At 37.9% G+C, this 72,089-nt stretch overlaps 1 protein-coding gene and 2 non-coding genes across 3 annotated transcripts; all 3 read right to left on the reverse strand.

Annotated features, from left to right (window-relative positions):
* Window positions 1-10,391: 10,391 nt before the first annotated feature.
* On the reverse strand, window positions 10,392-50,478 carry LOC141619622 (uncharacterized). Its single transcript, XM_074436642.1, has 5 exons — window positions 50,304-50,478; window positions 49,629-50,117; window positions 49,249-49,418; window positions 10,937-11,318; window positions 10,392-10,855 (listed from the first exon to the last, which is right to left on the reverse strand). Exons 1-5 carry the CDS (start codon window positions 50,476-50,478, stop codon window positions 10,392-10,394), a joined length of 1,680 nt encoding a protein of 559 aa, XP_074292743.1.
* LOC141624426 (small nucleolar RNA R71) lies at window positions 18,139-18,245 on the reverse strand. Its single transcript, XR_012534233.1, has one exon. It is a non-coding gene; the product is annotated as a small nucleolar RNA R71 (small nucleolar RNA).
* Window positions 50,479-69,875: 19,397 nt separating the features above from the next.
* On the reverse strand, window positions 69,876-69,982 carry LOC141625359 (small nucleolar RNA R71). The gene has a single exon (XR_012535144.1). It is a non-coding gene; the product is annotated as a small nucleolar RNA R71 (small nucleolar RNA).
* Between the last annotated feature and the right edge of the window lie 2,107 nt (window positions 69,983-72,089).

Raw genomic sequence — 72,089 nt, forward strand, 5'->3', positions numbered from 1 at the left:
CCCACCGGCAGGGATATAAGCCAAGTTAAAACAAAGTCAAAATAGCTGAGAGTGTATTCTCTGCCGGTCGACCGGCTGCCGGCCCACCGGCAGGGGATACATGCCAAAGATAAGATAAGGTAAAAATGCTCAATGTGTATTCTCTGCCGGTTGACCGACGCCCACCCCACCGGCAGGGGATACTTGCTATTGTCAAATAAGTTCAACATTGTATATTGTGTATTCTCTGCCGGTTGACCGGCTGCCGGCCCACCGGCAGGGAGTACACCCTATAATAAAAGACATCAAAATTTAACATACTCGCTGCCGGTTGGGTAGGCCGGCTGCCGGCCCACCGGCAGGGGATCACAAAGGCTAAATTCTCATTTTTTTACAAGTCAGAAATGCAAAGACGCGCTGCCGGTTGGGTAGGCCGGCTGCCGGCCCACCGGCAGAGGATCACTGTATACGAAAACTCAACAAACATTCATCTAAAGCCTTCCAAATTCAACCATCTTTCATTTAATCATTTCATACTTCTCTAATATGATGAATACTCATAAAATTTGGCATGTTAGGATAATTTAAACATATGACCTCAATTTATGAACCTTAAAATAAGATAACATGTCACTCAAACATATGAAAATGCTCATAAACCACTTCATACAACACAACAATGGAATGAAACATGATAGTTACCAACTTTAACATTTGTATGCATCCAACCACACATAAAACATACAAATTTGACATGTAAGTCGAGTAACCCATCACCGTTACCTTTTTGCACTTAAATCCACAATAGACTCGTCTACCTTTCAAGAATCCACTTCCGGGTCAACTAAACTTTCTCCTAAACATAAGAAAACACAAAATAAGACTAAGAATCGAAACTAGAAAAAGGGTACCATGTAGAGAATGGTTCGACAGCCCCATTAATGGAAGAAAGATGGTTCTTTTCTTACCTAGAAAGATGGAGGGCGATGAGAGGAAGAGATAGACGCGAAAATCGTTGAAAACCGATGAGAAATGAAGGTTTTATGGCCAATTTGGTGAAGAAGGTGGAAGTTGTGTAACAATGGTGTTGTAGTTGTGTGTTTGTTGGGAAATTTCAGAATTTAGGAGTGAGGGAGATGGAGTTGTGAGGGTTTAGTTGGGGGTTTTGTGAAGGGAAAAGAGAAGGGAAAAGCCCATGAGTTATATAAAGCCCAACAATTCAAATTGAGTCGGTTTCCACTAGAATTTTCGTCTCAAGCTTACTATAACTCAAGACGGGAAATATTATTATTATTATCATTATTATCCGACCAAAATATTTATTTTGTATAACTTAAACTTTAAAAATATAATATTTATAAAAATCATGTTTAATAATGAAATTAATTAAATTAAATAATTTAAAATATAAATAAGACATAGAATGGTTAATTAAATTATAAATGTTAAAATGGAAAATTCATGGTGTTACAATCACCCCATCTTTTAAAAAGTTTCGTCCTCGAAACTTGAAGGTAGAAAAGAAAGGTTATAAAAAGTAAAACTGAACTTTTAAAATTGGTAACCAAAACAATAAAAGGTTACTTATCGTAAGAATCAAAATCCTTTCGAAGTCTCAAATAAAATTTTCCGACGTAAACCGATTCTCATCAAAGGAACGAAAATGCTCTCGTTGCGCATTCAAGAACATCACATTCCAAATCGAAGATATGGTCAAAAGCAAATCATTTGTATAAATCGAAAATTAAAATACTTTCAAAAACATTAATAAAGAGTTTTCAAAGGTATAAGTCTCATTCATGGAACGAAATTGCTCTTGTCGTGCACACAAGAACGCTAACTTTCCAAGTCAAAGACAAATCTAAGACAAAAGTCACTCGTCGACAAGCATAGAACAAGTTATTAAACGTTTCAAATAACGAGTTCTAACATCCGATCAACGTCAAAATCAAAAGGAAAGGCAATTCATTCAAATTTTCTTTTGCAAAGGTCAAAATAGAAATAGAGGTTTCATTTCTAAATTCAAAAGGAAGTCAAATTCCTGAAAACATAATATTAAACTCTGACCAGGAAATCATAAGTAGATCAAAGTTAGTTAGAAATTAAGCAAATTAAAAGTAACTCGGGTTTAGTAATTAAAAGTCAATAAAAAGAAGTCATACTCATAGAACAAAAGGAGAACTAAATCAAATTCCCATTTTCAAACCTTTAAAATAGGTAGGGTTTTGTAAGAGCAACATAAACTTTTAACAATGGATCAAAAGTGGTAGCTTGAAATGTTTAGAAATAGTACGAAATGAAGAGAACTGAGATATCATGAAAACAAGGTACGCTAAGAGGGTTCAACTTAACCAACAAAAGAGCTATGATGAACTTCCTAGGAGAAGAGTTGAAATCGAATCCACAAGGATATCAAAGATTGAATTTCATAGGTTAACATCAAATTATAAAGGAGGAGCAAGCATAAACGAGGAAGAGAGGTATGAACGGTAACACTTATGGTCAAAGAGGACAGGAAATTAGGCAACAAGGAGACGCCAGATACTTAAATCTCGAACAACAAGGTCATCCTGAACGGTTCCGAAAACTTCCTAACCACGAAACTCATAACCATATAACTCCCAAGAATTTCCTCAAAATACTTGCACACTTTACTCCTATGCTATCACGTGGGTCAAGTCACTCCACCACAATTATGATTCCAAAACTCTCAAATATAAATCATCTATAACGATTTCCACGAAAGATCAAAACCACTAAAAGAGTTACACACATAACCAACTATCGACTACTAAGAATTCTCACTATGGTAAAATCCTAAATCAAAGGTCAAAATCTCAAGGTCTTTATACTCTCTAACACTCCAAACCAAAATCTTATTCACACCCGAATTCACAAGCTTAGATGATCACATTTCTCCAAATCATAAAGACCACCAACCAAAAGTAAATAGGTTTGTTATACAATTTTTCCTACTCAACTCAACTCAACTCAAGTTCCACTAAACTAATTTTGACGAAATCAAGGTTCACAAAGAATCCTCGAAGAGCATCTCACTCACTCTACAACGTAGCCAACAACGCCATCACTCCACTAAGAAAACAAAGAGTAATAACCAGGTCAGGACATGACAGGAAATTCCAAAGGGATACATGAACATGACGAGATGTGAGATTAAAGGAGTCAATAATAAAGGTAACTAGTTAACACCAGTAAGAGACATCAGAATTAGAGAGGTATTCAAGGCAAGGAAACGACAAGTAACTTTTATACTTAAGAATTAAATCTAATCAAGGTGTGAACGAAGGGAATGAAGATAATTAAAGGTACGAGGGGGGATTTTAGGGCTTAAACCATACCCTTTCTAAGACTTAAGGTTCTCTCTAACAAGGTCACGCCTATTAGGATATTGTACCATCATAACAAAACGACCAAATTCCAAAACGAGGGTCAAGGCAATTCATCTCATTCCTTATATGAAAGTCTCTCTCAACTCAAGAACTCTCATGAGCCAACCACTATCGAATCACATTACCAATCCGTTACGGTCATCAGCATCCCAAAGTATTTTCTTTCAAATCCAGTATCATAGAACAAAACCTACCATCGAGTTCTCAAGAAACAAGGTCTTAGTTGTAACAACACTTTACCACCTTATGTTCCCACATTCTAACTCCATAAATTGAAACTATGTTCCTCAGCTTAACATTTGGCATCAACCATACTATTATCCTTTCTAGCTACTAAAACAAGCGCTAAGACTCCCCAATAATGTAGCTTAGTCTCACTCTCATACCAACCTCAAGTAGTAATCAAGATCACTCACTTAGACAAACCAATAATCCCACAATTAGCATTTCTCATGGTCCCGTGTACATTATCAAACCCTCATATCCAAAGTGATTACGAAAGCCTATCATAACTCGACTTACTCATTCAATCTTACCTCTTCAATTCCACCATTCAATTTCAGCCATTCTAAGTCAAGTACTAGGCACTAGTATCCCAAGACACGTCTCACTACACTTCCCAAGCCTTTTAAATCTCAACCATAAACAACAAAGCCAAGTTCTATAACCTTAGTAACACATGCAACTCACACTTTACGACCCAAATAATTCAACTAATCGACCACACTCAGTTCATGTCAAGCAACTAGGTCTAAGAAACCTCAAGGTATGTCTTACCACATTGGCAGAGCCTCTATAACAAAACAAACTCTCAAGGCGAGGGTTAGGAATCCATCACAAACTAACTCCACAAAGCCAAAATTCTCAACCAAGGTTAACATTCCATAAGACAAAGATGAAGGTGTCCATGAGGGGTATTATAAGAAGAAAAGGTACAAAGACAACTCTCAAGATATATGAGAAGAGTTACGATAGGTATAGAGCACAAAGACAAGGGAATATGACAAGGCATTCTAAGAGAGGAAGGAATCTCAGAGAAGGTAGAGACACTCTCCAATAGAAAGAGATTTATATGCAAGATGTTATGGAAGCAAAAGAAAGGGTACTATCAAAAGGGCGTTAAGGGAGGATAAGCAAGGAACAAAGGACAAGTTAGGAGGGTACAAGAGTAGCTTCCAAGGAAAAGAGAAAAGAAAGTTTAGAAGAGGAAATAAGCATCAAGAAATGAAAGAACAAGGCAAGGTACACACGAATGAGGGATATCTTCAAGGAAGAAGAAGCATTCTTCAAAAGTCGAACAATTCTTCAATTCTCGGCAAAAGGCGTCAAGTCTTGATCTTCACGTAGGTAAGCTCACGGTCATTGATCCAAGGGCACAAAAATTATTAAAGGACAATCAACAAACATGTTAGAACCTAACAAAGAGCAACCGCACTACAGACTACCAACTTAGGTCCTTAAGTCTACCCATCTCTCATTCATTATTCAAGGTCAAGTTCAATTTAAATTCGGCGTACACGTGTGTGCGTCGGGAGCAACATATGCTCTGATACCAACTGTGACACCCCTCGATAGGGTATCAAAATTAAAGCGGAAAATACGAGATTTTTAAAACCTTTAAAAGTTTAAAGTGCGAAATCCACCATAATTGATCAAACAAAATGAAAAGAAAGATAATTAAGTTTTACAATTAAAAACAAGTGCGTTGGGGAAAAGATATCCCACGAATAAACACAAGTCTAACGATAAGTGGGTCTAAGCAGACTATAACTAAGGTCCAAGGGTCAACGTTCTCGCTAGCTCACACGTCTTCCCCATAATCTGCATCACAAACCTGTCATTCATGTAAACATGAACGCTACGGTCGGGGGAGTAACTCAGGGTTCTCCCAGCCACTATATGTCAAAATACACGTAAGCAAGAACTTATTTAAACATATAGATCATACATCATGCTTGAATAATAATGAACAAGGGGATATAAACGATAATCATAATGAGATAGGCATATTGCATTCATAATGAGATAGGCACGGTACCTTATATTAAACATGCATTCAAGGGAACAAAACATGGATATGAGATTAGGCATCGAATCATATGAAGAAGGTAAACAACGGATCAATTAAATAGGGAATACATGGATGGAAACCAATAGCCATTACTTGAAAACCTCTTAACAACCATAGCACGGGACGTGGCTACTAATGTCACATTCATACTTATGGCTTGCATCTCACCATAAGAACGGATGGGAACATCAATCCCGGCAATCATATCGCAACTAGGGGCTTGCATCTCACCACTAGTATCCGATAGGACCAAGACTCTCACAGACAATCATAGAAGACGTGCACTCTCGTATATAAGAACACGCCAATGACCGTAACAAGCAAGACATTACAAAGGCTTTGACTCAAACAAGACAAACCCCTAGACTCCAACCTCCTGGTAGGACGACGATCATAATACGGTCCTAGTCTAAATCGCCGACTCTCGGGATGGACGACACCCGATTCGACATACAATCCCAAATCGTATCCAAGACTCGATCCATGACACCTAGCCGTGCCCCAAGGTCGAGTAACCCCAAATCGGAACAATGGTACCTAGCCGTACCCCAGGGTCCGAAGAGGCGGAAGGAAGATAGCCCAACTCGGAAACAATGGCACCTAATCGTGACCCAAGGTCCGAGGGCAAAATAAATAAGGAATGTCGAGTAGTCGCACAATGTAAATCGTCGCACTCGGGTCACAAATACGAGCAACAATGATTGCACAAACATAACGTAAACAATTCATGTGAAGTATGAATAAGCATAAGAGTATAACCATTACCAGGTACTCTCTGCCGGCGTGGGCACCGGCTGCCGGCCCACCGGCAGAGGATTCATGCTAAGGTGAAACAAGGCCAAAAATAGAAGCAGGTGTATTCTCTGCCGGTTGACCGGCTGCCGGCCCACCGGCAGGGGATACAAGCCAAGTTAAAACAAAGTCAAAATAGCTGAGAGTGTATTCTCTGCCGGTCGACCGGCTGCCGGCCCACCGGCAGGGGATACATGCCAAAGATAAGATAAGGTAAAAATGCTCAATGTGTATTCTCTGCCGGTTGACCGGCTGCCGGCCCACCGGCAGGGGATACTTGCTATTGTCAAATAAGTTCAACATTGTATATTGTGTATTCTCTGCCGGTTGACCGGCTGCCGGCCCACCGGCAGGGAGTACACCCTATAATAAAAGACATCAAAATTTAACATACTCGCTGCCGGTTGGGTAGGCTTTCACCGCCGCCCACCGGCCCAGGGGATCACAAAGGCTAAATTCTCATTTTTTACAAGTCAGAAATGCAAAGACGCGCTGCCGGTTGGGTAGGCCGGCTGCCGGCCCACCGGCAGAGGATCACTGTATACGAAAACTCAACAAACATTCATCTAAAGCCTTCCAAATTCAACCATCTTTCATTTAATCATTTCATACTTCTCTAATATGATGAATACTCATAAAATTTGGCATGTTAGGATAATTTAAACATATGACCTCAATTTATGAACCTTAAAATAAGATAACATGTCACTCAAACATATGAAAATGCTCATAAACCACTTCATACAACACAACAATGGAATGAAACATGATAGTTACCAACTTTAACATTTGTATGCATCCAACCACACATAAAACATACAAATTTGACATGTAAGTCGAGTAACCCATCACCGTTACCTTTTTGCACTTAAATCCACAATAGACTCGTCTACCTTTCAAGAATCCACTTCCGGGTCAACTAAACTTTCTCCTAAACATAAGAAAACACAAAATAAGACTAAGAATCGAAACTAGAAAAAGGGTACCATGTAGAGAATGGTTCGACAGCCCCATTAATGGAAGAAAGATGGTTCTTTTCTTACCTAGAAAGATGGAGGGCGATGAGAGGAAGAGATAGACGCGAAAATCGTTGAAAACCGATGAGAAATGAAGGTTTTATGGCCAATTTGGTGAAGAAGGTGGAAGTTGTGTAACAATGGTGTTGTAGTTGTGTGTTTGTTGGGAAATTTCAGAATTTAGGAGTGAGGGAGATGGAGTTGTGAGGGTTTAGTTGGGGGTTTTGTGAAGGGAAAAGAGAAGGGAAAAGCCCATGAGTTATATAAAGCCCAACAATTCAAATTGAGTCGGTTTCCACTAGAATTTTCGTCTCAAGCTTACTATAACTCAAGACGGGAAATATTATTATTATTATCATTATTATCCGACCAAAATATTTATTTTGTATAACTTAAACTTTAAAAATATAATATTTATAAAAATCATGTTTAATAATGAAATTAATTAAATTAAATAATTTAAAATATAAATAAGACATAGAATGGTTAATTAAATTATAAATGTTAAAATGGAAAATTCGCGGGTGTTACACATCTGGTGTAGGTATTAGAGTAACACTATTACAAAACCAATGTTTTTTTTTTGGTGAAATGTAAGTATCCATTAAGCACAAACAAAGGTTATTACAACCTACCATTTTACAAACTAACAATTTCAAATAGGGACACACCCCTATTTACATAAATCAATTCTCTCTACCCAAGTTCTAGTACAATGATCCAATTGACTTCTGAGCACATTAATACGCATTTTTGCACTATTCCTAGCCTGATGGAAAGCAACAGCCGGCCTGGGTAAGTTAAACTCCACACGAGCCCTGTTCCTCATCATCCAAATCTGGTAATAGCAGGCCATGAATGCACACAACACAATCACCTTCCAAGCTTTTGTCCATTTCTGTTGCCAGACCCACTGCAAGAGATTCACATATGGGAGAGATATCTGACAAAGCATAGCCATTTCCTACAAGATACTTCTACTATAGGCACATTGCTCAAATAGATGCACATGTGTCTCAGTAGCATTTCCACATAGCAAACAAAGATCATCAGGACTTATGCCAAGCATAAACAACACTTTTTTAACCTCGCAGAGCGTTTAAGCCATCATCCAACAAATAAATCTGTGTTTAGGAACACACCAATGATTCCAAATTGCTTTGTGCCACACTACTGGTTGATACTTAATTCGTAACATCTCATAACCGCTGTTCAAAGTATACCCCTTAGTATCCAACACCCATTTCCCCTGAACATAGCCCTGGCTCAGCTTGTCTCTAACCCTACAGATAGATTTCCACCCCCAGCTCAAGTCTCCAATGTGTTTGTACTCTGGCCAAGCTTGTCCTTTTAAGTAAATCTGTCTAACCCATTTAACCCACAGCTTATCAAGGTTAAAATAGACCCACCACACTAACTTACCAATAGCAGTAGAATTCCAAACAAAGTTGTCACTAATACCAAGTCCACCTTCATTCTTTGGTGAACATATTTTCTCCCAACTGATAGGAGGAACTCTGATATGATCAATGGTCCCATCCCATAAAAAATTTTCTACAAATGGAGTTCAGTCTACTCAAGACTCCTTTGGGAATGATAAAGATATTCATCTAGTAAGAGTATAAAAAAGTGAGGACTGAATTAACAAGAACTAACCTACCAGAATAAGAAAGGTGCCTAGTACCAAAGCTGGTAATTCTAGCAGTAAGCTTTTCAACCAACACTTGACACTAAACTCTTGTCATTCTGCCAGCAGTAATAGGGATTCCCAAATATTTAAAAGGCAATATCCCTTCCTGGAACCCAGCTATCTGCAAAATATCAGCCTTAACTCCCCCAGGCACTCCATTAAAATTGGCATTAGTTTTGGAGGGGCTCATCTGCAACCCAGAAGCCCTAGAGAAAGTGGCAATGGCTCTTAATAGTACCATAATAGACCCAGTATCACCCTTACTAAACAAAAGTAGATCATCAGCAAACATTAAATGTGAGAGCTTAAGTTTACTGCACAGAGGGTGGTACCTGAATCCCATACTTTCAGTGGCATAGGACAAAACTCTACTCAGATATTCCATAGATATAGTAAACAGGAGAGGATACAGGGGATCACCTTGTCTTAACCCTTCTTACCCTTGAAAAAACCAAAAATATTACCATTAAGGACCAAGGAATAACTGGCAGTCCTAACACACTCCATAACCAAGGCAACAAAGGGCTCAGGAAAGTCCAAGGCAACCATCATCCCTTCTAAAAAATCCCAGTTGACTGAATCATAGGCTTTCTTCAGATCAACCTTCATGAGAAACCTAAGAGAGACTGACTTCCTATTATACAATCTCACAATATCCTGGAAGATAAGAATATTTTCTACAATACTCCTACCTTTGATGAATCCCCCTTCATTATCACTAATCAGTTCAGAAAACACCTCAGCAAGTCGATTACAAAGAAGCTTAGAGATGCATTTATATACAACATTGCAACAAGAACTAGGTCGAAACTGAGCCACATTTTGAGGCATTGCACATTTAAGAATGAGTGTGATGAGGGTATGATTAAGTTGCTTAAGCAACTTACCAGAGTGAAAGAAATCTTTGATGGCCTTACAAACAGACCCCAACATCCCAAACATCCTTAAATAAAGCACTTGAATAGCCATCAGGCCCAGCTGCCTTATGACCAGGAATGGAGAACATGGCCTTCTTAATTTCATCATCAGAGACAAGAGACATAAGTAAGCCCCTATGAGCACTTGTACACACCTTCCCCATTCTGATAACTTGAGAACTTAACTTCAGCACATCCTCAGAGGTCCCTTAGAGCTTAACATAAAAATCTAGAAAGGCTTCCCGAATCTTTTGAGGCTCCTCACACACTTGCCCATAGGAATCCTCTACTTTGATAATTTTATTTCTAACCTGCCTGCCCTTAGTGATGTTGTGAAAATACCTAGTATTGTCATCACCCTTGTCCACCCAAGTAGCTTTTAATTTTTGCAATAATAACTCATGACAGGCTTGGTCCAGGAATCTGACACTGCTACTAGCTTCCACTTCTTGTTCAAATAAGGCGGCATTCAGAGGATCATCCCTAAGTTTCATCTGTAAAAACTCAAGATTCATCCTAAGCTTTAGCAGTGGTATTAACAATATCATCAAAATTATCCTTATTGAGCTGCTTCAAAGGCCATTTAAGACTTTTCAGCTTCTTTACCAGATTGAACATGTGAGAGCCATCCCAGTATTTAGCCCAAGTCAGACTAACACAAGTCTTAACCTCAGCAGCCTTACTCCACATATTATAGTATTTGAAGCTTCTTATTGGTTTATCAAAATCCCCAAGAGTTTGTACCACACAAGGAGTATGGTCAAAAGTACCCTCAGTATAAAAATGAGCATAGGCAGAAGCATTATCCTGTAACCAAGATGAATTCACCAACATTCTATCCAATCTACTAAATACTCTTGAAGAGGGCTCCTGCTTATTGGCCCAAGTGTAATAAGACCCAATAGCAGGGCAGTCAGTAACACCAAAATCAGATACACACCTCTGGAAGTCATCCATCTCTTCAAAAGTAGATTTGCCACCTAATCATTTAGAAGGGACCAAAACAGTGTTAAAATCTCCACAAATGACCCAAGGACCCTTAAAAATTTTACTATAAGCACCTAAATCACTCCATAATGCTTTTCTTGCATTCACATCATTGAAAGCATACACTATGGTACAAAAGAAAGAATACCCAGTGCCTAAGTTTTTAACCTTCATATGGATAGCCTGAGAACTATAATCAAGGAAATTAACACTAAACATTGAAGGGTTCCACAACATCCAAATACGACCACCTTTATGATAAGAAGTATTGGTAGACAAACTCCAAGATGCACACAAATTATTTCTTACATTATTTAGAGACAAAGATTTAACCTTTGTCTCAAGGAGACTAAACAACCCAATCTGGTGATGATGTAAAAACCTCTTTATATTGTTTTGTTTAGATGGGCTATCCAGTCCCCTGATATTCCAAAAACCAAAGTTATACATTACCCCCTGAGGGAGGTAATACACTGTTAGAAATTATTAATCTCGTTTTACAACGTATTCATATATGTGATATTTAATTTAGTCATAAAATTAAATCTTGATCTTATGCATGCAACCATAATTAAAAAAGGGAAGAAATCGTCATTCTTACATTGAGTTTTTGGATATATGGGCACAAATGAGTTCTCCTACTCACTTGTTCTTGAGCTTTTCTTTCTAATGGAAGAACAAGGATTCAAGGATAGAATCCCTCCCAAAGATGAATACCCAAGATAACCTCTTAAAAGATTAATATTATTATTATTAGAACAATACTAATCTTAATAAAAATTGACCCAAAATATTGTTTTGTCCTCTTGAATTTTCGGCCAAGAGAAGATGAATTTTGGAGTATTTATTTCTCTTTCTAAACTTCTATAAGTTGTTTTTGGATGAACAAAAATAATGCACACACACTAGTAATGATATTATGTGCATTATAGTGATTATAAAGGGTAAAAACCCTTTGCTTGCATGGTTGGGAAACCAGGTATGGGGAAGGGGGTATGGCCAATGCATGAGCTTCAATTTTTTCCAAGAATTATAGGCATGCAAGGCTATGTATTAGGTCTTATGATTATGCTTTCCACTTAACATAATTAACATAATTAGGCTTAATACTCCCTCCTTATTTTCGGCACATAATGTGTAAAATGGAAAGTCCATTTTACACATTATTTGTCAATTTGTCACATGTAACATGTTCCAAGACATTATGTGTATAAAATGTATTTTTAACAATTAAAAATCAACATATTAATAAAATATGTCACTTATAAAATTAACCTAGTAATTCATAATTACTTGTACCAAAAAGTGTTTCCGAATTATAAACTACAATATTCTGTATTTATAATAATTTATTCATTCCATTTTAATTGTTTCCGTAAACAAAAATTTCATCTAAGTAACAAAATAATTCTATTACTTAGACCGTATCTTATTTAATCAAATTATAATGAGATACGTAAATATTACTTCCAAAATCGTCCGTCAATTTTAAGTAATTTAATTAACCCGTATCGTTATACGATCAATTAAATAATCAATTAAGAGTGTTACCCTTTAGGTATGACCTAAGGGGATCAACTGATCACCACCGTCGCACGAGAGTAATGTCAAACTCTAGTCAGTCAATCATTACCGATATGTGTGAACCAGTTGACTGTAAAATATTACATCCCACATGTATTCATAAAATGAGATTTAAACATGTGATCATCATGATCAACTGTTGTGATCGCATTATTGTCGGAGGACACATATTCCAACAATCTCCCACTTGTCCTCGACAAGTGTGCGTCACCAATTCTCTTGTCCTATTACTATCTCCCACTCAATGCAAGGTGTCTTTCGGGTCGTACTTACAAGTGATCATATCGAGAGTAATTTCCTCGATCTGGAGAATAACTGATTGACCAGATTTATCTACCATAGATACCTTCCGAGCGTGACCACACATTTCCAGTTCATTACTCCTCGAGTGGCCCTGAGATATTGTTATAACCCTGACAAGGGGTGGACAATTCCTATCGCATTTATTCCCTTCGACTAGCCACAGCCATCATAACCCAAAATATGCCCATTTGACCCCATTTACGAAGGTCGTAGTAACATAAATCAAAGTTAATCTGAAACTGTGCCACCTTAGACGAACAGTCTTTAGTCAAAAGAATCGACTCATTAAAATACTATAGTAGCTCTCGCCACGACCAGGCTTTATAAATTTGCCAGAACTCTATAAGCGGTCATTAGGCCCGACAAAGTGTTCCTAACAGTCTGCCTATGTGATCGACTAGTCATCTCACATGACTCCATGGCACTTGAACTTGCCATCAATCGCATCACACTCTAGTCACTTCGAGACGTCACCTCATATAAGTGACTATGGGCGAATACAATGCTAATCTGTGTTCACTTTAACGGGGTTCAATTGTCTCTACAACCCGTTTGGATGTAACAAAGTATAATGTGTCCATGTGATCAAACTCTTGAATTGCATTTTCCTTCATTTTCATGTTTGTCTCACATAGCATGAACCTTACCAAGTACACATCTAGATTCCCGACCTAGGTTCTGGTTCTTTATCTTGAAAGAACTTTCTTGTTGTTTATCACATAACCAACGAATTATGGTGGATGATATAACTTGCACTGGTCAAGTGTTCTACCAACTCGCAATGTACTAGGTATACGTTTTGTAGGGTCTTGCAACAATTGTCAAGATGATTAGCCTAGCACTTCTCATAAGTCCTAGCATATTAGAAAATATTAGTTTTGAGTAACATCTTACTATAACTAAATCTTTCCAACTTCTTATTTCTCCTTTTAGCTTGAATAGCTTAGGATTTTCATAAATCCTTACGTGTGTTCGAACTTCAATATGTGCAACTTCTTGTCACATAATAGAGTGTTCTGTTAAACACTAGAATAGCTCATTAGTTCTGCTCGAGAATTCATGACGATTCTTCTATGGCTTACCAATGAGTCATCATGTTTTTAAGCATATGATTCATTATTGGACATGTTCATGATTATTCTAATGGCGGAAACATTAGTAATTTTAATCATGAGATCAACCATTTTTAGGTCCAATGAATGACCATGATTGCTTATGGTAATTCCATTTTCATCGATATGAATAACCTACATTTCTCGTTGATTTGATGTGTATATATCTCAATACTTATCCAACATCCCATGATGTGATTGGATTCATCATAGTCCATTTTCATCTAGAATTGAATACTCAAATACTTCTTTATGAAAGATACTACTAGCTCGTCATTCTCAATGAGTAATGAGTTATAAATTTTACAAGATGATTGCTCCCACTAAATTCCATGTCTTCACATGATAATTTCAAACTCCCACTCAATTCCACATATTTCGCAATTGACTACTCAATCAAAACATTTCAAGAATTTAAATACATTTCGCTTTGCCAAGTTATTAAGATTAAAACCATATATGTTCCCAGCATATCCTTTCAAAATACCTATTTTGAAAAGATCTCAGTCTTAAACTTATGGAAAGAGATTTTAATCTCTAACTCATTCATTTTATAATGATGCGTAGCAATGTCATTATTTAAATGTGAATTTCATTTAATGTACGTCCTTCTCAAAATACCCTTTTCCGGAAGGAGTTTTAACCATTTTATTTTCATAATGAGGTTAAGTAATGACACTAGCATGATTAACAATTAACTTAGCTCTTGTAGATATCGACATATCTTTCTTTGCAACTTTTAGTAATAAATCTCATTTATTTTCAAGGATGCAACTTTGTTTCATTTAGGCTCTTAAGTAAATATCAATGTTCAAACTCTTGGTCAAATGTTGTTCATAAACTAGCCAAATCTCTTGTTAAGTCTTTTCATATGTCATTTTCTTCCAAAACTTTCTTTTGGTCTCCTCGTGTAGTTATCTTAAGAACATATTCATTTGATTACTTCACTTGGTCTCTTTTGTCATGTAGATCTCATCTATTCGAGACCATAGATCTCATCTATTCATGTATACCTTTTATTTAGGTATACAAATCATTCTTTGTATTCTTTGTGTCTTCATTTTTCTCCCACTCTATCTTTAGAATAAGTACACTAGATATTCAAAGATAGCTTATGAGACACAAATAATGATTTTGAAGTATAAGGAGGACTATCTCATAGATTGACTAATAGTTTTAGATTTGATTAGTGTACTTGGTAATTGACATTCCTTTAGGAGAGTTCATCAACTCAACATCACTTTATTGTTGGAATATGTGTCCTCCGATAATAATGCGACCACAACTGTTGATCATGATGATCACATGTTTAAGTCTCATTTTAAAGAATACAATTGGGAAGTATTTTTACTGTCAACTAGTCCACACATATCGGTAATGATTGGCTGACTAGAGTTTGACATTACTGTCGTGCGACGGTGGTGATCAGTTGATCCCCTAGGTCATACCTAAAGGATATTACTCTTAATTGATCATTTAATTGATCATATAACGTTACGAGTTAATTAAATTACTTGAAAATTGACAGACGATTTTGGAAGTAAAATTTACGTATATCATTATAATCTGATTAAATAAGATACGGTCTAAGTGGTCAAATTGCTTTATTACTTAGATGAAATTATTGTTTACAGAAACAAATTGAAACAGAATGAATTGATTATTATTAATACAGAATGTTGTATTTTATAACTCGGGAATTTATTTCGGTACAAATAATTATGAATTACTAGGTTATGTTTATAAATGACATATTTTGTTAATATGTTGATTTTTAATTGTTAAAAATACATTTTATACACCTAATTGATGTTACCATAATTAGCGCATATTTAGCCCCCGAATTAGCCTTGTTCCCATGCTTTTTAGTGCCTATTTGGGTCATTTCTTATCTTTAGTTCTGTGTTTTGCATATTCTTTGAGATTTTGATCCCTTGGTAGGAAAGGAGTAAGAATCTTGCATTTTCATGGCAAAACGAGGCTAAATTGATTGTATTCAATGACCAAGCATCAAGAAGAGACAAGACTAGAAGGCCTTTGTACATATCATAGTAGAAGAACAATGTTGAGAAAGGATCCTTGCATCCCCAAGGAAATCCCCAAGGAATTTATGAAGAAAAGGGAAGAAAAGAAGAAGAATTGACGCTAACCAACAATCCGAACGGATTGCAGACAATCCGCCCGTCCAGCCCAAAGACAATCCGAGCGTCCCTCCTTGGAATCCGCTCGGATTCCCCCTCAACAATCCGAGCGTCCCTCTCCCGAATCCGCTCGGATTGCACAGCCCAAATCCGGCCGTCCCCGACTCTAATCCGCACGTTCCCGCACAAAGACGGATTTCATTCTTCAAGCTACGAAAAGAGAAGCCCTTCTCTTAGAAAATACCGGGTCCTCCTTGCTCAACTTAAAAAGTGTAATTACTAGTTTAGCCCTTAGTTAACCCTAATGCATCCTCCCTAATTTTCACTATAAATACCCCATTAGGCTAATTAGAGGAGCATGTTCTTCTTATCAATAATTAGTGTAGTTAATATCAATCAAATCTCTCTTCAATATTGTAATCAAGTATTAATCAAGTTTTAATCCAAGTTTTAGTTCTTTAATCTCTCTCTTGTTCTTCCTTTATTTTGGGTAATTGAAGATTATTTGGGTTATTATTGGGAGATTGACAACCTCTCAATCTAGGATTCAAGTACTTCTATTATTCTTGCTTTATTATTGGAATCATTAGTAGGTATAATCTCTTAATCCCTTTTTAATTATTGTTAATTACTTTCATTTAGTCATCATGTTTCATATTGTTGGTATGATTGACAACCTTGCTAGCATGATCAACATGATAATGAGTGAGTAGTCTCTTAGCTAGGGTTTAATGGGTGATTAGGGGAAACCATCATGGGGAATGATTCATGCTTAAATCAATATGCTTTCATATCTTATTTGCTTGCTTGTTTTGATCTTAATACATGCACATGTTATATTTGATGAAATGCTAAGCCTATGAATCCTTGCATTTACTATCATCTTCTATCTTTTCAATGAGACTTGTAAGACATAACCCAACTCGAGTCTTGTTAGACCATGCATGTGTTGAGTAGGAAAGATTAAGTCGACTTGTAGGTGTTGTACAATCTAATCGATTCGGCTCCGGGACCCAAACTTTCCTAGGATTGTAAGATATAACCCAACTCAATCCATCACAACAATAATTGCTTGCTTATAATTTGAGAACATGTTTGTATGATCATATCCCATGATTCCCCTTTGATCCCATGACACCCTAGTGCCTTTAATCAATTGTTTACACCCCTTATTTTATTCATCTTGCTAGTTTATTTTCATTGCTATTTTAGTTTAGTGACCTTCTACACCAACTCAATTTGTGACACCCCTAGACACTACTAGTTACAATAGAATTCTCATTTCAATACCCGTCCCTTGGGATCCGACCTTTACTTGCCTCTTTACTAATTGTAGAGTTGTTTGTGAAGTATAAATTGTGTTTTGTATCGACCATTGACCAACGACCACATATACTTAATTGTGAACACGAAATGGCTTCGATCAAAAATGGCGCCGTTGCCGGGGACGGTGTTTAATCGATTTAAGATTTCTTTTATTGTTATTAGTTGTGTCTTTTTAACCTTGGGGAAGTAAAAACTCCTCAAGGTTTGTTCTAATTGTTTTTGAGTTGTTTGATATTTTGCATGTCTAGAAGGTTACAAAGTGATTTGTTACCTTTTGACCGTGAAATCGAAAGAACCTTGACGAATAATAGGAGACTTGTTAGGAGGAATTTGAGAGGTGTTGGTGAAGTTGTTCAACCCACTAGTGAGTTTGTCAATCCTTTCGCAATAGAAGGAGAAGAAAACCCATTACACAATATCCCACAAAATCCACCTACAATGCCTAAATTCTCGTCACACTCTATACCCACCGAGGAGAATCTACCAAATGGTACTCCTACACCGCAACATCTCACCGGTAATTTTATTGCCAAGTCCGCCTTCATCCAACTAGTTGAGAGGAGCCAATTCGGGGGAATGCCTAGTGAGGACCCTCATTCTCATATGGAAACCTTTTGCGATTATTGTGATGCTATCTCTCAAACGGGCGTGACTCAAGACCAAATTAGATGGGTCTTATTTCCTTTTTCGTTAATCGGCACCGCAAAGCAATGGTTGAAGGGCCTTGATAAGGCCACCCTTGGAATAGATTCTTGGAAGAAGTTGGCTCTAGCTTTCTACAAAACATTCTACCCACCGGACAAGACTAACATGCTAAGAGCTCAAATTACGGGTTTTAAGCAAAGGGATGAAGAATCTTTGTATGAAGCTTTGGAGCGGTTCAAAGGTGTTTGTCGCTCATGTCCTCACCATGGACTTAGCGAATGGTTTTTGGTGCAACAATTTTGGAACGGTTTATATGAAGATTCAAGGAACATTCTCAATATGGGATCAAATGGAATGTTCACCGAAGTTGATGACAATCAAACATGGAACAAGATTGAGGAAATGGCGGTCCATAATTCACAATATAGTAGACCTCGCAAGGCTACTAGAGGAGGAAAGCATGAAGTGGACTCTGTTACTCAATTGGGTGCTCAACTTAGTGCTCACATTGACACAATCAACTTGAAGTTTGAACAAGCTATGGCTAGACTTGAGGAAAACTCGAAATCATCAAAGCATCATGTCAATGCCATGACGGCATCCTCATCAATCCCAAGTGGGATATGTGAGAATTGTGGAACTTTGGGTCATGACCCAAGTGAGTGTAGGGGAACAACCGAACAAGTTAATGCTTTCCAAGCTTACAAAAGTGGTACCCCTTATTCAAATTTTTACAATGAAAACACCAAGTTCCATCCAAATCTCTCATACAAAAGCCAAAATGTTCAAAACCCTCAAACAACATACACTCCACCACCCATGAGAAACCAAAATCAAAGGCCCTTTTACAATCAAAACCAAGGTTACCAAAATCAAAATCCATACAATCACCAAAATGACCAAGGTTTTGATGTCCAAAAAGCGGTCCTCCAAATGGAAAAGAATCAACAAGAATTTTTCACTCAAATGCAAAAAGATAGCCAAGCAAAAGACACCACCATCAACAACATTCTAGCTCACACCAAGATGTTGGAAACACAATTGACTCAACTAGCATCTTCAAGCTCACAAAGACAAAAGGGGCAATTACCACCTCAAAGTAATCCCCCTAGACATGAAACGGTTAGTGCCATTCACTTGAGAAGTGGTACAAGATACGAAGCACCAAAGAAGCAAGTTGAGGATGAAGTTGTGGAAGCTAGTGAAAAGGAAGAAATTGTGCAAAGCCCCAAAGAAGGGGAATCATCAAAAGAAGAAAGTTCAAAGAAAAATGAAGACAATGCCAAAGAGAAGGAGCCCATTGTGATTAGACTTCCTTTTCCAAGTCGTCAAGCCAAGCCCAAATTTGATGATCAACTTGGAAAGTTCATGGAAATTGTGAAGAACTTAGAAGTCTCAATTCCTTTCAAGGAATTAATCAATCACGTACCGGCCTATGCAAAATACATGAAAGATATCCTCACAAAGAAGAAGTCGATCCGGAAACTTGAGACTATCGCCTTCACTAAGGTGAGTAGTGCAATACTTCAAGGGAGTTCACCTCCAAAGTTAAAGGATCCGGGAAGCTTCTCAATACCGTGTACCATTGGCGACACGACGATCAACAAAGCCTTATGTGATCTAGGGGCTAGTGTGAGTGTCATGCCATACTCGGTGAGTAAAAGGTTGGGAATGGGAGAGCTTAAACGCACCAATATCACACTTCAAATGGCCGATAGATCGACGAAGACACCATTAGGGATATGGGAAGATGTCCCCGTGCGAATTGGGAAGTTTTTCATCCCGGTGGACTTTGTCATTGTTGATATGGAGGAAGATTCCAACATTCCAATCATCTTAGGAAGACCTTTCCTACACACCGCGGGTGCGGTGATTGATGTGAAACATGGAGAGCTCACTCTAGAAGTGGGAGATGAAAGCATAACTTTTAATCTTGACAAAACTATGAGAGCTCCTCGTTTACATGAGCCATGTTTCATGATTGATCATTATAGCCGAAAAGATGAAAGGAAGAAATCGGAACTCCAATGGAGGAAGAAAATTGAAGATGCTCCATTCAAAGAGCAAGTGAATTGTGACAAGGAGAGCTTGCAAAGCTCATCAAAATCAACCAAGGAAGAAGAGGAAGGCCTCATTGGCCAAGAGAAGAAATTGGGAGAGTTGTCTCCATCTAAGCAAGAGATTTTCAATGATCAACTCAATGAAGTTTGTGGTCTTTGGGACGACGAGTTTGAAGGGATTTTTAATCCCTATATTGGGCATGCCATCGATCATGATCAACAACAAGGGCCACGGTCTATTGAGGACCTCTACCATAATAATGAACAAGCTTTTGATTACTTCTTCAAGGTGTTGAGCAACATCAACAACACCTTGAACATGCCCCCTTGACATCTCATCAAGAATGAGAGTTTGGTGGAGTCCTCCCTAAACCACCACTTGTAAATATTTCTAACTCCCTAACTTACATTTCAATTCTTGTATTGCATTTTTTGTCATTTTTGGATTTTTATTTACTTTGATCAAAATAATTGTCATGTAAGAGAGAAGTGAGGGAGGGACTAACGATTTCAATTGATGTGTAGTGCTTTACCTTAGTGTGGGGATGGGAATTGCCTAGGCTATTCATGCCTTAGTAGTGCCCCCACAATGAAGAACACAAGAAATGAAGAAGAATGGAAGAATGGTAAAGGGAAATGCATTGTGCACGAATGGAATGAATCCGGGTACAAAGGACCAGAATCCGAGCGGATTGTACCAAATCCGCCCGTCTTCAACAATCCGAGCGTCCTGACCAAAAGACGCCCGTCCTGAGCTGAGCTGAAATTGAAAATTTCTTGACTGTTAAAGAATCCGAGCGGATTTCTGGAAAGACGCCCGTCTCATGAAATCCGTCCGTCTTGTGAAGAAGACGCCCGTCTTTGCAGCTGAAGAAAACAAAGAAATTTCTCTGGACTGAAATCCGTCCGTCCTGAAGCAAATCCGCCCGTCCCATCACAGAAGAATCCGAGCGGATTCCCCAGAATCCGCCCCGTCTTTAGGCGAGCTTAAAAAAATTTTGAAGCTGCAGAATCCGCACGGATTGGGCCTAATCCGCACGGATTGCCCCTGCGTTTTCGAAAATTTCGACTTCTTTAAATACCCTCCCACCTTCATTCCTTCATTCATTCATTCATAAACACTACCCTAAACATCAAAACCCTCATCCTCTCCATCACAAAAACAAAAACCCTCAACAAAATCCACCAAAATCAAATCAAACCATCCTTCAAACAACAAATCAATCACTCCATCTTCAATAAAAATCAAAACCAAGAACAAAATCTTCAACCTTTGAGTCGATTTTTGCTTTCATAAAGGCAAAGCCTTTCACCTTCAAATCGATTTGGGCATTCTACAAATTGAAGATTTTTGATTATTTTCTTGGTTAGTTCATCAAATGGCAAGGACAAAGGGAGCAACAAAGGCACCAAAGGCAAAGGCTCTCTCTCAAAGGCAAAAAGCTCTCCAAACAAAGAAAGCTTTGGCAATGGTGGTATCAACACCAAACTTGGAAGTGCAACAACAACAACAAACTTCTATGGGAGCATCACCTTCTACTCCGGAAATCGATCAACTCTTGCATTATCCGGAGGTAACTTTTATTTCCGATACCCATAGAAAGACATTTGCCAAGTTTGCTATGAAATCAATTCAATCCACCAAATTCATATTTAAAGATGCTTTGGAGAAATTGGGTGTTCTTGAACAAACAAAAGCCTTTTTCAATGCCATGGGTTTGAAGAAATTGTTTGAAACAAAGGAATTGACATACCCTTCCCTTGTCTTGGAATTCTTAAGTTCTTTAAAAGTCACCAAAGTTGAGGATAGGGAAAATCTTGAGTTTCGTCTAGCTAACATTAGTAGACGCATTACCTTTAAGGAATTAGGTGAAATTTTGGGTCTTAGCGATGAATCGAGATATCTTAAGCATTATGGGAAGTATGACCCCGAGCCTCTTTGGGAGGCAATCTCCGGGAAGAAATTTGATGATTTTCATGCTTGTCGTGCTCTTTTGGTCCATCATCCGGGCATAAGAGTATGGCACAAAGTTGTGGGAAATACCATAATTGCTAGGAAAGACACCAATCATTTCACAAGACTTGATTTTATTCTCCTTGAATCGGCTTTGAATGTCGGAAGAATCCATACCAAGCCTTTCAATTCATTGAGGCTATTGGTTGATAGATGGCTTAATGTTGATAATGGGAAGAAGGGTACGACCGTTATTGTCAATGGCGGCCTAGTCACGGTCCTAGCTAAGCACTTTGATCCTAATTTCAATAAGGATAAGAAGTACAAAGCAAAGGAAGGTGGCCATCTTATTAATATGCACATTATGATTAACAAGTTCAAGTGGGTTGCCCATAACCCCCTTGACACTAAATATGGATGGCTAACTAGTGAAGCTAGATCGTTCACCTTACCCTCGAAGATTTGTCGCCTAAGTGTCCACCGGACCAACTATCTACTCCCCCTATCCGAAGAAGCCGAGTACATCATTCAACAACAAAATGGTGATCATGAAACCCCCTCCTCTTCCATTGTTATACCGCCTTACCCCTTTGTGTATGAAGAGTTCAAACCGGAAGGAGTTGAAATTGGGAAAGACTACTCTTCTTATGCAAGCCATGCACAAGCAAGCTTATGAAGATCGGAAGAATGTATATTTGGCTCAATATCCTCCCCTCCTACATTTAGCTAGGCAAGGACTCCTTGATCCATCTTGTCCTTTGCCTAGTTGGGCGGATATAGAAGCCTTGTTTCCGGGTGCATCTAGGGATGTGGTGGAAGACAATGAGGTTGTTGAAAATGGAGAAGAAATTGATGATAATATTGAGGAAGAAGCAAGTGGAGATGGAGAAAGAGATGGTGAAGATGATGATGAACAAGATGAAGAAGAAAGTGCCAAGGAAAGTGGCAATGTGACCACTTCTCATGAGGGAAGTGATGATGATGATAGCATGATGGAGGACTAGCAAGCCTTGGAGATTCCTACTCTCCCACGGTTTGTCTATATCTCTTTGTATTTTATTTCATTTTGATCATTGTTGGTTTAGTCCTAGCAACATCAAAGGACTCACACCTCGGTACCATTGAGGTGTTCTTTATTGTTCCCATTTGTAAAATCCAAAATGACAAAACTAGCCTCATGCATAGCATAGTGTGTGCATGAACTATACCCATCCTTGAACATTAGCAATAGTGTCTCATTTGGTTTGGGGAAGTTGATGCATACACAACGGGAGGTAATCTAAATTATCCTCTCCGTCATAACAAAAACCATGCATCATGTAGTATAGCTTAGTGTAGAATTGCATTTAGTATAGAAATCATGCATCATCTTTGCATAATTTCCATCATTTTGGCCATTGAGGACAATGCCCATATTAGTGTGGGGATGGGAATTCTAACATTTAACTCTTATTCAAAAACCCATAAAAATTGAAAAATTTCAAAAAAATCATAAAAATTGAAAAATTGAAAAACCAAAAACAAGTTCATTTCCTTTGTATATATTGTCTTATATATATTGTGTTTGTTTTATCCTTGTTCACTTTGATTGACTACGCCACATCCGAGACATGAGGATATTGAAGACCGCATGGTATGATCTTTCCAATCTCCTTTTTCCTCTTTATATTAATGACTATGTGGCTTTATTTTGATTGATGCGGTAAAACAATGTGAATTTAGGATTGCATTTAGTTTATATGGCATATTAGTTGGTAGAATCATTTGCATTAGGATGTGTATATGTTAGTTGCATCATGGCATGTAGTTTGCATGTTAGAAAAATTTTGCGAAACCGTCTATTTGGGAAACTTGACAAGTGTATATAGGCCCTAGTAGATGCTTTTTATTCTTAAGACTTTGCTTGTTAGAATACTTGTAAAACACCCTAGGATGTGTCATGCTAGTATCCTTTGACCCATGGTTTAAGGCCTAGTCAAGAGTACCTTGTGGTGTGATAACTCCTTGGCTACCGTTTATTCCAAGGTGACCCTTGAAACCATGCATCCATCTATCATTCATCCATGTTCTACCATATTTTTGTCATCAAAGGGAATGGGCACAAAAAAGAAATCAATTTGAGTTCAATGAAATGAAAAGTGAAAAAACGTTTGCAAAATTGCATCAAATGAAAAGAGGAGCAAAAATAGACTCCAAAAGCTTCAAAAACAAGGCACCCTCGTTACTAATTGGGGTGACTTTGAAAATGTTCAAAAGAAAATGCAAAAAGTTGTCAAGTATTGAAATGCCAAAAATCAAAAAGAAATGGCAAAAAGAAAGTGTTCTCAAATGTCAAATGCCACATGAAATTGGGGGGAAAAACAAAAACAAAAGCAAACTCCCAAAATGAAACTCAAATATCTATTGATCCCTTTATCCATCGTATCAATTTTTGTGCATGGTAGAAAGGGGACGACCCTTCTTCTTGTCTAGGCAAGAGGGGGAATTCCGCGATCCACCAGTGTTTCTAACACCATAGGGAGTCTACTCTTGACAAAAGCATTTAACGATTGAGGACAAAGGTACCCTAGCTTGACACAACTTGGAGGTGATTTATTGGTATCCTTCTAGGCTTAGTAGTTTGAGCAAATTGCATCTATGAAGGATTGTGTACCCTTGAATTGCTTCCCTTGTAGATAATTTCCGCCACTTAGATGAGGAAAGTGGCTATTCTTTTGTAGATGCATCCATTACTTGATTTTATGTGCTTTAATGTTTGGATGTGTCGCCATTTTGGCAAGACCCACCTTGCCTTGCAATAAGGCATCCTACCTCATGGTTGTCTTGTTGTGAGTTGAAGGGGCGGAGTGAGACCCGCTAATTGTCTCATATCGGCTATTAATATTAGGATAGGTTAGTTTTGGTCCTAGTCTTTGTCACCTCTTTACTCGGGACGAGCAAAGGTTCGGTTTGGGGATATTTTATGTGACCATAATTAGCGCATATTTAGCCCCCGAATTAGCCTTGTTCCCATGCTTTTTAGTGCCTATTTGGGTCATTTCTTATCTTTAGTTCTTTGTTTTGCATATTCTTTGAGATTTTGATCCCTTGGTAGGAAAGGAGTAAGAATCTTGCATTTTCATGGCAAAACGAGGCTAAATTGATTGTATTCAATGACCAAGCATCAAGAAGAGACAAGACTAGAAGGCCTTTGTACATATCATAGTAGAAGAACAATGTTGAGAAAGGATCCTTGCGTCCCCAAGGAAATCCCCAAGGAATTTATGAAGAAAAGGGAAGAAAAGAAGAAGAATTGACGCTGACCAATAATCCGAACGGATTGCGGACAAATCCGCCCGTCCAGCCCAAAGACAATCCGAGCGTCCCTCCTTGGAATCCGCTCGGATTCCCCCTCAACAATCCGAGCGTCCCTCTCCTGAATCCGCTCGGATTGCACAGCCAAATCCGGCCGTCCCGACTCTAATCCGCACGGATTCCTCCACAAAGACGGATTTCATTCTTCAAGCTACGAAAAGAGAAGCCCTTCTCTCGAAAAATACCGGGTCCTCCTTGCTCAACTTAAAAAGTGTAATTACTAGTTTAGCCCTTAGTTAACCCTAATGCATCCTCCCTAATTTTCACTATAAATACCCCATTAGGCTAATTAGAGGAGCATGTTCTTCTTATCAATAATTAGTGTAGTTAATATCAATCAAATCTCTCTTCAATATTGTAATCAAGTATTAATCAAGTTTTAATCCAAGTTTTAGTTCTTTAATCTCTCTCTTGCTCTTCCTTTATTTTGGGTAATTGAAGATTATTTGGGTTATTATTGGGAGATTGACAACCTCTCAATCTAGGATTCAAGTACTTCTATTATTCTTGCTTTATTATTGGAATCATTAGTAGGTATAATCTCTTAATCCCTTTTTAATTATTGTTAATTACTTTCATTTATTCATCATGTTTCATATTGTTGGTATGATTGACAACCTTGCTAGCATGATCAACATGATAATGAGTGAGTAGTCTCTTAGCTAGGGTTTAATGGGTGATTAGAGGAAACCATCATGGGGAATGATTCATGCTTAAATCAATATGCTTTCATATCTTATTTGCTTGCTTGTTTTGATCTTAATACATGCACATGTTATATTTGATGAAATGCTAAGCCTATGAATCCTTGCATTTACTATCATCTTCTATCTTTTCAATGAGACTTGTAAGACATAACCCAACTCGAGTCTTGTTAGACCATGCATGTGTTGAGTAGGAAAGATTAAGTCGACTTGTAGGTGTTGTACAATCTAATCGATTCGGCTCCGGGACCCAAACTTTCCTAGGATTGTAAGATATAACCCAACTCAATCCATCACAACAATAATTGCTTGCTTATAATTTGAGAACATGTTTGTATGATCATATCCCATGATTCCCCTATGATCCCATGACACCCTAGTGCCTTTAATCAATTGTTTACACCCCTTATTTTATTCATCTTGCTAGTTTATTTTCATTGCTATTTTAGTTTAGTGACCTTCTACACCAACTCAATTTGTGACACCCCTAGACACTACTAGTTACAATAGAATTCTCATATCAATACCCGTCCCTTGGGATCCGACCTTTACTTGCCTCTTTACTAATTGTAGAGTTGTTTGTGAAGTATAAATTGTGTTTTGTATCGACCATTGACCAACGACCACATATACTTAATTGTGAACACGAAATGGCCTCGATCACTAATGTCATAGAACATGTTACATGTGACATATTGACAAAAAAATGTGTAAAATGGACTTTCCATGTTACACTATATGTACCGAAATATAAGGGTGGAGTAGAGTATTTAGTGTGTTTTATTTTTATTCAAAAGGATAATCATCACACAAGTACCTACTCTTACATGCCTACTTTTATGGGTAAGACAAAATGCCATGCATTGGCCTAATCCCCTCACCCTACCCGGTTTTGGTCATAAGAGGAGCCAAGGGGTTTCTCTTATTTTTCTAACATACACTACATGCAAAATCTAGTGTAATTCAATTCATTCTTATATCATAAAAATATTTTCAGAGAGAAAAAAATATTCTCTTCCTCCTTCTTCCTCCTCTTGACCGAAATCCAAAGAGGACCAAAATATTTTGGGTCATTTTATTTAAATTAATGTTATTCTAGTATTGATAATATTAATTTTATTAAGAGCATATCTTGGGTATTATTCCTTGGGAGGGATACTATACTTGTATCCTTTTTGTTCATCCATTTAAGGAGAGCTCAAGAACAAAAGAGTAGGAGAACTATTTTGTGCCCTTTGATCCGAAAATAACAATGTAAGAATGAAGATTTCTTCTTTATTTTACTTATAGTTTGCATGCATAAGATCACTCTTTTAATTTATGACTAAATTAAAATCATAGCATATATGAATATGTTAGTAAAGAGATCTAGATTTCTAACAAGCGGTATCAAGAGCCTTGGTTGTTTGCATGCAAATCGGTTATAGTTTTTCCGAGTTATACGATTAACATATAAAACATGTAAATTTGTGTTATTATGAAATATCACGAAATAAATTTATGCATGTTAAGTTTCTGGTCCTAAAATATAATGGCATTAAAAATGTGATTTTATGATTAAAATGTCATTTTCGGACTAAAATTAGCTAAACTTCGAATTTTCCAGTGATTTTTGGATATGTTATCACATGTATTATTTTTAGACGACCTGTAAATTTTCATAATTTTTGGAGTTCTTATGCTCGAAAAATGGATTTTTCATGTTTAAAATCGGATTTAGATGGAAAATAGGTTATTAAGAGATAAATTTCGAATATGATCATAGAAATTTAGTATGTTGTCACATGCAATTTTACAAGATGTGTGTAAAATAATGGGCTATATTGAAGTCTTTATGCATGATTTATGGATTTTTGATGAAAAATAGCATAAATAGTGACTTAATTAGTAAATAATTGCTAAAACATACTCCATGACTAAGGAAAAACGTCACATGTTGCATTTTATTATCTGTTTCAGATATAAAATTGAAAAGTTGATGAATATAATTTTTCTCATGTTTTTATGATTTTTATTGATAAATCCGATAAACCGCAACATAGTTTTTCCGATAATTTTACGAAATTTTAACCTAAGTTTGTTGAACATTTTGAGTCCTAAGAGGTTAGGGTAATTAACTTGTGCATAAATATGAATTTATGTAATTTTTGTGATTATAAAAACGTTGAATCACGCAAATCCGTAAAAACCTATTAATATACGATATTGGCTTCTTAAAGGCGATTTAGCATAAAATTGGGCATGTTCATACATATTATAATGCTGCATTTTATTTATGATTGTCATAATTTTATTTTATGTAATTTTTGAATTATGTAATTTTACTTAGAGTATGGCCTTAGTTTTTAATTGATATTACCCGAAATGTATGGGAATATCGATTCGGTTGTATTTTATTGTGATCTCGTATCACCGTTTTGTAATTTAATAGATAGAAGTTATTTTTATTTTAATTACATATGTATAATAGGAAATTATGTAATTTATTATGTAATTTTATTTTACCGGAGTTCCATAAAGACGGATTTCTTCAAGAAGGCGATACATAAAGACAGTGTTACCTCGAAATACGTGCCATAACCGAAGTTCAAGGACCAATGGAGTTGGTTTCAGAATATGTAATAGTTAAATAGTTTTTTCTATTTTAGGAAGGCCATACTAGGATTTATTTTTATGCCTTGCATTTTATTTATATGTCACATGCATCGCTAAATCGTCATAACTAAAACATGCATTATCTTTTAATCGAGTATTTCGACCGTGTCAATTAGAATTATCGTATTTCACCGCTTTAGTTCACTTAAAACGTGATAGATAATAAATTGACATGACCTCTCGCTAAAACAATCAATTGAGACATAGCCTTACCAAATAGTAGAAACCATGAAAACCTATTTCGCGAGGGAGTGCACTCGGCCCTACCGGGGTACAAACCTTGTTACGTAGGGGAAGTGGGTGATAAATGTCTATCCACCGAATTCATGTTAATGAGGGGTATTTCGGCACACCGTGCCCTAATTTAATATGGGTTTGGATTATGGACACATTTATTCGAAATTTGGGTTGTACTCAACGAAAGTATTCACGACGATTTCCGGATGTGTTTCGGGCTAGATATAAATATTGATGTAAATTTTATCGACCAAGAGTTCTGAAAGTAGAATCGATTAAGAGGTTAATCCACCGAGTTATGTTAATAAAGGGTATTTCGGCACACCGTGCCCTAAGTTAATATGAATTTGGGTCTTGGAATCATTTATAATAGTTGGGTAGAGGTCACTATATAAATGTTCATATCTTGTTAATTTAATTACAAGAATGATTTAAAAAGACAAAATGTTAATATTTCCTTTTCCTCCATATTTGTAGTTCATTACAATGAATCCATCAAATGCTACCGCACCGATAACTATTGAGTCTTACCACAATGTTTTTGACGACGTTGCTCCAACAATGATTTCGACATCACTAGAGAACTTCATTTTGGGATAGGTTCGGATGGAAACCTTAACTTCATCACTTCTACTAGACCACCTACTACTACTAGATCTCGTGTGAGCCCGTCTCAGGAAGACTACCTCATACAATCTATAGGGTCTTTGTCTCTGGAAGATAAAGATGCCATAACTAGTGGGAGCTCAAGCAATCAAGTTCTTGCTTCAAAGGGCAAAAATTTCAAGAAGAAGGGAAAGAAAATCAAAAACTTCAAGCAAGTTAATGATGAGTGCCATTATTGCTATGGCATGGGACATTGGCTTAGGAATTGTCCCGTATATTTGCAAAATATAAAGGAGGGAATCATCGTTCCAAAAGGTAAAATTCCTAAGGAAATTTATGTTATTGATATAAATTATACTTCCACTACGACATGGGTACTAGATACCGGTTGTGGTTCTCACCTTTGTAGTCATTTACAAGGTTTAAGAGACGTGAAGAAGCTTAGCAAGGGAGATGTGGATCTAAGCCTTGGAAATGGAGCTCGAGTAGCGGCCGAATCCAAAGGAACTTATGTTTTAGCTTTGCCTAATGGATTTGAGTTGTATTTACATAATTGTTTTTTTGTGCCTACACTCTCTAAAAACATTATTTCAATCGCCATACTAGACATGGATGGTTTTTGTTTTGTCATTAAGAACAATCGTTGTACTATTTCAAGGAATGATTTGGTTATAGGCCAAGCTTCTTCCATCAATGGCATTTACATTTTAGAGACCTCAAATCCAACTAATGATATCTATAACATTCAATCAAAGAAACTCAAATCAAGTGACCCAAGTGAAGCATTCATTTGGCATTGTCGATTAGGTCACATAAACGAGAATCGCATCAAAAGATTAATTTCAAGTAATGTGATTACACCATTTGATTATCAATCATAAGGTACATGCGAATATTGCCTACTTGGCAAAATGACTCGTAATCCTTTTAGTGGTAAAGGGACACGAGCTAGTGAACTATTGGGACTCATACACACCGATGTGTGTGGACCAATGAGTATCACCGCTCGTGGAAATTATGACTACTTCATTACCTTCACCGATGATTTAAGTAGATATGGGTATATCTATTTAATGAAGCATAAGAGTGAAGAGTTTGAGAAATTCAAGGAATTTCAAAACGAAGTAGAGAACCAATTGAACAAAAGGATTAAGGCACTACGATCCGATTGTGGTGGAGAGTATCTTAGCCTTGAATTTGATTCACACTTGAAAGGTTGTGGTATTATATCACAACTTACTCCACCCGGAACACAACAACTCAATGGTGTTGCCGAAAGGAGGAATCGAACCCTACTTGATATGGTTCGATCCATGATGAGTCAAACCGAGTTACCAAACTCGTTTTGGGGATTTGCGATTCAAACCGCAATAAAATATTTGAACGTAAGTCCAACCAAAGCAACTGAAAAGACTCCATATGAGATATGGAGAGAAAAGGTTCCAAATCTATCCCATATGAAAATTTGGGGTTGTGATGCTTATGTCAAAATTAAAAATGATAATAAGTTAGCACCACGATCCGAAAAATGCATTTTTGTAGGATATCCCATGGCCTCACGAGGCTATTACTTCTATAAGCATTTTTGTAGCATTTTTGTGTCTCAAGATGCTGTCTTCCTAGAAAGTGATTTTATTTCTAGGAGACAGAGTGGGAGAAATTTTGAACTTGATGAAGTTCAAGAGCCACAAACCGAGATAGAGACGCAAGAAGAAGTTCCTTCGTCATCTAATGCGGTTATTCCTCCTCCTCTTAGAAGAACGGGCCGAGTTATTCGCCATCCCGATCGATATGTGGGACTTATCCAAGAAGATGGAACACTCGATGTGTTGCTTATAGATAGTGACGAGCCCGCCACCTACAAGGCCGCAATCTCTAGTCCAAATTCCTCCTTATGGCTTGAAGCCATGAAGTCCGAAATGGATTCTATGCATGAAAACCAAGTTTGGGACTTGGTAGATTTGCCTAAAGGGGCAAGACCTCTTCAATGAAAATGGATATTCAAAGTCAAGAATGGCATAGAGGGACATGACGATGTCTACAAAGCTAGGCTAGTGGCAAAAGGATTTACCCAAGTCCAAGGTATCCATTATGATGAGACCTTCGTCCCCGTAGCCATGCTAAGATCCATACGGATTTTGTTAGCGATCGCCGCATTTCATGATTATGAAATATGGCAAATGGATGTCAAAACCGCTTTTCTAAATGGGCATTTAGAAGAGGAGGTGTACATGATACAACCCGAAGGTTTTGTTCATTCTAAAAATCCTAACAAAGTGTGCAAACTTAAGAGATCCATTTATGGTCTTAAGCAAGCATCTAGAAGTTGGAATCATCGATTCAATCACGTTATAAAGTAGAATGGTTACACTCGAAGTGTTGAGGAACCATGTTTATACATGAAATTTAGTGGGATCAATGTTGTGTTCCTAATCTTGTATGTCGATGACATACTACTCATTGGAAATGATATTCCAATGTTGTCTTCTGTTAAGAAGTGGTTAGGTAACCACTTCCAAATGAAGGATTTAGGAGAAGCACAACGCATATGAGGTATCCGGATCCATAGAGATAGATCCAAGAGGATATTGGCACTAAGTCAAGAGTCTTATGTTGATAAGATTCTTCGACGGTTCAGCATGGACAAATCCAAAAGGGGTTTGGTACCTATGGTAAATACGACGATATTGAGCAAGACTCAATCTCCCTCCGAACCCCATGATGTTGAACGCATGAAGACGATCCCTTATGCTTCCGCTGTTGGATCAATCATGTACGCCATGATATGCACACGTCCTGATGTCTCGTATGCCTTGAGTATGACGAGTAGATATCAAGGAAATCCAGGTGAGAGTCACTGGATTGCTGTCAAGAACATCCTTAAGTACTTGAGAAAGACTAAGGATTCTATCTTAGTGTTTGGAGGAGACACCGAACTCCGTGTTAATGGATACACGGACTCAAGTTTTCAAACAGATAGAGATGACATGTGATAAGACAAGAGTTGGTCGTCACACATCCATCAAACACATTTATAATACTCAACATACAACTAGTTAGTGGTAGTCGAGGTCGATCCATGGGACGGTGTGCTTTGGGCTCTAAGTCTATCTATCTCAATTTATGCTAGTGTCACAATTTATGGGGTTTGTAGTTGTGTTCTAGACTAATAAAGCAATAAAGTAAAACAAGCAATAAAAGGAAGGATGTAAGCAAATGATTAAAAGTGCTAGGATGTCATGGGGTCATAGGGGATTCATGGTGTTGATCATACAAACATGTTTACAAAGTTGCAAGCAATTAATGTTGTGGAGGAACCGAGTTGGTTTATGTCTTACGGTTCTTAGGAAGAGTTGGGTCCCGGAGCCGAATCGATTGGATTGTACAACACCTACAAGTCGACTTACTTTCCTCCTAATCAACTTCTATGCATGGTCTAACAAGACTCGAGTTGGTTTATATCTTACAAGTCAAGTTGAGTAGATAAGAGATGGTAAAAATGCAAGGATTCATAGGCTTAACATTTCATCAAACATAACATGTGCATAAAGTTGACATCACAACAAGCAAGCAATTTAATCATGTGAACATATTAGATTAAGCATGAATCAATCCCATGTTGGTTGCCCCTAATTACCCACTAATCCTAGCTAAGTAACTACTCACTCATTATCATGGGAAACATGTCATTAATGGTGTCAAACATCACAACAAGTATAAACATGATAATAGAATGAAGAAATGAACAATAAAGATTAAAGGGTAAAGGATTTATACCAAGCTTGAGATGGTCCAAATAATAATGCAAAGAATAATAGAAGAAACTTGATGATTGATGGAAGGTTGTCAATCTCCCAATAATAACCCAATAATCTTCAATTACCCAATAATAAACTTGAATAATAAACTTGAACAATAATTATGGAAAGATTAATGTGTAATTTGTGGAAAGATTAAAGAGTAATCAATTCTAATCTACTCCTAATCTAATCTAAGAGGAATTTCTAATAAGAGAGCTTGATTATATTCTAATAAAACTTGATTCTAATCTCAAAACTTGATCCAAGAGATTATTACAAATGGGGTATTTATAGTGGAAATTAGGTGGATGCATTTAGGGTTAACTAAAGGCTAAACTAGTAATTACACTTTTTAAATGGAACAGGGAGGAGCCGGTATTTCTCGAAGGAAGGGCTTCTTTCTTTGTAGCTTGGAGAAGACGAAATTATGCTGTGAAGAAATCCGTGCGTATTGGGGTCGGGACGGGCGGATTCTGTTGATGGAAGACGAGCGGATTCGACGGAATCCGGGCGGATTCTGGCGGGGCAATCCGAGCGTCTTTGGTGGAAATCCGCTCGGATTGTGTTGTGAGGAGACGGGCGGATTGGAGACAATCCGCTCGGATTGTTCTTCAACAATGATACTTCTTCTTTTCTTCCCTTTTGCTCACTTCCGTTTTATTCTTGTGGGATTGATTTTTAGTCCTTGCTTCCTCTTCATACTAGTCCATCTAGTATCGTCAAGTAGCTTCCAAATATGCATGAAAGACGGGGATTTCCGTCTTATTATCTCCTTTTCTACAAAACATATGAAATGCGATAGAAAAGCAAATAGGAAGGTTTTGACGGATAAAATGGCCATAGAATGTTATAATAGTATGCAAAATAGGCTCAATTAGGGGACTAAATGTGCGCAAATAATGTTCACATCAAATATCCCCAAACCGAACCTTTACTCGTCCCGAGTAAAGAGGTGACTAAAACTAGACCTTTATTTAAACTAACCTAATAACATAACCGATATGAGACAATTAGCGGGTCTCACTCCACCCCTTCAACTCACAACAAGACAACCATGAGGTAGGATGCCTTCTTGCAAGGCAAGGTGGGTCTTGCCAAAATGGCGACACATCCAATCATTAAGCACACAAAATCAAGTAATGGATGCATCTACAAAAGAATAGCCACTCCCTCATCAAGTGGCGGAAATTATCTACAAGGGAAGCAATTCAAGGGTACACACTCCTTCATATATGCAATTTCTTCAAACTACTAAGCCTAGAAGGATACCAATAAATCACCTCCAAGTTGTGTCAAGCTAGGGTACCTTTGTCCTCAATCGTTAAATGCTTTTGTCAAGAATAGACTCCCTATGGTGTTAGAAACACTGGAGGATCGCGGAATTCCCCCTCTTGCCTAGACAAGAAGAAGGGTTGTCCCCTCTCTACCATGCACAAAAATGGATACGATGGATAAAGGGATCAATAGATATTTGAGTTTCACTTTGGGAGTTTGCTTTCATTGTTGTTTTTCTCCCCAATTTCTTGTGGCATATAATATTTGAGAACACTTTCTTTGCCATTTCTTTTGATTTTTGGCATTTCAACACTTGACAACTTTTTGCATTTTCTTTTGAACATTTTCAAAGTCACCCCAATTAGTAACGAGGTGCCTTGTATTTGAAGCTTTTAGGAGTCTATTTTTTCTCCTCTTTTCATTTGATGCAATTTTGCAAACTTTCTTTCATTTTTCATTTCATTGAACTCAAATTGATGACAAAAATGTGGTAGAACATGGATGATGGATGGATGGATGCATGGTTTCAAGGGTCACCTTGGAATAAACGGTAGCCAAGGAGTTATCACACCACAAGGTACTCTTGACTAGGCCTTAATCCATGGGTCAAAGGATACTAGCATGACACATCCTAGGGTGTTTTATAAGTATTCTAACAAGCAAAGTCTTAAGAAGGAAAAGCATCTACTAGGGCCTATATACACTTGTCAAGCTTCCCAAGTAGACGGTTTCGCAAAATTTTTTCTAACATGCAAACTACATGCCATGATGCAACTAACATATATACATCCTAATGCAAATGATTCTACCAACTAATATGCCATATAAACTAAATGCAAGTCCTAAGTTCACATTATTTTTACCGCATCAATCAAAATAAAGCCACATAGTCATTAACATAAAGAGGAAAAAGGAGATTGGAAAGATCATACCATGCGGTCTTCAATATCCTCATGTCTCGGATGTGGCGTAGTCAATCAATGTGAACAAGGATAGACAAACACAATATATACAAAACAATATGTACAAGACTACACTAAAAAGGAAATGAACTTGTTTTTGGATTTTTAAATTTTTCAAATTTTTATGGTTTTTGTTTTTATGAAATTAAAAGACATATTTTTGGGATTGTTTTCGAAATTTTTCAATTTTTATGCATTTTTGGAATATAAATTCCCATCCCCCACTTTATTTTGGACATTGTCCTCAATGTACATGTAGGAGTAGGAATGAAAAAGAAATACATGTTTTTGGATTTTTGATTTTTTTGAAATAAAGTACAAATGCAATGATATGGTATGAATGAATGCATGCTCTAACTAAATGCAATTCTATATGACATATATAACAAATGAATGCAATCTAAACTATACTATATGATGCATGTTTTGTAGTAGACTATGGTCACCTATGATCAAACCTCCCCAAACCGATTTAAACACTATTTCTAGTGTAGAAATGAATAGGATTGGTCATTAGTGATTATGAATTCTAGTCTATATGCAACTATCTACATGAATCATGCGGGATAAATACAATGCAAGCTAATCTATATGAACTAACTAATATAAATGCAATATGAAATATAATACAAATGCATGCAAAAACTACACTAAATGCAATGTAGATACAAAAGAGAGAGAGGGAGAGGTGGGTATCATACAAATGGAAGTTGTGAAGTAGGCCTCTTTCACTCGTCATCCTCATTTTGATCATAGCCATAACCATGAGAGCTTCCTGCTTGATCATATCCGGGTGCTTGGCCCCAATATCCTCCTTGGTCAAATCCTCCTCCTTGACCCGAGTACCCTCCACCTTGGCTAGAATGCCCTCCGTCTCCTCGACCCCAAGCTTGGTCCCCATAATTTGGGAACAAGAGCTCCGGTTGTGCCCAAGAGGGTTTAGGACCATCGGGGTCAATGTACCCTTGTTGAGCCATGTTGTAGTATTGGGGGTAGAGGGCCAAGTAGTTGTCTTCCCTCCCTTTATGCACCCCAAGGTCCACTCTATTCATGAGTGCCATCAAATCATTAATACCCGGGGTATTGGGGATTGCCGGTTGAAATTCGGTATAAGGAGTAGGGTATGGCGGGATAGGTACGTAGGAAGGTGGGCGAATATGTATTCCCGGCCCTCCACGAGGTGGTTGACGGTGTGGCTCTTCCCTTTGAGGGGGATTATCAAGAATTTGGATATCAAGGAGGTAGCTTGGTGGAGGAGAGTATGGACTCAATCTTGGGTCAATGCCCGGTATCTTCCATCCCTCAAGGATCATTGAAGTGCATCCCTTGGTGTGCCACTCCACACTCCCATCTCGAGTGTAGTTACACCATCGGTGACTGTGGAAGATGGTGTGCTCATCAATTAAAGTCCTCCCCTCAAGAGGAGTATAGGTTCCTCGGGTATTGAACCCGGGACAAAGGTGGTGGGCCAAAATGGTAATTAGACCTCCCATCACGAAGGTTTTGAGTTGGGTGGTCCCTTGAGCAAAATCATGGAACCTAGTAAGTATCTCAAGTGGCGTATTAAAGTTATAACGCCTCACCGCTCGAACATTCAAATAGGACTCGAGAAAAGTTAAGTCGATGAGAGTGCACCTATCTTGCTCGTACCTCCCATTGATGCAACCGGCTACAAAGCGTTCGGTGAATCGAATCACCGGATGTTGGATGGAAAAGGTATAGCAACGCTTTATATGGGTAAAGTCCCTCCCGGAGATAGCCTTCCAAAGAAAGTCCACACCAAAATTATCGGGCTTCTCGGTATGGTCGGTGGGTACTTCAAGACCGAAAACATAGGCAAATTCCTCAAGCGAAAGACTATGGTCTAAGTTGCATAACCTAAACTCCATGCCTACATTGGTGTGGGTATCCTCCACAATGCGAAGACTACTCAAGAATTCAAGGGTGAGACTAAGGTAAGTCTCTTCATGGGCATGGAAAAGTTTCCCGATGCCAAGGCCATTAAAGAACATCTCGGTAGGGTACCTTATCTTAAGGATTTCCAACACCCTAGTGTCTACAAATTGAGTAGGTTCGTACTTCTTACCTAGTAGCTCGACAAATTTTTGGCGGTGATCGTCGGATTGAAAGAGCACTTCTTGGAAGTGGTTGAGTTGTTCAATGCCTCCCCTCATTAAGGGTCGGGTGCTCCTTGGTAGTACTACCTCTCGCGGTGTTGAAGAGGTTGATCCCTTGCGCTTCTTCCCGAATGATTCAACCAATTTCTTGGCCTTTCCTTTGGTGTTTGTCAATGGTGCCATTTGGATGTTGGTGATGGGGGTGTTTTCGAGGATGGGATGGTGATTTTGAGGATTGAGATGAGTGTTTTAGGGTTTGGTAAGGTGAGGAAATGAGGGAGAAAGGGGGGTGATTATATAGAAGGAGTAGGGAATCCGAACGGATAAGGTTGGGTCGGACTCGTTTTATCCGCAGGAACAGGACAATCCGAGCGGATTTCAGTCGGGACGGGCGGATTCTCGGAGAAGAAGACGGGCGTCTTTGCTAGAATCCGCACGGATTCAAACACAGCAAACTTCCTCGGCTGGGAAGTGGGAAAAGTCGGCCGTATTGTGCCTAGGACGTGCGGCTTGATCGGGACGGGCGGATTGTGAACAATCCGCACGGATTCTTTCACAGCTTAAAATCTTGCTTCTGGATGACACACGGGACGGGCGTCCCGTGAAGAAGACGGACGTATTGTCGAGAACGGGCGGATTCGCTCGAATCCGCACGGATTCTCCTTCAGTTTTAACCTTTTCTTTTCCGCGGGTCTTGGTCGGGCGTCCTCCTCTCGATCCGGGCGTCTTCTGTTCTTTTCCTTCTTTTTCTTCCTTTTTCGCGAAACAACGCACCCCTTTTCACTGATTTTCTCTTTTTCCTTATCTTTTTCTGAAATTTGCTCATGAAACATGTAAGATGACTCTCTCTCTCTCTTCTCTCTCATGCAAGAAATTAAATGCAAATGGAAATGTACAAAAATAAAGGGGTCCAAGAAATATCTTACAAATGGTGGTTTGAGATACGACTCCACCAAACTAGTTCAATTTTAAATTCTTATCCATAGAGCTCAAAGCTCTTAATAAAAGATCAAAAGCTTGTGAACAAGCTCCAAATAAGCACAAGTATGGGTTGCTCAATCCGAATATGAAATTTGGCCAAGGAGGCTTGTAAAATGTTCTTTTCCTTGCCTTCTCCTTAGTGTTAGAGCTTTCCCGATGTTTCAAATAGGTAAACCCATGATTCTTGTCAACACTAAGCATGAAGTGTCGTTCATTTTCATCCGTGGACTTCCACTTACCAACTTCTTCTTCAATTTTGGTGATGATGATAGCATTTTGATTTTTCAATCCTTCCAAGGTGGAAGGAGAATTTTAATGGCTTTGATGATTGGATACCATAGGAGTTGAGATTGTGGGTGCCAAATCTTCACAAGTAGCCTCACGGGCAATTTTCTCTTTGAGCTTTTTCACCAAGTAGCTCTTGTAAGAAACTTTGGCCTTTTGAAGAAGGTCTATCATATCCTCTTCAATGATCATTGGCTCCATGATAGGTGCCAAGTGGTCTTCATGAAGAATAAAGGAAGGACGTTCTTCTTCATGATAGGGTATCTCAAATGCCTCAAGGATAGGCTCCTCAAGCAAGGTGATATTGAGAGTCCCTCCTCTAGGTTCATCATCATTGTTGCTATCTTCACGTGAATCATAAATATGGGCTTCATGTAACTCTTTTTCCAACACCTCAACATTCATATCAAAAGACACACCCTCATACTCACAAAGGTTAAGAGTATTTGGTTTGCTTAACCTCATGTCTTCTTCATCGAACACAACACTTTCATAGTCACAAGAGCTCAAGGAACTTGGCTCCTCCCACTTCTCATCTTCCATGTCAAAGGTCATTACTTCAAATTCGCATTTATGCTCAATGTCCAAAGAACGGTGGTAAGTGATTGCTTGGGATTCTTTTAATTGGGCAATTTGAATCCTCAATTCCTCTCTTTGGATAACAATGTTTTTAAGAACATTATCTTCTTTTTGGCTCTCTTCTAGCATTTGTTTGAAGAAGTTTTGTTTATCTCCCATCATTTGGAGAATCATGTTTTGAATGGGTTCATCTTTTTGTTGTGGGTGGGTGTGAAAGTGGTTGTATTGTGGCAATTGAGGCTCATTGTGAAATGGGTATTGGGTGGGTGGTTGTTGTTGATATTGGGTGTGGTGATTTTGGTGGGAAAAATTGGGGTAGTGGTTAGGATTTTCGTTGTATGAGTAGTAAGGTAGGTTTGTGTTGACTTGCTCCTCAAACTCCCCATACCCATAGTCATACTCAAAGAATCTACCACATACTCCATATGTTAAGTCTTGGGTCATCATCATAGTTAAGACAAGTTAACAACTACAAGCATGGAAACTACACAAAAATGGTAAGAACAATCCTTGAGGAACAAGTTCCTCAAGGTGAAAGCAAAATCAAAATAGACAAACAAGTAAGAACTTAATCACATAGCACCATCCCCGGCAACGACGCCATTTTGATAAGACAAGAGTTGGTCGTCACACATCCATCAAACACATTTATAATACTCAACATACAACTAGTTAGTGGTAGTCGAGGTCGATCCATGGGACGGTGTGCTTTGGGTTCTAAGTCTATCTATCTCAATTTATGCTAGTGTCACAATTTATGGGGTTTGTAGTTGTGTTCTAGACTAATAAAAGCAATAAAATAAAACAAGCAATAAAAAGAAGGATGTAAGCAAATGATTAAAAGTGCTAGGATGTCATGGGGTCATAGGGGATTCATGGTGTTGATCATACAAACATGTTTACAAAGTTGCAAGCAATTAATGTTGTGGAGGAACCGAGTTGGTTTATGTCTTACGGTTCTTAGGAAGAGTTGGGTCCCGGAGCCGAATCGATTGGATTGTACAACACCTACAAGTCGACTTACTTTCCTCCTAATCAACTTCTATGCATGGTCTAACAAGACTCGAGTTGGTTTATATCTTACAAGTCAAGTTGAGTAGATAAGAGATGGTAAAAATGCAAGGATTCATAGGCTTAACATTTCATCAAACATAACATGTGCATAAAGTTGACATCACAACAAGCAAGCAATTTAATCATGTGAACATATTAGATTAAGCATGAATCAATCCCATGTTGGTTGCCCCTAATTACCCACTAATCCTAGCTAAGTAACTACTCACTCATTATCATGGGAAACATGTCATTAATGGTGTCAAACATCACAACAAGTATAAACATGATAATAGAATGAAGAAATGAACAATAAAGATTAAAGGGTAAAGAATTTATACCAAGCTTGAGATGGTCCAAATAATAATGCAAAGAATAATAGATGAAACTTGATGATTGATGGAAGGTTGTCAATCTCCCAATAATAACCCAATAATCTTCAATTACCCAATAATAAACTTGAATAATAAACTTGAACAATAATTATGGAAAGATTAATGTGTAATTTGTGGAAAGATTAAAGAGTAATCTATTCTAATCTACTCCTAATCTAATCTAAGAGGAATTTCTAATAAGAGAGCTTGATTATATTCTAATAAAACTTGATTCTAATCTCAAAACTTGATCCAAGAGATTATTACAAATGGGGTATTTATAGTGGAAATTAGGTGGATGCATTTAGGGTTAACTAAAGGCTAAACTAGTAATTACACTTTTTAAATGGAACAGGGAGGAGCCGGTATTTCTCGAAGGAAGGGCTTCTTTCTTTGTAGCTTGGAGAAGACGAAATTATGCTGTGAGGAAATCCGTGCGTATTGGGGTCGGGACGGGCGGATTCTGTTGATGGAAGACGAGCGGATTCGACGGAATCCGGGCGGATTCTGGCGGGGCAATCCGAGCGTCTTTGGTGGAAATCTGCTCGGATTGTGTTGTGAGGAGACGGGCGGATTGGAGACAATCCGCTCGAATTGTTCTTCAACACTGATACTTCTTCTTTTCTTCCCTTTTGCTCACTTCCGTTTTATTCTTGTGGGATTGATTTTTAGTCCTTGCTTCCTCTTCATACTAGTCCATCTAGTATCGTCAAGTAGCTTCCAAATATGCATGAAAGACGGGGATTTCCGTCTTATTATCTCTTTTTCTACAAAACATATGAAATGCGATAGAAAAGCAAATAGGAAGGTTTTGACGGATAAAATGGCCATAGAATGTTATAATAGTATGCAAAATAGGCTCAATTAGGGGACTAAATGTGCGCAAATAATGTTCACATCAACATGAAATCACAAGCTGGTTTCGTTTTCATGCTCATTGGTGGTGCCGTTAGCTGGAGAAGCTTCAAGGAAGTCAGAATCACGCGATTCAACAACGGAGGTTTGAGTACATTGCGGCATCGGAAGGCGCCAAGGAAGCTGTGTGGATCAGGCAATTCACAGAAGGTCTAAGAGTAGTACCTACCGCCAATGATCCCATCACTCTCTATTGTGATAATAGTGGGACGATCTTCCAAGCTAAGGAGCCAAAGTCTAGTAATAGATCTAGACATGTACTTAGAAAATATCATGTAATAAGAGATTTCATTGAAAGAAAAGAAAATTGCGATTTGTAAGGTTGGGACGGATGACAACATAGCCGATCCGCTCACCAAGCCTTTATCGCAGGCTAAGCATGATGGACATGTTGTATCCATGGGACTTAAACGTGTACCAAGTTTATGTTAGATTTTGAAATGAAATAAAAGTGTTGTTTTTTTTCATGTTCATAATCGAATTTGTCTTTTATCTTTTCTTTATACATTGTTACATCCAAACGGGTTGTGGAGACAATTGAACCCCGTTAAATTGAACGCGGATTAACATAGTATTAGCCCATAGTCACTTGTATGAGGTGACGTCTCGAAGTGACTATAGTGTGATGCGATTGATGGCAAGTTCAAGTGCCATAGAGTCATGTGAGATGACTAGTCGATCACATAGGCAGACTGTTAGGAACACTTTGTCGGGCCTTATGACCGCTTATAGAGTTCTGGCAAATTTATATAGCCTGGTCGTGGCGAGAGCTACTATAGTATTCTAATGAGTCGATTCTTTTGACTAAAGACTATTCACCTAAGATGGCACAGTTTCAGATTAACTTTGATTTGTGTTATTAAGACCTTCGTAAATGGGGTCAAATGGGCATATTTTGTGTTATGATGGTTGTGGCTAGTCGAAGGGAATGAGTGCGATAAGAATTGTCCACCCCTAGTCAGGGTTATAACAATATCTCAGGGCCACTCGAGGAGTAATAAACATGAAATGCGTGGCCACGCTCGGAATGTATCCATGGTGGATAAATCCGGTCAATCAGTTATTCTCCAGATCGAGGAAACCACTCTCGATATGATCACTTGCAAGTACGACCTGAAAGACACCTTGCATTGAGTGGGAGATAGTAATAGGACAAGAGAATTGGTGACGCACACTTGTCGAGGACAAGTAGGAGATTGTTGGAATATTTGTCCTCCGACAATAATGCGATCACAACTGTTGATCATGATGATCACATGTTTAAGTCTCATTTTAAAGAATACAATTGGGAAGTATTTTTACTATCAACTGGTCCACACATATCGGTAATGATTGGCTGACTAGAGTTTGACATTACTGTCGTGCGACGGTGGTGATCAGTTGATCCCCTAGGTCATACCTAAAGGATATTACTCTTAATTGATCATTTAATTGATCGTATAACGTTATGAGTTAATTAATTTACTTGAAAATTGACGGACGATTTTGGAAGTAAAATTTACGTATCTCATTATAATCTGATTAAATAAGATACGGTCTAAGTGGTCAAATTGTTTTATTACTTAGATGAAATTATTGTTTACAGAAACAAATTGAAACAGAATGAATTGATTATTATTAATACAGAATGTTGTATTTTATAACTCGGGAATTTATTTCGGTACAAATAATTATGAATTACTAGGTTATGTTTATAAATGACATATTTTGTTAATATGTTGATTTTTAATTGTTAAAAATACATTTTATACACCTAATGTCATGGAACATGTTACATGTGACATATTGACAAAATAATGTGTAAAATGGACTTTCCATGTTACACTATATGTACCGAAATATAAGGGTGGAGTAGAGTATTTAGTGTGTTTTATTTTTATTCAAAAGCATAATCATCACACAAATACCTACTCTTACATGCCTACTTTTATGGGTAAGACAAAATGCCATGCATTGGCCTAATCCCCTCACCCTACCCGGTTTTAGTCATAAGAGGAGCCAAGGGTTTTCTCTTATTTTTCTAACATACACTACATGCAAAATATAGTGTAATTCAATTCATTCTTATATCATAAAAATATTTTCAGAGAGAAAAAAATATTCTCTTCCTTCTTCTTCCTCCTCTTGACCGAAATCCAAAGAGGACCAAAATATTTTGGGTCATTTTATTTAAATTAATGTTATTCTAGTATTGATAATATTAATTTTATTAAGAGCATATCTTGGGTATTATTCCTTGGGAGGGATACTATACTTGTATCCTTTTTGTTCATCCATTTAAGGAGAGCTCAAGAACAAAAGAGTAGGAGAACTCTTTTGTGCCCTTTGATCCGAAAATAACAATGTAAGAATGAAGATTTCTTCTTTATTTTACTTATAGTTTGCATGCATAAGATCACCCTTTTAATTTATGACTAAATTAAAATCATAGCATATATGAATATGTTAGTAAAGAGATCTAGATTTCTAACATTTATAATTGATCATACACAAGCCTTAAGCTTGTGGACATATAATGAATCCCATCATTATAGTTTTCTATTGGATCACTTTAAGTAGATGATCATATGTTTCTATGTGCAAGCATATAAAGACGAGTTTTTAGAACAAGGAAATACGATAAAAGAGGTGACTTGGGTTGCAAACCAAGCCACCAATATCCAAAATACAACAATTGTTTAGAAAGGATCAACTATTTCCATGTCGAACACGGAAATAAAAATAGTTCTAAAAATCCAAAAAATAACTTAAAATAAGACAATAATAAAAAGCCAAGCTTCATTGGAGGCTACTCCTAGCTCCTTTATGATATCTTAAGCTTGCTTTTCCTTTCCCTTGTCTTTGCTTGGAGGAGGCCCTATTTACAATAAAAAGGGGATACATTATCACAACTTTGTATCAAAATACCATAGTTGAATTAGAAACATAAAAGAAAGGATAGTCATTTACCTACTGGAGTGATCTTTCCAGCTTTAATGTCACCAAGGTACTTGGAACAATTCCTTTTCCAATGTCCAACACCATTACAATAATGACATTTATCAAGAGGACCTTTCTTGGTCTTGGAAGTGCTAGCTTCAAAAGTCTTAGCCTTGGTGGACATGGGAGCTTGCCTCTTACCCTTTTTCCCATTCTTCTTGAACTTCCCCTTACTCTTGGTGCTTATGTTAAGCACATCCTTAGGTGGGTTAACATTTAACCCCATGTCTTTTTCGGCTTGCACAAGTAACTTGTGCAACTCTTCAAGAGACACGTCCTTGTCTTGCATGTTAAAATTCACCCGGAATTGAACATACGCTTTGACTTTGGATAAGGAGTGTAGAATCCTATCTACAATGAGTTCTTTGGGGATTTTAACTTTTTGAATCTTCAAAGTCTAGACTAGCTCCAACAATTTGAGCACGTGAGGGCTAACCTTTTGGCCCTCCTTGAAATTGAGATCAAAGAATGCCGAGGCCGCCTCATATTGGACGATCCTTGGAGTTTGTGAAAACATTGTCACAAGTTTGGAATAGATTTCATTAGCGGTTCCCATTTTAAAGGCTCTCCTTTGGAGATCCGCCTCCATCGCAAAAATCAACACATTTTTCATTGCGGCGGATTCTTTGTGGTAAGCCTCATATGCTTCCCTAGTGGCGGCACTCGACCTAGCATTAGGTTCGGGTGGAGAGGCCTCGGTGAGGTAACGAAGCTTGTCGTCACCTTGGGCGGCTAATTTGAGTTGGGCATCCCAATCGGAGAAATTTGACCCATTCTTTTCAAGTTTACAATGATCCATGAAGGATCGAATCCATGAAGCATTAGTGAGAGGTGCGGCGTTGGTGTTTGGTGCGGCCATTTGTTATGAGAAATAAAAGTGGTCTACAAAACGAAAATAAAAGAAATAAAACATTTGTCGTTTTCACAATAATAATAATAATAATACTTGTAAATTTAATTTAAACAAGTTTTATTGCATTTATCTAGTGACCTCTACCCGACTTGATAAATGATTCCAAGACCCAAATTCATATTAACTTAGGGCACGGTGTGCCGAAATACCCTTTATTAACATAACTTGGTTGATTAACCTTTTAATCGATTCTACTTTTAGAACTCTTGGTCGATAAAATTACATTAATATTTATCTCTAGCCCGAAACACATCCGGAAATCGTCGTGAATACTTTCGTTGAGTTCAACCCATATTTCGAATAAATGTGTCCATGATCCAAATTTATATTAACTTAGGGCACGGTGTGCCGAAATACCCTTTATTAACATAAATTCGGTGGATACACATTTATCACCCACTTCCCCTACGTAACAAGGTTTGTACCCCGGTGTGGCCGAGTGCACTCCCTCACGAAATAGGTTTTCATGGTTTCTACTTTTTGGTAAGGCTAAATCTCAATTGTTTGTTTTAGCGAGAGGTCATGTCAATTTATTATCTATCACTTTTTAAGTGAACTAAAGCGGTGAACTACGATAATTGTAATTGACACGGTCGATAAACTCGATTAAAATGATAATGCATGTTTTTAGTTATGGCGATTTAGCGATGCATGCAACATATAAAATAATATGCAAAGCATAAATAAAATCCTAGTATGGCCTTCCTAGAATAGTAAATCTAATAAACTATTACAAATTTGGAAACCAACTCCTTTGGTCCCTTGAACTTCGGTCTTGGCACGCATCTCGAGGTAACACCGTCTTCATGGAAACTCCGGGAAATTACAAAGTAATAAATAAAATTGTAAATGAATTACATAATTTCCTATTATACATTTGTAATTAAAATTTAAATCTATTAAATTACAAAACGGTGATACGAGATCACAATAAATTACAATCGAATCGATATTCTCATACATTTCGGGTAATACCAATTAAAAACTAAGGCCATACTAAGTAAAATTACATAATTCAAAAATTACATAAAATTAAAACTAAAATCATGGCAATCATAAATAAAATGCAGCATTATAATATGTATGAACATGCCCAATTTTATGTTAAATCGCCTTTAAGTAGCCAATATCGTATATTAATCGGTTTTTACGGATTTGCGTGATTTAACCTTTTATAATCACAATAATTACATAAATTCATATTTATGTACAAGTTAATTACCCTAACCAACTTAGGACACAAAATTAGTCTCCACTAACATATTGACAATAATTAACTTATATTTCTTAAAATTGTTCATAAATGGACTCAAAAATACAATATTATATCATAAACTTCAAATAAATCATTAAAAATTTCAAATAAATTTGAAATTTGAAATTTAAACTCATGAACATTTTGGAAAAATACCATGACACTCATAATGCTCAAAACATAGGTTAAAAATTTTGAAAATTTATCGAGAAAAACAATGTTGCGGTTTATCGAATTTATCAATTATTACCATAAAAATATGAGAAAAATTATTTTTATTAAATTTTCACTTTTAGATCTGAAATATGTGATAAAATACAACATGTGACATTTTTCCTTAGTCATGAAGTATGTTTTAGCAATTTTTACTAATTAAAGTCACTATTTATGTGATTTTTCATCAAAAATTCATAAATCATGCATAAAGACTTCATTATAACCAAATTTTCATGTGACGACATACTAAATTTTTATGACCAGATTCGAAATATAATTCATATTAACCTATTTTCTCATTAAAATACGATTTTATCTTGAAAAATCCATATTTCGAGCATAACAACTCATATTATTATGAAAATTTACAGGCCATCAATAGATAATATATGTGAAAACATATCCAAAAACCACTGAAAAAAATCAACGTTTAGCTATTTTTAGTCCAAAAATGACATTTTAATCATAAAAATCACATTTTAATGCCATTATTAATAAAAATGAACAATAAAATCCATAAATAAACCAAAATATCCTAAAAACATTTTAGGACCAGAAAATTTAACATGCATAATAAATTTCGTGATATATCATAATAAAAGCAAATTTATAAGTTTTATTTGTTAATTGTATAACTCGGAAAAACAATAACCGATTTGCATGCAAACAACCTAAGGCTCATGATACCGCTTGTTAGAAATTATTAATCTCGTTTTACAACATATTCATATATGTGATATTTAATTTAGTCATAAAATTAAATCTTGATCTTATGCATGCAAACATAATTAGAAAAGGGAAGAAATCGTCATTCTTACATTGAGTTTTTGGATATATGGGCACTAATGAGTTCTCCTACTCACTTGTTCTTGAGCTTTCCTTTCTAATGGAAGAACAAGGATTCAAGGATAGAATCCCTCCCAAAGATGAATAACCAAGATAACCTCTTAAAAGATTAATATTATTATTACTAGAACAATACTAATCTTAATAAAAATTGACCCAAAATATTGTTGTTGTCCTCTTGAATTTTCGGCCAAGAGAAGATGAATTTTGGAGTATTTATTTCTCTTTCTAAACTTCTATAAGTTGTTTTTGGATGAACAAAAATAATGCATACACACTAGTAATGATATTATGTGCATTATAGTGATTATAAAGGGTAAAAACCCTTTGCTTGCATGGTTGGGAAACCGGGTATGGGGAAGGGGGTATGGCCAATGCATGAGCTTCAATTCTTCCCTAGAATTATAGGCATGCAAGGCTGTGTATTAGGTCTTATGATTATGCTTTCCACTTAACATAATTAACATAATTAAGCTTAATACTCCCTCCTTATTTTCGGCACATAATGTGTAAAATGGAAAGTCCATTTTACACATTACTTTGTCAATTTGTCACATGTAACATGTTCCAAGACATTATGTGTATAAAATGTATTTTTAACAATTAAAAATCAACATATTAATAAAATATGTCACTTATAAAATTTACCTAGTAATTCATAATTACTTGTACCAAAAAGTGTTTCCGAATTATAAACTACAACATTCTGTATTTATAATAATTTATTCATTCCATTTTAATTGTTTCCGTAAACAAAAATTTCATCTAAGTAATAAAACAATTCTATTACTTAGACCGTATCTTATTTAATCAAATTACAATGAGATACATAAATATTACTTCCAAAATCGTTCGTCAATTTTAAGTAATTTAATTAACCCGTATCGTTATACGATCAATTAATAATCAACTAAGAGTGTTACCCTTTAGGTATGACCTAAGAGGATCAACTGATCACCACCGTCGCACGACAGTAATGTCAAACTCTAGTCAGCCAATCATTACCAATATGTGTGGATCAGTTGACTGTAAAATATTGCATCCCACATGTATTCTTAAAATGAGATTTAAACATGTGATCATCATGATCAACAGTTGTGATCGCATTATTGTCGAAGGACACATATTCCAACATGCACTACCATTTAAACACACCACACCAATTCCAGTGACAGGGGTAGCAGTATTCAGAGATTCAAGTAAAGTATCATTGCCAAACTTTTCTGAACTCTGCCCTTTGTCAATCAACTCTTGCCTACTAAACCTTATGATCTTCTTGGCTGGGGTCTGGGCAACATGATATTTCCCATTCCTTTCCCATGAAACTTGAAATTAGTTTGGTTTTTCCATTGGAGTAACCAAACCAGACTCAGTAGGAGAAACTGTAGAGACAGGCACCACCACAAGAGCAACTGGACGTCCCTGTTGAGCCTTTGGTCTCTACTGCTTCTGAACCTCCTAACCATTCTTACTCTTCTGAAGCTGGTTTGGCTTAGCTTTCCTACACTTCTAAGACTCATGACCCACTCCCTTACAGTGCTTGCAAAGAAGAGGTTTCCATTCCCAGACAACTTTAATAGTGACCACCACACCATCTTCATCCATAAATTTCACAGACGCAGGGAGAGGTTTACCAAAAGGTACTTCCAACATAACCCTAGCAAACCCTAACCGAGTCTTGTCCTTAGTAGCCACATCCATTTGGACAAACTTACCCAATAAACCAGCTATTCTAGATAAACATTTCCCCCAGAATTTCAGAGGTAAATGCTCAAGCCTAACCCAAAATGGAACTTCCTTAACATCATCTTTAGTTAGCTCAACATCAGGGCTCCATGGGTGCACAATCAAAGGTTTATTATCAAATAAGTAGTGCCCTTGCTGCAAGACACGATCTTTCGCAGCTTTCATGGTAAACCTAACAAGAAAAACCCCATTAGGGAGGAAAGATACCTTGTCAATCGGAAGGTTCCCCCAGATTCGCTTGATGAAGCCGTCCACCACCTCGACTGGAGGATTAGCCCCTAGAATAAAGCAAAACACAGAGTTGTGCCAATACTAAAGCTCATCCTTAACATCCTCAACAGTGAACCGCAGCAAATCCAAAGGCTCCTCTTCAATCACAGTTAATGGTGACTTGCCCTTACGCCTCGTCTAAACTTGCCAATCCTGCTCCTCTGGAATTGAATCCAGATCGTAAGGCTGAACACCAACAATTTCATTCACATTCTTGGTTTTCTGCACATCATCCACACTAGGTCCTCCAATAACAGCAGTACCCACTAGGACATCTGACACAGAATTTTTGGTAGTAGTAGTACTTTGTTTTGATACAGGAGAGACTAGAGGAGGAAATTGTTCAACATCTGAACAATTAATCGACATATTTTTGGATTTTGGATGGAAAAAATAAAGATTATTAATTATTTTTGATTGATTTTGTTGATTTTTAGGGTTTAGGGTTTATCGTTCTAATTTCGCCACTCTCTCTCTATCTCTAACCAGTGTTACTATAACATAATTTTTAACAAAAAAATCACAATAAAACTCTTCTGCATTTTTTTTCCTGAATAAAGATTTAGTAATAGTCAATTACTTGTGATGCAAATGTGAAGGTTGTGTATGATGATGTTGCATCAGACCAGGATGATGAAAACCCAATCAGTGAGGCAGTTGAAGAAGGATCTGCTGAAGGTAATAGAGTAATATTGTTACTGTAGCTGTATTACTTGAGGTAACAGAGTTGCAACACATTTCTTACAGTAACAGAGTTTTACCAGAAACAACGGAGTGAAACTAATATGCATTTTTTTAGAGTTTTTTTACGTAATATACAATTAATTATGACACGGATGACAAGGAAGTAGCCGATAGTGATGAATCAGACAAGGCTGATGACAAACCAACAAGTGAGGCAGATGATAAAGGATCTATTGAAGGTAATAGAGTAAAATTGTTTCTGTAATAGTATTACTGAAGAAACAGAGTTACAGCACATTTCTTACTGTAACATAGTTTTAACAGAAACATCAAAATAAAACTATTTGTAATATTTCAATTACTTGTGACACAAATGACAATGAAAATGCTGATAATGATGCATCAGGGCAGGATGATGACAAACCAACCAGTGAGGTAATTGAAGATGGATCTGGTGAAGGTGAAGGTAATAGAGTAACAATGTTACTGCAATATTGTTACTTCTTTAAATAACAAAGATATACATGACCTGTATTCAATAACTTCTGACATAAATGACAAAGAAGATGCGGATGATGATGCATCATGGGAGCCTGATGATAAACCAAGCAGTGAGGCAGATGAAGTGCCATCTGGTGAAGGTAATAGAATAACAATGTTATTGTAATTTACTTACGTGAAGATCCAAGTTATACATCACCTGTGTTACTGCAACATAATTTTAACAGAAAAATTAGAGTGAAATAATTATTTATTTATTTATTTATTTAATAATTATTAATATTCAGTTACTGATTTAAATGAAGATGAAGAACAAGTGGGCAAGACGACAGATAAAGAGGAAGATAATGATAAGGATGAAGAAGAGGGTGATGGCAATGAAAAAGCAGATGAAGACATAGGTGATGATAAAGCTGAAGACAGTGCTGGCAATAAAAACGAAGATAACAGTATGGAGGATGAAGCAAATGGTAATGAAGAGGCCAATGAGAATGACGAAACTGGTGAAGAGGGAGGAAAAACTAGCGAGGGCGGTAATGAGACAGTTGGAGAAGAAGAAGCAAGAACTAGTCAGGTAGGGGAAGATGCCGATGATGATGAAGTTGATATTGTGGATGACGACAGTGTAGACGACTATGTCAACAATTGTAGCGATGAGGTCCTATATCAAAATTATGATGAAGAAACAGGCGAGCACTATTTGTTACATTCAGAAACAACTGAAGTGTGGATGCGCGTGATGGATCCTTGCTACGGCTGCACATTGGATTGTGGCCTACCAGCTCCGAATCTAACACTTGTGTCTGAGACTATGATATAATATGAGCAGTTAATGGTGCCTGTTCTTGAACTTAGGAAAGAAACAATTGACTATTGTTTTCTTGAAGATGATGAGGACCTCCGAGATTCGTGAGTACTCCTTTTATTTTTGAACTCTGATGAACATATGGTTTTACTGTGCCACTATTACTGTATTACCTTAAGTGTTGTTACAGTAACACTGTTAGTCTATAAAAATTGTATTCTAACACGAACTTCTCGTTGTCCAACAGGGAAAGGCTTGTCTCGTATGGGAAGAATCACTTAATTCCTAGGGAAGATTTAGTTTCTTTGGTTCCGGGTGAACTTATTTATACAATGGTGATTGAATGTTAGGCAATGTTGCTCAATGACCTTATCTTCCAAAAGGTAGCAAGTGATACACCATCGAGAGTATTCATGGGCTTGGCTCAATTTGTATGTTATTATAAAAAATAAATGTTTATTAATATTGTATTTGTCTATTGTTATGAGCTATCGTTATTGACTTTTATGTTCATATTTGTTTTTGAAGGGGGCATTAGAAGGTTTGCTTCTTCCAAAACACAATCCTAAGAGAGATTTAGAAGCTGAAGTTTTGTAGAACTTCAAATGTTGGATCAAATAGTGCAGGAATCCACTTAATTTTGATTCTGATATGGTAACAACATCACTGTTATTTTTTATTGTTCAATAAGTAGAGTTTATAGAAGATCTTTTTAACAATTATATCTGCTTAGTTGTAGATATTCATTCCGCTCATTCTGGGCAGACACTTCTTTTGTGCTTGTATATATTTTATGTCGGGAAGGGTTTACTACCTCGACAACAAACCGTTCTATATCAAATCGCGAAAAGAAAAAATTGCAAGGATTGCTGTATGTCTCCTCTATTTATATATTATCAGCTTTGCATATATAATAATATTTTTAACTTTCATTACAGTAACAATGTTACATTTTTATATAGGCAAATATCATGGGGAAATTGATAGTGCAGATGGGTCTTGAAAAAGGATCTCAGGTGCTGAATTACCCACTTAAGAACGTGAAGTTTTGATGGTAGAGCAGTGCAAAAAATGTGGATTGTGGAGTTTTCATGATGCTGCACATGACGTTCTACACAGGAAGTGTATTTGAATGTGGGCTGATTGATGGGTAGAAAAGAATTTTTTACCGTGCTGAAATTTGTGCAATACTTGTTCTAAGTGACTTGAATGCAGAACGAACAGAGGTCCAAAAAAGAATCTCATAATTCAGGAAAAAAAAAAGGAACATTGGAAGGAAAACCTAGTGGAAAAAAGAAAGGAGGAAGACAAAAAAAAAAGGAAGAGCAAAAAAGAAAGGAGGCAAAGGAAAAAAGAAAGGAGGAAGAGTCATGATGTGACCAATATTTGAGCATATTTAGTCCCCGAATCAGCCTCGTTCCTATGCTTTTTAGTGCATAATTGGGCCATTTACTATCTGTAGTCCGTTATTTTGCATATTCTTTGAGGTTTTGTTTCCTTGGTAGGAAAGGAGTGCAAACCTTGCATTTTCATGGCAAAATGGAGCTAAATTGATCGAATCTAATGACCAAGCATCAAACTGAACACAAGACTAGAAGACCTATGTAAATAATGCAGTAGATGGGCAATGATGAAGAAGATCCTTGCATCTCCGACAAGATCCTTGAGGATTGTTGGAAGAAGAAAAGAGGAAGAACCTTGTTGGACTACAATCCGCTCGTCGCAGCCTCGGGACGCTCGTCAAGACCTCCACAATCCGAGCGTCCCACCACCCTATCCGCTCGTCCTGCACCACCACAATCCGCTAGTATTGACCCCTTGGCCGCTCGGATTCGTGCCCAGTACAACACCTCTCTTCCTTATTCCACTCGGGATGCGCATATTTCTAAAAGACTAGCAAAAAGGAGACTAGCATCTTCCTTCGAGAGGAGCATTTCCTCAACTTTTCTTAAGGGTCTTAATCGTCATTTAAGCCCTTAGTAACCCTAATTTATGTACCTAATCCTAACTATAAATACCCCATTGTACTAATTAGATTATGATCGATCCTTAATATCATTTATGTTCTTCCTAATCTCATTTTAATCTTATAATCAACTTTTAATTAAGCATTATTACAAATCTAATTTCCTTAATTTATCTATTGTTCATCCTTTATTTTGGGTAATTGAAGATTATTTTTGGTTTATTTGGAGGATTGACAACCTTCCAATCATTCATCAAGTACTTCTATTATTCTTTGCTTATTATTTTGGAATCATCATTAGGTATAATTCTCTTAATACATTTTTAATTATTGTTAATCATCTTCATTTATTCTTCATGTTTTGCTTTGTTAATATGATTGACAACCTTGTTAGCATGTTAAACTTGATAATGAGTGAGTAGTTTCTTTAACTAGGGTTAATGGGGAATTAGGGGAAACCAACATGGGCATTGATTCATGCTTAATCTAATATGCTTTCATAATTAATTTGTTTGCTTGTTGTGATTTCAACTTATGCACATGTTATGTTTGATGAAATGTGAGCCTATGAATCCTTGCTTTTTTTACCCATCACTTATCTTTTCAATGAGACTTGTAAGACATAAACCAACTCGAGTCTCATTAGACCATGCATATTGTTGGATAGGGAGGACTAAGTCGACTTGTAGGTGTTGTACAATCTAATCGATTCGGCCCCGAGACCCAAACCTTCCTAGGGATTGTAAGATATACACTAACTCGATCCCATCACAATAATAATTGCTTGCATCTAGTTGAAAACATGTTTGTATGATCAAATCCCATGAATCCCCTATGAACCCATGACACCCTAGTGCTTTTAACCAATTTTTTACATCTCATTTTAATCATCTTGCTTGTTTATTTACATTGTTATTTAGTTTAGTGATCTTCTTATCTCAACCCAAATTGTGACACCCTTAGACACCACTACTTGCAATCGAAAATTCTACATCAATACCCGTCCCTTGGGATCGGACCTTTACTTACCTCTTTACTAATAGTAGAGTAGTTTGTGAAGTTATAAATATTGTTTTGGTCTAGGTGCTACTAATGACAAGTAAACGAAAAATAGTCTCAACTCCGACTAAAAATGGCGCCGTTGTCGGGGATGGTGCTAACTTGATTTGATTTTCTTTTATTGTATTTAGTAGTTTCTTTCTTTGCCTTGGGGAAGTAAAACTCCTCAAGGTTTGTTCTAATTATTTTTGAGTTGTTCGATATTTTGCAAGATGGATCTTATTGATTGTTTTGTTGAGGACCACTTGAGTATACCTTTCTTCAAAGACCCCTTGTAAGCATTGGCAGCCTTAGAAGCAAGTGAGGCCAAAAATATGCATTGGGAATTGGAGGTATATCTTCTTGAGGCCGCTCTAGCCAACAAAGAACTCACTCGTGAGCAATCCGAATTAGTACATAACATTCTTGTGGAAGCATATCAACCCATGGAACAAGAGCAAGCAATTGAAGATGACATCGTACAAACCGAAGAGCAAGAAGGATTTGTCATGGAATTTAAGTATGATGAGATCAGTAAGCTCGAAGAACAAGTTGAATACGCCATGAGAATGGAATGTCTAATGGAGATGGAGCAAGTTCTTAATGAACCTTCAATGGAGGAAAGTGTGGTACAAGTTCCAACTTTAAAACCCCTGTCCCCGAATTTGAAATATGCTTATCTTGATAAATCTAAGACCAAATCCGTGATTGTTAATGACAAACTTGATGAGAACCAATTGGGAAAATTGCTTGATATGTTGAAACAACATGAAAAGGCTATAGGTTATAGTCTAGATGACCTTAAGGGGATAAGTCCCAATTTTTGCATGCATAGAATTCATCTAGAAGAAGACCATAGACCTACCATCCAATCCCAAAGGAGACTAAACCCCCACATGCAAGAAGTTATTAAAGGAGAGGTTATGAAATTACTTGATGCGGGAATCATATAGCCCATATCAGACTCTTTGTGGGTTAGCCCCGTGCAAGTGGTACCTAAGAAAGGAGGTACCACGGTGGTAATAAATGATAAGAATGATCTAATACCCACAAGGAATATCACCGGTTGGCGTATGTGTATTGACTATCGAAAATTGAATTCCGCAACAAGAAAGGATCATTTCCCCCTACCATTCATTGACCAAATGCTTGAGTGGTTAGCCTCTAACAAGTTCTTTTGCTACCTTGATGGGTATTCGGGATTCTTTCAAATCCCCATACACCCGGATGACCAACACAAGACCACCTTCACATGCCCTTATGGTACTTTTGCTTATAGGAGAATGTCTTTTGGCTTGTGTAATGCCCCCGCTACTTTCCAAAGATGTATGATGAGTGTCTTCTCCGATTACCTAGAGACCATAATGGAAGTTTTTATGGATGATTTTAGCGTTTATGGGAAAGACTTTGACTCTTGCTTGCATAACCTTTCTCTTGTATTGCAAAAATGTGAAGATGTTAGTCTCGTTTTGAATTGGGAAAAGTGTCACTTTATGGTAAATGAGGAATTGTTTTGGGTCATTTAATCTCGGAAAAGGGCATCGAGGTCGATAAAGCTAAGGTTGAGGTGATAGAGAAACTCCCACCTCCCGTGAATGTTAGAGGGGTGAGATGTTTTCTCGGTCACGCGGGTTTCTATCGCCGTTTTATAAAAGATTTCTCAAAAATCACGAAACCCCTCACTCAACTCTTACTTAAAGATGCCCAATTCCATTTCACTAATGAGTGTGTTGAAGCCTTTAATAGAATTAAGGAAGCACTAATCTCGGCATCGATCATTCAACCACCAAATTGGGAGCTACCATTCGAGATTATGTGTGATGCTAGTAACTACGTCGTTGGAGCAGTTCTTGGCCAACGGGTAGGAAGGGCTCTACATGCTATCTACTATATAAGCAAGACTCTTGATTCCTACTAAGTAAACTATGATACCACCGAGAAAGAGCTACTTGCCATTGTCTATGCTTTAGACAAATTCTGTTCATATTTGCTTGGATCAAAAGTGATTGTTTTCTCGGATCACCGTGCTCTTCGACATCTCTTGATAAAGAAAGAGGCAAAACCAAGGTTGTTGAGATGGATTTTGCTTCTTCAAGAAATCGACTTAGAAATAAGAGATAAGAAAGGGGCCGAGAATGTAGTGGCGGATCACTTGTCAAGAATCCGGTTTCATGATAAAGAAGGAGAAACATCGATCAACGACTCTTTCCTCGATGATATCTTAATGGCCATCCAAACACAACTTGAGAGGCATATTACTCCATGGTTTGCCGATTATGCCAACTATATTGTCGGATGATTACTCCCTCCAAACTTAAACTACAACCAAAGAAAGAGATTTTTGTTCGAAGTCAAGAGGTACTTTTGGGATGATCCAAACCTTTACAAAGAGTGTAGTGACGGCCTATACCGAAGGTGAATCCCTTAATGGAAATTTCAAGGAATCTTGGAAGGATGTCACTCATCCCCTTATGGTGGACACCACGGAGCAAGAAGAACCATTGCGAAAATTCTTCAATAGGGCTTCTTTTGGCCTACTATGTTCCAAGATGCTAGGGAATTCATCCTTCATTGTGATGGTTGTCAAATAACGGGGAATATCTCTTGGAGGAATGAAATGCCGCAAAAGGGTATACTAGAGGTAGAGATCTTCGACATTTGGGGGATCGACTACCAAGGGCCATTTGTGACGTCCAAAGGGAACAAATACATCCTTGTGGCCGTAGACTACATCTCAAAATAGGTGGAAGCAATTGCCACCCCAACAGATGATGCAAGGACGGTCACTAAACTCTTCAAGAAAATAATCTTCCCAAGATTCGGAGTCCCTAGAGCAATCATAAGTGATGGAGGAACGCATTTTCATGAAAAGAAGCTCACATCCCTTTTGACCAAATATGGTGTTCAACATAGAACCGGCTTGGGATACCATCCTCAAACAAGCGGTCAAGTTGAAGTTTCAAATAGAGAGATCAAACAAATTCTTGAGAAAGTTGTCAACAAGACTCGTAAGGATTGGAGCATGAAGCTTGATGACGCTCTTTGGGCTTATAGGACGGCCTATAAGACTCCCATAGGAGCTTCCTCTTACAAACTTGTCTACGGGAAGGCATGCCACTTGCCAATTGAGTTAGAATACAAAGCTTTTTGGGAAATCAAAGCTCTCAACCTTGATCTCAAATTAAGTGGTCAAAAGAGGATGATACAAATTCAAGAATTGGAAGAATTCCGACTACAATCTTATGAGAATGCCAAGATCTACAAAGAGAGGACAAAGTTGCTTCATGATAAGAGAATCAAGCAAAAAGCCTTGCACAAGGGAGATAAAGTCCTTCTATTCAACTCCCGATATAGACTCTTTCCCGGGAAATTGAACTCTAGATGGATGGGTCCTTATATAACAACCCGACCCACCACGGTCGTAACACAGCCCAATAAGATGGGATACGTACCTTTGGGCCCATTACTTGTCCTCACTTAAGCCCAAAAGCACAAGGCCTTGTTACTAAGTGGTGGGTGGAATCCCTTATAAACATATCACAACCTCCTCAATTCTCCGATGTGGGACAACCTTACTCTCAATAACTGGGGTGTTCCAATCTCCCCCACTTAAAGAACACAACGTCCTCGTTGTGTCTCCAACGTCACCGCAGCCAAGCCCAGAATCCTCCCCCGCTAGGTGTGTGACCCGGGTACTCCCGACCACGGGCTCACCACACGGTCGCAGGGTCGCTTTGATACCATTTATAACAACCAGGCCCACCACGGTCGTAACACAACCCAATCAGATGGGATACGTACCTTTGGGCCTTTTACTTGTCCTCACTTAAGCCCAAAAGCACAAGGCCTTGTTACTAAGTGGTGGGTGGAATCCCTTATAAACATATCACAACCTCCTCAATTCCCCGATGTGAGACAACCTTACTCTCAATAACTGGGGTGTTACACCTTATGTGATCACCGAGGTTGGAAAGTATGGAGACTTTGAGATCAAGTTCGAAGATGGAAGCAAATTCAAGGTCAATGGCCAAAGATTGAAGCCATATTATGAGGGAGCATTCATCGGAGAGGTCGAGGTCACCTACCTTGGGCCTCCTCCTCCTTGAAGAGATCATCAAAAGGAGAATTTGGTGGAGTCCTCCCTAAACCACCACTTGTAAATATACTAACCCCTTTAACTTGTATCTTTAACTTTATTGCATTTTTAATCATAAACATGATTCTTGCCATGAGAGTAAGAGAGGGAGGGTCACTAATAATTTTGATGAATGAAGGAACTTGAATTCAATTGTGGGAAAACGTTTCTACCGGAGTGAAGGAAAAGCAGGATCAATCCGAGCGTCCCGATGGTGAATCCGCTCGTCCAGGCAAGAAATCCGAGCGTCCCACCAGCAAGCCGCTCGTCCTATGAGAGCTGCCAAGCAGCTGTTTTGTTCTGATCCAAGATCCGAGCGTCCTCAGCGACAATCCGCTCGTCCGGGTCTGGACGGTCGTCTCATCAAGGAATTCGCTCGTCCTGATAGTGACAATTTCCGGCATTTCTCCCTGAAAGAGAATCCGAGCGTCCTCTTTGGAATCCGCTCATCCCACTTTAGCAAGACGCTCGTCCTGGCTACTTTAGAATCTGGGATCTGTCCTGGATAACAATACGAGCGTCCCGCAAGGAATCCGCTCGTCCCAATAATCAGAAATCCGAGCATCCCGAGGGTGAATCCGCTCGTCTCCTTGCATCTTATTTTCCATATTTTCGCCAATTAAAAACCTCCCCACCACACAATTTGTGACACCTTATCCTTCCTTCCACTCATAATATAAAAACCCCCCCTCCCTTATGACCCCAGTCATATCTCAAGCACTCATTCACCCAACAAAAACAAAAACCCCCAAAATCTAGGGTTTCAAAAAGATTCACAAGGAGATCTAATTCACAAAGAGCATCCCCATATTTCAACAAGTCAAATTCCAAATCTATATCCAATCATGGGACCAAGAGGATCATTATCTAGAGAAATAAGAAGACCAAGGGTAAGAGTAAGCTCATCTACTTCTCACATCAACACTTTAAGAAGAGAACATGAGGAGATAGTTGACCTCACCAAGCTTGATGAATTTTCCAACATAGAGTTTGTCAACGATGTTCAAAGGCTCATTTTCCACCGACTACTTGGTAAGAATATTCTTCCTACCAAATTCATGTGCCATAAAACCTTGAGAAAACTTGGAATCTATCACCAAACGGAAGCTTTCTTCGAGTTATTTGGTCTTTCTACTTTAGTCCATATGCATGAACGAACCTATCGGTCTCTTGTCCTTGAGTTCTTGAGTTTCTTGAAGATTACCACTTTGAACAAGACAATTTGTGTAGAGTTTAGATTGGAAAATATAACGAGGATGATGACTCTTGTCGAATTTGCAAATATGCTCGGTCTAGATTTTTCGCCTACCGAACATCAAGACCAAAGAAGTATAATGTAGCACCATTATGGAGAGCCATGACGGGACGAGATTTTTCATATATTAAGGAGTGTTTGGTCTTTCACATCCAAAACCCCATCCTAAGGCTCACTTACCGATTCTTATCCGGAACTATTCTTACACGCCGAGATCCGGCTATAGTGAACGAACTAGACCTTGTTTTTGTGGAGTCATATCTTGAGATCCAAGGGAGAAGCGGATATCATTTCAATACACCGCTTGTTCTCCTAGAGAAATGGGCAAAATTCCAAAATGGGGATGATGATGGCATGAAGCATATTGTCAATGGAGGACTCATCACAAGACTTGCAAAGCACTTCAATCCCAAGTTTAATGAAAGAAATGAATATGCTCCACTTCCGGGAAATACAAGAATCAACGAGGATCTAATTCTTATTCAACACCATTGGATAACCCATGAGGGTTATGAGAAGAGGATTAAATGGATCACCAAGGGGAGCAATCCCATTTACTTACCAATGAATGGTTTGCTAAGTATTTCACCAAGAAGAGGTCCTCTCTCTCCAATCCCATCATATCTCATCCTCACAAACTCAAATCAAGCCAATCAAGCACCACCCCCAACACAACAACAACATGAGCAACCAAGAAATGAAGATGAGAAGATTGTGATACCACCCTACCCTTTCCAATACCAACCCTATAACCACCCTACCCTTTCCAATACCAACCCTATAACCACCCATCAAGGCTCGAGTGAAGTTTCTTTTATTCCCTTTCTTTTTCTTTTAATTTTTCATGATAAGAATTTCGTGTTTTGATAACTTGTTGTATAGTATTTGTTTCACGTTTGTGGAGTCCTAGCAACATTGGAGGACTAACACCTTGGTTCCATTATGGTGTTCATTTTATTGTTCCCGACTTTCAAAATCCAAAATGACAAATTTTAGTTTCATGCATTGCATTTTTTATGCATGAACTCCCCCAATTTTTGACATTAGAAATAGTGTCTATTTTGGTTTGGAGAAGTTTATGCATATGCATTGGGAGCTAATCTAAATTATCCTCCCACCATAACAAAAACCATGCATCATATAGCATAGCTTAGTTTGTATTCACTCTTGTTTATATATCATTTGCATTTAGCTTAGAAATCATGCATATTCATGTAAATTGCATAATTTCCTATCGTATTGGCCATTGGGGACAATGCCCCTACTAGTGTGGGGATGGGAAATTATAACTTGACCTTTTAAAACAAAAATTATAAAAATCGAAAATTTTTGAAAAATACAAAAATATGTCCTTTTATTTCATTAAAACAAAATACAAAATAACTGAAAAATTGAAAAATCCAAAAACATGTGCATTTCCTTTGTAGTGTAGTCTTGTATATATTGTGTTTGTTCATCCTTGTTCACATTGATTGACTACGCCACATCTGAGATATGAGGATATAGAAGACCGCATGGTATGATCTTTCCAATCTCCTTTTTCCTCTTTATGTTAATGACTATGTGGCTTTATTTTGATTGATGCAGTATAAACAATGTGAATTTAGGATTGCATTTAGATTATTTGGCATATTAGTTGGTAGAAGCATTTGCATTAGGATGTATAAATGTTAGTTGCATCATGGCATGTAGTTTGCATGTTAGAAACCTTTTGTGAAACCGTCTATTTGGGAAACTTAACAAGTGTATATATGCCCTTGTAGATGCATTTTCTTCTTAAGACCTTGTTTGTTAGAATACTTGTACCCTAGGATGTGTCATGCTAGTATCCTTTGACCCATGGATTAAGGCCTAGTCAAGAGTATCTTGTGGTGTGATAACTCCTTGGCTACCGTTTATTCCAAGCTGACCCTTGAAACCATGCATTTATCATCCATGTTCTACCACATTTTTGTCATCAAAGGGAATGGACACAAAAATTGTTCAAAATTTGAGTTCAGGAAATGAAATGAAAAGTCAAAAAGTTTGCAAATTGCATCAAATGAAAAGAGGAGCAAAAATAGACTCCTAATGCTTAAAATATAAGGCACCCTCACTAAAAATGGGGTGACTTTGAAAATGTTCAAAAGAAAATGCAAAAAGCTGAAATTGTCAAGTATTGAAATGCCAACCATCACAGAAATGGCAAGAAAGTGTTTTTAAAATGTCAAATGCCACAAAAAATTGGGGGGAAAACAACAACAAAAAGCAAACTCCCATATGAAACTCAAATACTATTGATCCCTTATCCATCGTATCCATTTTTGTGCATGGTAGAGAGGGGACGACCCTTCTTCTTGTCTAGGTAAGAAGAGGAATTCCGCGATCCTCCAGTGTTTCTAACACCATAGGGAGTCTACTCTTGACGAAAGCATTTAAGGATTGAGGACAAAGGTACCCTAGCTTGACATAACTTGGAGGTGATTTATTGGTATCCTTCTAGGCTTAGTAGTTTGAAGAAACCGTATCTCTGATGGATTGTGTACCCTTGAATTGCTTCCCCTTTAGATAATTTCCGCCACTTAGATGAGGAAAGTGGCTATTCTTTTGTAGATGCATCCATTACTTGATTTTGTGTGCTTTAATGCTTGGATGTGTCGCCATTTTGGCAAGCCCCACCTTGCCTTGCAAGAAGGCATCCTACCTCATGGTTGTCTTATTGTGAGTTGAAGGGGCGGAGTGAGACCCGCTAATTATCTCATATCGGTTATATTAGTAGGTTAGTTTAAATAAGGGTCCTAGTTTTGTCTCCTCTTTACTCGGGACGAGCAAAGGTTCGGTTTAGGGATATTTGATGTGACCAATATTTGAGCATATTTAGTCCCCGAATTAGCCTCGTTCTTATGCTTTTTAGTGCATAATTGGGTCATTTACTATCTTTAGTCCTTTGTTTTGCATATTCTTTGAGGTTTTGTTTCCTTGGTTGGAGAGGAGTGCAAACCTAGCATTTTCAGGGCAAAATGGACCTAAATTGATCGAATCTAATGACCAAGCATCAAAGTGAAGACAAGACTAGAAGGCCTATGTAAATAATTTAGTAGATGGGCAATGATGAAGAAAATACTTGCATCTCCGACACGATCCTTGAGGATTGTTGGAAGAAGAAAAGAGGAAGAAGCTTGCTGGACTACAATCCGCTCGTCGCAGCCTGGGGACGCTCGTCCAAGACCTCCACAATCCGAGCGTCCCACCACCCTGTCCGCTCATCCTGCACCACCACAATCCGCTAGTCCCGACCCCTAGGCCGCTCGGATTCCTGCCCAGTACAGCATGTCTCTTCCTTATTCCACTCGGGATGCGCATATTTCTCAAAGACTAGCAAAAAGGAGACTAGCATCTTCCTTCGAGAGGAGCATTTCCTCAACTTTTCTTAAGGGTCTTAATCGTCATTTAAGCCCTTAGTAACCCTAATTTATATACCTAATCCTCACTATAAATACCCCATTGTACTAATTAGATTATGATTAATCCTTAATATCATTTATATTCTTCCTAATCTCATTTTAATCTTGTAATCAAATTTTAATTAAGCATTAATACAAATCTCATTTCCTTAATTTCTCTATTGTTCATCCTTTATTTTGGGTAATAGAAGATTATTTGGGGTTTATTTGGAGGATTGATAACCTTCCAATCATTCATCAAGTACTTCTATTATTTTTTTCTTATTATTTTGGAATCATCATTACGTATAATTCTCTTAATCCCTTTTTAATTATTGTTAATCATCTTCATTTATTCATCATGTTTTGCTTTGTTAATATGATTGACAACCTTGTTAGCATGTTAAATTTGATAATGAGTTAGTAATTTCCTTAACTAGGGTTAATGGGGAATTAGGAGAAACCAACATGGGGATTGATTCATGCTTAATCTAATATGCTTTCATAATTAATTTGTTTGCTTGTTGTGATTTCAACTTATGCACATGTTATATGTTTGATGAAATGCGAGCCTATGATTCCTTGCATTTTTTACCCATCACTTATATTTTCAATGAGACTTGTAAGACATAAACCAACTCGAGTCTCATTAGACCATGCATATTGTTGGATAGGGAGGAGTAAGTCGACTTGTAGGTGTTGTACAATCTAATCGATTCGGCCCCGGGACCCAAACCTTCCTAGGGATTGTAAGATATACACTAACTCGATCCCATCACAACAATAATTGTTTGCATCTAGTTGAAAACATGTTTGTATGATCAAATCCCATGAATTCCCTATGAACCCATGATACCCTAGTGCTTTTAATCAATTGTTTATATCTCATTTTAATCATGTTGCTTGTTTATTTACATTGTTATTTAGTTTAGTGATCTTCTTATCTCAATCCAAATTGTGACACCCCTAGACACCACTACTTGCAATCAAAATCCTACATCAATACCCGTCCCTTGGGATCCGACCTTTACTTACCTCTTTACTAATAGTAGAGTAGTTTGTGAAGTTATAAATATTGTTTTGGTATAGGTGCTCCTAACGACAAGTAACCGAAAAATAGTCTCAACTCCGACCAAGTCAGTGGAAGTAAATGCGAAGGTGGTGAGAAAGAAGTCTGTTGCTCATAAGCAACCTAGAAAGATCAATTCTCCTAAAGAAATTGGTCAAGATGAGGCGGAAATAATAAAATTTCGCGAAGATGATGATATGGGTTGTTATTTAGGTTATTCTCCTACTGACAGTGATTTGTTCCTACTCTCTGAATTTATGAAACCAAATCAGAAACTATTGTCTACCACATCTAATCTGAGAAGGGAGGTGCTTGATTATGGGTTCCTTGATGATGTCAACTTCAAGAAAAGGTAAAATGTGACGTTGTTACTGTAACAATGTTACTGTAAAATTATTACTGTTAAAGCTCTTGACTAGTCTGACTTTAATTTGCTGTAACAGTGAGACCCTGGCTGTGTTTGGAGAGAAAAGGAGCTTGACAAGGGCAGATATACTCTCCCTACATCCAAAGCGTTACACGAATTGGATTGTGTTCGAATGTTGGTCTGTACTCTTAAATCATGTCGAGAACAACAAAAGAGTCACACGGCGACAAGTCCCAACAATACTTCACTTTGGACTAGGTCACATGGTAAGTTCCACCGGTGTAAAATGTCTGCTTTTGATTAATCAGATATAATGCTTTTACAAAGTAAATCTAACTCTTGATTATTATTTTCTATTTGTTTTTTTTAAAATACATAATGCTCTATTTGTTGTGATGTAAGAGGATAGTGAACATGGTCAATTAAAGACAGAATTGTTTGAGATTTGGGATAATTTCATCAATGCGAGCAAGGCTAATACAGAATTGATGCCCAACTTATTTTATACCTTGTTTGGTAGACAGTCACTACTTCTGTGATTGTATTGACTTCTTACATAATCAAATTAGTGTGATTGACAATCAATCATATGCCAACTAGGAGTCCTCGGACACTTATAACGTTGCATCAGTAGCAGTAAGTATCCTGAGTTTTTTGTTTTACATATTACTGTGATCAAAATTGTAATAGATTATTATAGATTAGTGTGATCAACATTCCAATATATTATTCTAAATGTTCTGTTTTTGACAGGTCGGTTGCATGAGTGACTTCTTGGAGACGAAGGGCGACACGAGTATAAAAGCTATGGCCAACGTTTCTTTGGTAAATGTGCATTGGGAATGTGATACTCCGTATTTTAGTTGGAGTACTCGGTCGAGTGTGTGTTACTCGGCCGAGTGCGCTTGACCGAGTAAACCGGTTCAGCGAGTTAGACGGTTTATTTTATGTTTTGGCCAAAGGGTTTTTGTTTGTAACAGTTAAGCCTTTTCTAAAATCATTTTAACATCTCTAAAACTATTTCTAAACCTAGAGAGAGATAGGAAGAGGAATTGTCGAGCCTTTCATTTGATTGAAGATTTCTCACCGATTTTAACCTAATTCGATTTCCCTGTTTGTAAGTCGATCTCATTCAATTGTTTAAACTGTTTTAACATCGTCTTCTTCGAAAAATTTGAGAAGAGAGTCCTATTTATTTGAAGTGTAGTTTATGTATATCAAACCTCGTACTCAAATTCCTTATGGTTTGTCCTAGGTGATTTATTTATGAACATGTCGCTGAAAAGTCCGCGAATCTGTTTTGGTTGTGGAAAATGATTTGAAACCCTAATTTATATGTCGATTCAGTTTTGGGGCTTTTTTATACATCATCTTTGTAGAGTCTAGATGACAATAGGATTTAGAATTTCTGAAAAATAATGATTTAAACGCGTTTTATGAATCAATACTTTTTATGCGATGGATTCTGTCAGCTGTTGGAAATCAGTCTTAAAACCCTTGATAAGTTTGGAATTTGAGAAACCTTCGTTAGATATAATTTGTAGCTAGGACTCATGGGGTTCCAATACAATTGGTTTTGCATCAATTAGATTTTTCTGGAATTAGTTATGCATTTTATACCGTGTCTGTCATGTGCTGGAAAATCAGGAAAAGTCGTGTTTGTTATTTAAGTTGATATTCCTATTAAGTTATGATGAGTCTAGGTTATGTGCATGATGAATTGATTGATTAGGTGGTAATTATACATAATTATTCTATGTAGGTGATGGATATATGAAGGATCATGATTGATTGCTTGTGTGTGCTTGGATTGCGAAAAGGTAGGGTTTCTCCTACTAAGTACTGTTAATTGATTGAGATTGCATATGTTCATAATTGTTGTTATCTGTTGATCATCGGAGGATGGGTGTTGTGGAGACGGTGTTGGTGTGGTTGTGTTATGACGATTGTGGTGTTGTGACAGCTGTGATACTGTGTGTGTGTGTGTGTGTGTGTGTGTGAATGTGGTGGAGTCACTTGCGGGAGTGGCTTCACACCCTAGTTCGCCCTCCGTGGAACCCATCACGGGAGGGGATGTGCACATTAAGGGATAGGGATTGTTAGTCGCTCGTTGAAGAGCTGGACTAGGTGGGGATGGGTCATGGTCGGTCGATCATCGCGGCAAGGATTACATTGCGATGGGTAATCTGCGGGCTACACACTTCGGTGCGTAGTCGGTTACTGTGTGAGATCGGGAGACCGGGATGGAGGATGATCAGCCGGTTGCATTGTTTGTTTGTCTTATATTGATTGAACGGTACTGACCTCGTTGTTGTTGTTTTGTAAAACCTGCGGTGATCCATTCGGGGATGGTGAGCAGACTTGACAGGTATTTCTTTTGGTGAGCTTGGGCGGTGATACGTGCCTAATATATAGTCTTTTTAGCCTATTTCAGCACGTATTTCTATGCATTTTTATACTATTTTTATGGTATTTTGCCCCGAATTGGCTACTTTGGTTCGTTTTGTCCATTTTGTAGAAATGAACGCGAAAGTAGTGGAATCGTACTCTTTTTCGTCCTTTTTGCATGCATTTAGAGGAGACGGGATATGTCCAGAGTGAGATACTGCATTGGGAAGCGTCATGGCACGGATTACGAGGCATTTAGGCGCGGACTTGAGCTGAAAAGAAGACGAAGTACTCGATCGAGTAGTTTTACCACTCGATCGAGTGGTTTTTACGTCCCAGAAAACCACTCGATCCTTAGCCTGCAGAAAGGCCAGTTACTCGATCGAGTAACTTTCTACTCGATCGAGTAGATTTGCCTGAGGTTTTGTTCGATCGAGTGGTTTTATTCCACTCGATCGAGTGGTTTCACTATTTATCGGCTTTAAACAGCCCGTGTTATGTTTAATTCCGCAAAAACTCATTTACTTTGCTATTTAAGCACGCTTTACTAGGTCATTAGGATCTATCTTTTCATATTATCAGAACTTTACTACGTTGCTTAACATTATTCACTGTAACTCCATTTTGGGATTGCTTTCGCTCGGATATTGTGTTCTTTACGCCGGATTCGCATCGATTGTAATTCTTTCTCTTCCTTTAATAATAATTAATTCTTTGTTGCTTTAATTTCTTATTTAATCCATTTAATTCTTCTGCCCTAGTTTCTCTTTTATGCAATTTATTGTTTATTTCATAATGTTTACTGCTGGAAACTTATCTGCTGTTAGTTTAATTAGCGACATGAGTAGCTAAACCCCTTTCATGTTGGGATTAGGGAATCTGCGGTAGGAATGTGACGATGTAGTAAATGAATTAGATGAATTGATCTTAAGACTCTGTCACCATAGCAATTTAATTGTATTTATCCGACTTAGTTGAGTGCACACTTCTAAGTTAACCTTTAATCTGGCTAAAATTAATCCTAGATCGAAAGATTGGACTAAATAGGCCTGCTATGTACAGTAGACTAGCCTGACGAGAATGAAAGTTAAGTTAGCGGTATTTTAGGATTGAAAGTGGACCGAGAGGACCTTTCAACATCCGTCTTACATTAATTCGTCTGAGTTATTTACAGCTGAGTCACTGGACTGTCGTAGTGAACCGAAATCCTGACATGTCCCTCTTTATCTTATAGTTTAAACTCATTTCCTGCCTTTACTGCTCTTGCCCTTTATTTCTCTTCCCTTCAAAACTCATAGTTTAGATAACAATTCAAACAACCCCCCCCCTCCCCCCCCCCCCCCCATTTGTGACCAAATATACGGACTTCTACAAATATCTTGCCTCCCTGTGGAGATCGACCTGACTTCCCTAGCTATATAGTTAGTTGAGTTAGTTTATTTTTGACAGGTATACGACAGACGTGTCAAATTTTGGCGCCGTTGTTGGGGAGGCAATTGCCCTATTTGTTTTTCATTTCGTTTATTTTTCCGTCTCAGGGAATTTTTATTCCTTGAGGCAGTTCTTATTCATTTCCTTTCAGTGTTGTTTATGCCCAGGTCAGACAGATGTGAATTAGTTTCAGCTGATTCAGAACTGGAGAGATTATTCAAGCATAGACTCCGTCTGATAAGGAAATCACGAAAGGAAGACTTGAGTACTTTCGAGCCAGAGCTTGATAATTTTCTTTTCACGGATGACAGTCCGATTTCTACAGTAAAGATGCCTAAACTTTCTAGTCATTCAGTGCCTAAAGCATCCTCTATTCCGAAGGGTTTCAATCTTCAGACTGAGGATGGGAACACATGTGATATCCGCCTTTCTTATATTAATCTGGTGGAGCGAAATATCTATAGAGGTGTGGCAGGTGAAGATCCTAGGAAGCATATGGAGACCTTTACCGATTACTGTTCTACTATCCCCGCCACTAAGGGGGTAACTCAAGACAAGATTAAGGAAGTTCTATTTCCTTTCTCTTTAGCTGATTCAACCAGGGAGTGGCTGACTGACTTGGACCGCACAGCTGCTGGGGTTACAGATTGGGAGTCTCTTGCTCTTGCATTTTACAAGAGATACTTCCCTCCACAACGCACCAATTTGCTGAGGGCCAAGATTACTAGTTTCAGACAGGCTCCCGATGAAAGTTTCTATGAAGCATGGACACGATTCAAGAAGTTGGTGAGGTCTATTCCTCACCACGGTTTTGACCCATGGTTCCTAGCCAATCAATTCTAGAATGGGCTGTATGATGACCACAGAGCCATACTTGATGCGGCATCTAGTGGGAGATTCCAGGAGAACACCGATGATGATAAGGGGTGGTCTCTTATTGAAGAAATGGCTAATCACAGTGCTGAATATGGTAACCCGAGGGATGGGATTAGAACAGTTCATGCAGTCGATAAGCAGGTTTTGGCTCAGCTGGAGACCATGAATGCTAGGTTCGACAAGTTGGAATTACAAGATGCTGGGGAGCCTCAGACGGTCCATGTTCTTACTAGGGGAGAGACCGTTTCATGTGAGAGATGTGGAGGTAATGATGGCCACTCTGCTGTTGGTTGTCTTGTAGAGAAGGAACAAGTCCTTGCCTTTCAGCAATATAGGCAAGGAGGGGGTTCCTATTACAATAATCAAGGGGCAGTCCATCCCAATCTGAGGTGGACTAGTTAGAATGTGCTCAATCCTACACCTCCTCCGCACCAGCACCAGCCTTATGTTCCTCCACACAAGAATCAACAAGGCTATCAGAAGGCTCCCTCCTTTACTCCTTCTAACCACGGTGCATCATCTTCCGGTGGGGTGAGTGAAATTGGTGAGCTTAAGTCTATGTTGCAAGCCTTCACGAAGCAGTGGCAATTGAGTGATCAACAGAAAGATGCGTCCATAAAGGCACTTGAAACTCAAGTTGCCCAATTAGGCACTAATCAGTCCACAAGAAAGCAGGGTCAATTACCGACTCAAAATGAGAAAAATCCACATGAGACGGTAAATTTCATCAATCTGAGAAGCGGTCGTTCATATAAGGGACCAGAAATGCAGAAATCAGACCCGAGGAGAGCTGTAACTGATGGTGAACAGTGTTCTGGCGAAGAAAATGAGCTCACGGCAAAGCAAGTGCTCGATCGACTGGTTTCAGGTGGTCGATCGAGCAAATCTAGGGATGAAAGTGGTCGATCGAGTGAAAATACCACTCGATCGAGTGATCAAGGAATTAGCAATGGTCGATCGAGTAGTTTTTCTACTCGATCGAGTGATGAGCAAAGTGGAGTTGATCGATCGAGTGGAAATTTTACTCGATCGACTGACATTGATGAGGAAACTGCTCGATCGAATGGGTATATTGGTCGATCGAGTAGTTTGGATGACGGGAAGCTTATTCGAGAGCCTGCTAGTGCTCGTTTAAGCGATAAATCACCGGAAAGACATCGTTCAAGAGGTAAGAAGCGTCCAAAGGATACAGAACTTGCTCCGGAAGACACGTTGGAAGAGAGAAACAAGGGACTTAAGATACCTATTACAGTTCCCTTCCCGAGACGACTGCAGAATACAAAGGCCAATCAACAATTCGGCAAATTTGTCGAACTTCTGAAAAGCTTGGAAGTCACTGTGCCATTCACCGAGTTGCTGACAAAGGTACCCTCTTATCTTAAGTTTATGAAAGAAATTTTGAGTCGTAAAAGGACCATTAGTGATAGTGAGACCGTAGCTTTGACTGAGGTGGGGTCAGCCCTATTTCAAAATAAGTTACCTCCTAAGCAGTCGGACCCGGGTAGTTTTTCAATTCCGTGTCATATCGGTAACTATTTGATTGATAATGCGCTATGCGATTTAGGCGCTAGCGTGAGTGTCTTACCGTTGTCTCTGGCTAAGAGACTTTGGTTTGACAAAGCTGAGTTGCACTAACATGACAGTCCAGATGGCCGACCGTAGTATATCACGGCCACTAGGTATTGTAGAAGACGTACCTGTAAGGATCGGGAGGTTCTTTATTCCCGTTGATTTCGTTGTCTTAAACATCCCCGAAGATGCACACACCCCTATTATTTTAGGGAGACCATTTTTGTCTACTTCTCGTGCAGTTATCGACGTCGGGGGGAAGATTTTGACCTTTCAGGTAGGGGACGAGGAGCTGATTTTTCATCAGTCTAAGTCCCGGAGGGCTCCCATGCAAGCTCAGCCTTGCAATGCTCTCTCTTCTATTGACCCTATTATTGACACTCCAGTTGAAAATTTGGAGTATTGTACTGCAATTGTTACCCCTCCGCCTCAGACTGAGAGCAAGAAGGAGGAAAGTTCGTCTGTTTTCCTTGC

This window comes from Silene latifolia, chromosome X (assembly GCF_048544455.1).
Source record: "Silene latifolia isolate original U9 population chromosome X, ASM4854445v1, whole genome shotgun sequence".
Lineage (NCBI taxonomy): Eukaryota > Viridiplantae > Streptophyta > Magnoliopsida > Caryophyllales > Caryophyllaceae > Silene > Silene latifolia.

What these genes read in the sequence shown, in the direction of transcription:
- LOC141619622 (XM_074436642.1), bottom strand. Translation starts at nt 50,478, where the DNA reads ATGTCGATTAATTGTTCAGATGTTGAACAATTTCCTCCTCTAGTCTCT. An exon ending in ACCTCTTCTTTGCAAGCACT is followed by an intron (nt 49,419 to 49,628) that starts GTAAGGGAGTGG and finishes ACTAATTTCAAG; the next exon opens with TTTCATGGGAAAGGAATGGG. An exon ending in AGCATTATGGAGTGATTTAG is followed by an intron (nt 10,856 to 10,936) that starts GTGCTTATAGTA and finishes CTAAATGATTAG; the next exon opens with GTGGCAAATCTACTTTTGAA.